Here is a 71,843-nt window from a genome sequence, read left to right on the forward strand (position 1 = left end):
ATGAAGTCAATTATTACAAATGTATCTTATCAGAAATAGCTTTTTAAGGCTATAAGCCCCATAACTACCTGGATTCAGATTTAGAACATCTTTTTAAAAGCCCTCAGGAAATTAACCCAATCATCATAAAGACCCCATTTTGATAAAAGCAGATCCATATCAAATCAGCCTGGAAGCCTGGAAAGAACCTTGGAGAGCATCTATAGGAGGAGGCAGCGCAAAGTGACACAGCTAGACAATAATAGGACTGGGACTGAAATGCAAAGCTCCGCCTCCAGATTCAGAGCTTGTTTCCACCACGACCTTAACCCCGAGATTGAGGGTGGTGGACTAGACACAACTCCTCCTTAATCGGTAATTTCTAACTTCCCCTGACCAACATGCAACCAAACCCAAACAAGAACAAGAAAAAAAATAGGGAGAAACTTAGCCCATTACTTTGAGACAGGATCTGAATAATTCTTTGTTGTTTTTCTTCCCCTTCCTTTATACAAAAAATGAACAGTCAACACTATCACTCCACTAAAATGTAAGATTCTTGAGAGCAAGGACCACATCTACCCTGTTTGTTGTTCCATCTCCAGGACATAGTTCTGGGTGCTTTTTCTTTGTTTTCTGGGTTTTTTTGCTGCCCACTCTCCAAAAACCCTTCCTATTATAAAGTGACTCCCTACAATGTCCAGTATATGTGGAAGGCAGCGCCCCCCTTCTCACTCTATGGTAGCTAGGATCCTGGTATAAACTATAGAGAGGATACCCCGCAATGGCTCTTGCATAGATGTCATGGAAACACAGGGATTGCACAGAAGTTACTCTTGGCAGCAGCAACAGAGACAACAGCGCCCACAGAGGCTTCCTAACCAGTCTGCTGTATAGTGTGACCTTGACTCTGCCCCTGCTCCTGTTCTCCCTTGTTTCCTGCTTGCTTTCCAAGCTTGAATCTCCTGCTTTCCTATCATTTCTGTGAGCTCTCTGGTTTCTTCCAAGAAGTTCTTTTCTACTTAAGTTAGTTTAAGGCAGCTTCTCTTGTCTGCAACCAAAAGCTCTAATAGGCACCTAGTAGGCATTCAATAAATATTCCTTAAGTGAAAAAATAAATTAATGACTCAATTGACCATAATTTTCTGTATAACAGTTTACAATTCCAAGAACTCTCCCATATTCTGATTATTATACCTGGTTGCTAGCCCATTTATGTTTAAATATTTAATTGACTATTTTAAAAAGACAAGATCTCCTTGATGCAAGAGTCAAGTAAAACAAAATTTTTTTAACTAAACTAGTGTTAGTCATTCCCCAAAGTATGCCATGATAGCTCATGGTGTTATATACCACTATGAGCAGTATTATTTAAATAACAAGTAATATAATTATGAAATAACTTTATGAATGTGAATTATGAAATAACTTTTTATAATTACAAAAAGAGAAGTTTAGAACATGAGCATAAAAAGGGTTAAAAAAGTTTCTTGTCAAAGGAAATTAAATATGCAAATAGCTTCAAAAAAGTCTAAAACTGGCAACTGAAACTTCAGATATGAGTTGACGTTCACCACGTGCACTAGAGGTGGAAAACACCAAGCACTGAGGGAACAGCATCTGCAAAGGCAAAAACTAGGTCCCCTTAAAACACAAAAATCTTTGGGGCTGGCCCTGTGGCTGAGTGGTTGAGTTCGCACGCTCCGCTGCAGGCAGACCAGTGTTTCATTGGTTCGAATCCTGGGCGCGGACATGGCACTGCTCATCAAGCCACGCTGAGGCAGTGTCCCACATGCCACAACTAGAAGGACCCACAATGAAGAATATACAACTATGTATTGGGGGGCTCTGGGGGAAAAAAGGAAAAAAAATAAAATCTTTAAAAAAAAACACACACACACAAAAAAATCTTTGCTTTGATCATATGACTCCATCTAACCATACTTGGTTTATGAGTCCTTCAAAATGTCTCCACTCACCCCACCTCTACTTTACTGGAAGTTGAAATCAACCATAACTCACTCCTTCCCCCAAAATGCCTCTGCTTAAAAAAAAAAGAGGAGAGGGGAGACTAATACTAAAAACTGCATCCACATCAAATATCATAGTTTTGCAGCAGATGTACACAGAATATTACTTAAGGGATTTTTAGAAAACTTTCGCCAAGCCCAGAATCAACTAAATGGAAAATTTTAAGGACTTTTCACATTTATAATGACAAGCCATGTTAGAAACATGGCGTTTCGAAACATTATGTTTCAGAATTGTCCTAAGAAATTTCACTTTCTTGTTACCAACACATGTTGATAGGGTAAAGAACGTCACATAGTGCATTGTATTTGGTTTTCGTGAACACAAAGCCCCAAAACCAGGTTTCCCCAGTCTGATAGTTGGAAAACCACTACAAAAATGCATGAAATCTTCTTAGTAAGCAAGAGAGGAAAGGCCATTTTGTGTTCAGTGACCTATACCCAGTCCCATGGATTATGAAGCAGGCAATGCAGTGCTTAGGTCCCTTTCTGACTCTATATCTGATCTCTAGGGAGCCAGTGCTCAACTCTCTCCAGGATTAAATGCAAAAGACACATCTCACCAACAAAGGAAGATAGTAAATACTTGAAAGTAGTTTTAAGAAGACAGAAAGAGAAAAATGAAACAATGGGGATGAGGAACACTAAATCCTTCACATTTTTGTTCTACAAAGCCTATAAATTTCCTGTATAATTTGTGATTCCTATTAAATGAAGGATAAAAACTCATTTCAAATTGTAATGGAAAGCCACATGCCTCTAAGACGACCAAAGAAGAGGACAGAAAACGTATATACCAAAAGGCGATCCCCTGGCTTCCAGTGCTTTTCTGATATAGTCACCAAAAAAAAAAAAAGTGTTTTCGTACACTCTGAATACATCAACCCTTCTGCCTTCTTGTGTCAATATAATGGTTTCTTTAGCATGTGCTCTCCACACAACTGCGGCAGCTCCTGGTTCTGAGGACACACAGATCAACATTCCTGACTCGGTTCCGAGGCAGAGGACAGGGAAGTGGCATCCACGGCCCCCGGGGCTCCCGGCTCCTGCCTCGGGGACACCAGGACTCGATGCTCGGATGGCGGGCACTCACCCAGCCTGGCCAGCCAGGCCCACGAGGAGGGCGGCCCGTGCGGGGACCCGGCGGCCCAGCGCCCAGGCGTCCGCCGCGCGGCCCCGCGAGCCTCGGACCCTCGCCGGGCGGGCCGGGAGCTGGGCCGCGGCCGTGGAAGCCCAGCGCCCCGGTGTGCGGGGACCGGAAGCGCCTGCCGTCCGCTCTTCCGCCTCCAAGACGCGGGTGCGGGGCCCGGAGCTGGGGCGGCCCCCGCAGGCCGGGAGGGAGCCTCGCTCCACGCGCCGGCCCCGGGCCTCGCTTCCCCTCCGTCTCCTCTTTCGGAGGCCAGAGCAGGCCCGAGGGGGGACCAGGCCTGACGGCGCCATGCGCGCCCGCCCGGACCCCAGAGCCGGCCCGCGGGCCCAGGGCCCGACGAGGAGCCCGAGTCCTGACGGCCCGGCCCTGCCGCGGGCTAGGCCGGGCCGCGGGCCAGGCGAGGTCGCCCGGGCGAGGGCACCCGAGGGCCGGGGCCGGCTCCGCTCCCTCCCCCGCGCCCCGCGGCCTCCTCACCCTCTCCTCGTTCCGGGAATCAATAGTGGCCGCTGATTTTTCACGACAATTGCAGCTGTCTAATTCATCAGTGAATAATTAAATCAGGAGCAGCCAGGCCTGCCTGCGCGGGGCCCGCTTTGGCGTCGGAGACGACGGGTCTTCCCTTCCAGATCCCAGCAAATTGGGGTCGCAGTTGGGAGCCAGGAGGGCACACAGGGGACAGGCCTCGCCCTGCGCCGCGGCCGGGAGGGCGGCCCGAGCCGGCGCCGCGCGGGGGGTACGAGGGCAGCAAGAACTCGGGCGCAGGGAATGCGCGGGGGTGGCCTGGGGAAGAGAGGATGAGCCGGGACCAGCAGGGCGCCCCGCCGAGGCCCGCTCCCAGGTTAGCGGTTTCCCCCCACGTGGGTGCCTGTCCAGATGCCCCTGCCCCTCAGATGGCCCGCGTGGGGCTGCCGTTCCCGTTCGTGCGGACACTCTCCTCGCGCTGACTTTGCGAAGGGAGAGGAAACCCTCCCTCGGGAGGCGATCTGCCTTTGAGGAAGATGGAGAGGAGCAGAGAGAAGCGCCTAGAAACGGCATTGATTTAGACATCAATCCTGGCCGGCTCCCTCCGCCTCCCGAGCCGCGGGGCCGGCAGCCCCCTCCCCAGGAAGCGGCCGGGCGCGGGCCCCGGGGCCGCCGGGCTCCGCGGGGCCGGGAGGGCAGGACGAGGGCGGCGCGAGGGCGCGTGCCGCCGGGGGAGCCGCTCGCAGCCCCCCGCGCGGCCACCGCGCGCCCGCGGCCTCGACGCCGGCATCGCTTCCCCGAGGCCAACAGGTCTCCCGAGTCTCTCCCGGGGCCGGAGCGCCGCCGGCGCCACTCTCCCGCCCGGGCGGCGGGACGCCCTAGGAGGCCGGGTCTGTAGCAGCAGCCAAACCACCTGTGATCGGCCCGGCCCGGCCCCGGCGCTGGTTCCAGAGGCCCGCGAGGACCATGTCCCGCTCCTCGAAAGACCAGGGTCCCTACAGTCACCCAGCGGCCGCCTCGGAACCCTGCGGTCGGCCAAGAGTTGCTTTTTCTTACCCGTTTGGAAGCCAAACAATCCCAAATTCCTAGCAAGTGGCATCGAGGCGATTTTCCAAAATAAAATTCTCCTAAAATAATCCGAATGTTCTCTATTTTGATCGTGTTGCCTTGAAAGACAAACTCAGATTCACTTGGTTAGTTAGTACTTTGGGAGCTGACGGTCGAGGAATTTAAAAAATATATCATGTAATTTATTTTTTTAAGTAACGGTCTGACTCGCATAAATATTTTAAACCCCTCGTTTGGTTTTGTTAGTTTTCAAATAGAAATATTATCTTTTGAAACGGGAAATAATGTTTCTCAAGTTTAAAATCTGGCCAACTCTTTTTTTTTTTTTTTTTTTTTTTTTGGTAAATACTCTGTACTTCTTTAAAATTTCCATGCTGGCTAGACAATTGAAATTATACAAAAGGATCTTTAAACTCTTCCAGTTTCATAAAGAGGGGAAGTGCTAGGTATTTGTATGAATGCCTAAACAATATCGAATCTTCAATCAAAAATGGTTACATCTAGAGTAAATAAATGATCGTTTTAAGAAGATAATAAATAAAAAGTGACGCCGCGCTTAGCGTCTCAGAGCAACTTGAAAACAGCTCCACTTTCAGAAAGTTAAATTTGTCCTTTTTACAATCAACTGCAACTTTTGCCTTCCCTTTGAAAGGACAACAAAAAGATTTCACGCACAACTTGACCTGAACAAAAGAACCTCACGCCAGTTTTTCTTTTGTGGGGTGACAACTAGAAGAGAGGAAAACTTTAGTTTAAGAATACTTGAATCATACTTTTGGAAACCCACTGTAAAAAGAAAATGCGACCGCAGATCTACACCTTTTAAAACCGAAGCTAGAGGGTTTTGAGGGAGAAAGATCACGGGGCAGGAACTGAAAGCCAGTGAGAAAATGCATCATCGTTCTCAGGCTAACAAGTGCAACCTTCTTTTAGAGAAAAAGCTACGTTCTTGTGAGAGCCAGCTCTTGGGTCCCAGCCCTACCCCCAGCCCAAAAAACAGAAGCCCTCTGATCTTTGCGGGTTCGAATCCTCAAATTCCCCTTCACTTTTTTGAATTTCATTTTCCAAGTCAAATTATTTCTCCCATCAGCTTCCGCAGTGGTAGCAGCCGCGAAAACAGACCAGAGAAGATTCTGTGGCGGGCCCCGAATTCGGGGGAAAGGAAGTGCCCTAATAGGGGCGACAGTCCGGGCACCCAGCCCCGGCAACAGTTACCTCACGTCCGGAACTGAGGCCCGGGCACCCACTCCCGCCCAAACTCCCGCCGCGAGGGTGCGGGGGAAGCCAGAGAGGGCAGGGAAGGTGAAGGACAGAAATGTATGTGTGTGTGTGTCCTTGAGGCCACCAAACTCCAACAGTGCCGATCTATGAGAGTGGACGGGGGCGACCAAGGTTGGCGGACCTAGTCCCCGGCTTTCTTTAAAAGTAGGCAGGTGGACGGCAAGCAGCTTAGCTCTGCGGGGCCCCGGGTTCCGGCTGCCGCCGTCTCTGCAGACTCCCCGCCCCAGAAGCAGGTGCCAACGGGGTGGGGTGGGGGGTTGTCTCCCCCTCCTCCTCCCCCCATCCCCGCCCACCCACCCCCCGCCGGGAAAAGCGAGGCCGTGGTGGGTTTTGCCCCAGCCCAGCCACCTCGTTGGGTTCACCCCGAAGCCCTACTCCCCACCTTCGAATCCAGGACTGGGCTTGGGGCTTCCAGATAACGCTCTCCCGGCGGGCAGGGCTCCGGTAGCTTCACTTTTCTCTTCCTAAGAGACCAGCTGAGGGTGGGAAGAACACTAACACACAAACTCCAACTCTCCCTTCCCAACCCCAGCGCAAAGTGTCCTTTGTCAACCCAAAAGTTAAGGGCAGTCCCCTGCCAGCTCTGCTAACAAACCTGGCGTTTTAGATGTTAACAAGATCAACACGGAGGAGGTGGGAGATGAAAAAGGACCCGTTTGACTTGACCACCTAGAAAACTTTTTTTTTTTTTTTTGGACTTTTCTAGATTCAACTGGCATCTGAAAAGTGTTAGTGAAATTCTGAGCTGAGAGGCCGAAGCGAGTTAGTGGGGCCGGGCTTCGGTTTTAGTTTTCTTCTCCCTGTGCTCAACCAGCCTGAGCTTTCAGGCAGAAGAAAATTGAAGCTAATGGAGATATCAAACAGAGCCACAATCCCGAAGGCTTCTTTTCCGCCATCAGCACCCACCGTCCGTCGGCAAGTGTAATCACAGAGACTTGCGGCGTCTTCATCACCACGGGCTCCGAGAAGAGGGGAGAAAATTCTCCGTTGTTAAAAGGAACTCTCTATTACCACTATTATTATTTATGTATAGCAACATAAGAATGTCCCCCTCCTCTTAAAATTCCCCCACAATATTGAAACGGCATTTGTTGTCTGATTCATACAATGCTTGAGGCCTTTCTGGAAAACCATTACCATTCAATGGCTAGAAAATTGCTCTCCTTCCTTTAAAAAAAACAAAAACAAAAAAAGGGCAGGCGCAGCAGCAGCTACAACAGACAACAAAAACTTTCTCCTGCATAATCCTCGCTCACGGAATGACAAAGAAATGATATTGACTTACCCCTGAACGGATGATGTGTTTGATAAGGAGGGGACTTTTTTGAAGATTTCTGTTCGGGAGCTGCACAGACAGCTGCAATTCCTGGGCGACGCTGATTGCCAGAAACGCTATGGATTGGCATGGGGTCTGCAGCTCACAGATCCTGATCAATACCCCTACACTCACACGCCAGATGGTTTGGGGAAGGACAAAAATAAAATAGTCCAAATCAACCCACCATTATGTCTTTTTGTATTGTTCTGATAAACCTAGTTGTAGCACAAATGTGTTGAGCCCAAAACAAAACCTTCCTCAGGATTCTGAACATTTGGGTGGAAATAAGCAGCCCCCTCTTCCCTGAATTTGGGCTGTGGTTACTGTTGTTTAGTAAAAACAAAGCTGTGGGGCCCCTTATCCAGATTGGGTTTACTTGTGGTCTGTTTATTTTTTTCGTGAATAATTTATAGGGTCTTTGTTTTAATTGAACGTTCACCTCTCTCTGCTTCTCAGAGCCTAAAAAAAAATTTAATGTGAACACACATATGAAAAGCTATGACAGTAAAAATTTTTAGTCTTTTTCTGCAATTGCTAACTCAAGTTCAGATTTTCTTTTCTTTTACAGTGCAATAGCTTACATTGGTTGTCAAAGCTGCATTTTATTTACAGGTTTCTTTTGACCAATTTAAGTGTCTGCTCTTGAGGGAAATTGGACCTGTGAATGTGGTATGCTAAGAAATGGATATCCTCCTCTAGATACAATGGCTGGTGCAACTGTTCGTCCAGATTCTGATAGTCCTCAACCTGCACTCCCGCTACCACATTTCTGTACAGTCTATTTATGAATCAAATGCTGAGGGGACGGAGAAACAGGACGGTAACTTCAAATTAAAAGAGAAAATTCTGAGTCGCAGAACTTCTGAGGGTTAGGGTATGTGTTAACCTTAGGTAGAAAGCTACCCTTCCTTCTTATTTTCTTAAAGAACTATAGAGAAAGAAACATCAAAGATATTTCAAAACATATTTGAAAATCTTATTAGTACTGATATTTTTAAAATTGTCTTCAAGTAGAAAATAAATATTTTTCCTTTTTAGAAAAAAAGTGAAAGGGCATGCAAACCTAATTCAGTAAAAATCAGGACGCTGACTAAATATGCACCTTAATTTTCCTTTTAAATGAGTTTTGGGTTGAAATACAAACCTCAAACCATTATTAGAAAAACAACGTGAAAAAGCTGCTTTAATCTAGCCCAATGAAATTATACACAAAGAAGCCAATACGATTTCATGATTTCCCTGAGATCGCCAATATTGATCGAGGGAAGGGGGAGGGAGGGTGGGAGAGAGTGAGAGAGGCAGCGAGAATATGCAACTCACCTTTCAACTCCCCAGCACGTGACTCCTCCCAGGCACACTGAAATGTAATTCCCAGGAGCAGATTTATCTTGGTAGCCTGGTAAATGAGTTTATCATTTTGAAAAAATATTTAAAAGGCAATTTATATACTTAAGTTTCTGTATGGAGGCTGTTCCTACCCGATGTCCCAGCCTGGCGTCACTGGCCACTCCTTGAGCCTGAAGCCAGGGCAGAGGAGTCTGTGTTCAGCACTGGGACACAGCAGACCAACTTCTTCCGCAGCCTTGCTCCTCTCCTGCCCTATTTCGGTTTCTGAGCACTCCTGGACCAACAGGAGGTTGCACTCTTGTGAACTTTTGTTCAACTTGGTGTGTATTTCAAACATTAACTGTTTCAAATTATCCCAAGTGTCCAGCTGCCATGTATAAGTTGGGAAGTAAGAAGAAAGACAGTAGGAGAGGGGGAGGAGGAGAGAACAGGCCGAGAAACAGAACATTGAGTTATTTTACCTGTCTAGTGTTGTGACATTAAAGATGTGAGATGCTAGAAAAGTCTGTCTAGCAAAGCAGGGGATTGTCCACTTTCTTACCCAGGCTTTGATATCACAGAGAAGAAGCTATTTGAAAGAGTAATTGGCCAGAGCTCAATAAAGTTGATCTATGAATAACCACCATACATTCATGTGACAGGATGGTGTGGGTGGGGGGGTGGATCTTTTTGCTCTGCAGCTAGAGGAGAAAGGAGGGCAGCTATAAAAGGTCACGGAGACTAAGAACTGTTTTCCAAATGAATTAAACCTTTCTCCAGTGCCAGGAAGGCACATACAGTATTCCAGTCTGTGTCATTGTTTTCTTATCAAGTTTTCTCTAACAGCTGGAAGTGGTTGGAGGGGGCAGTCTTAAGGAGACCCCCTGCTCTTCTTTTGACAGCTGATCAAAAGAAAATAGGTCACGCTTCTCAAACTTATGTCCACCCTGTCCTTAATTACTGTCTCTTTAAACAAAGGCAACATCTGCGCAACCTCAGCTAGCTTGAATCTTCGGAGGCAAACAGAGCGCAACCTGCTTTGGAAGAATCTGTTACTTTTAAGGCTTTCAGTGCAGGGTGGCTCTCTGTCTTCAACCACCCCTCCACCCCGACGCGGGCCACGGAAATCTCCACCTCCTCTCCACCCCGATCCACTCTCAGTCCCCGACCAGGGGTTACCAAACAACGGAAATTCTGGGTACGCGAAGGTGCACTTTCTAAAGCTGCAGCTTGCCAGCGTTCTAGAACTCGCCAGGGCTCTGTTTTTTCGGAAACAAGGTTTGAATATACAGGTATTGGCCGAGGCTCCATGTCTTCCACCCACAGTCGTAACCCGGGGCGTTCCTCTCCTGGGATTCGAGAAAAGCGTGTGTGTGTGTGTGTGTGTGTGTGTGTGTGTGTGTGTGTGTATTAGGGGAAAGATCCGCGGGTGTCGTCTCAGACGGTTTACATACTCTCTGTCCCTAGGATAAGTTTGCTCACTATAGGCATCTGCAACAATCCTGCCACCCCCCTCCCCCCCTTTATAAGTCATTAATGGGGCAAGCATTTAGTCACCTTGAAATCGCAGCTCTGGGAGTTCTAGTTTTGTTTTGCAATCTAGAAGGGACCTTCGAAAGCCTCATAACTGGAAGATTTATGGCCTCGCCGGGTAATTAAATGATGTTATTGTGTTAACTTTGCATGCATTACGACGGCCCGCGCCGCCTGTGGGCTTGTATCCGCCGGCCGAGGCTCGCAGGTGGCGAGGGCGCTGGAGTTCCTTTCGCCCGGTAGATTATGCATGCCCCAGTCTCGGGAATTTGCCCGGCATTAGAATATATTAGCGCCTGCATTTTAAAAAGCTACACTACTGGCTTCCAGCTAGAGATGCTTGGGAAGTGGCTTGCTAGCAGACGCGTGTTTGTTTTTACACCGGCACGTAGCGGAGTCTTCAGCCGGCTTACTAGCCTCGAGAAAAGCTTTGGGGTGAGGCGCAGGGAACCGAAGCAATGCCCTTTCCCCTAGATCGCAGCTGCTCGGGAGGGACACAGCGCGGCATCTTTAACATAATTTCTCTCCTCAGCTCGCACTCTCGCTTCTCTCCCTACTACCCCTCTTCCCCTCCCTCCTTCTCTCCCTCCCTCTCCTTGACGTTTGATTCCAGTGGCAAAGGAGGAAAAAAAAGCACAGAGCCGTCAGCCAAACGTGAAACGCGCGGCCCCGCCCCCTCCTCAGCAATTGGTGGATGAACACAGGAGGCCCGCCCCCCGGGGCAGCCGGAGCCTCTGAGTGGCTGCTCTAGGCGCCCATTGGGCGCTGCCCCGCCCCGGGTCCGGGAGGGTAGGTTGGCTGCCCCGGCGAGCGGCAGAGCCCTTCTGGACAGCTCCCGCTCACCCAAACAGAAGACGTCGGCGCCGGAGCGGGCTCGGACATGGCGAGGCAGCGCGCCGGCCCGAGCGGCGGGGCCCGGTGATCCCTCCCTCCCTCCCCGCCCCCTCCCCTCTCCCGCACGCACGCCCCGTCCGCCCCCACCCCGCCCCCACCCCGGGCGCGCCAGCCAGCCCGCTCGCCCGCAGCCCGGGGCGCACACCCGCACGCACGCTCCCCCTCCACACACTCACGCACTCCCGCGCCCTCCCCAGCTCCGGCGGCCGAGCTCCGCCACGCGCGCCTTGCCAGCCCGCCGGCCGCCCCCGCCGCCCCCGCCGCCCCCGGGCCCCGATGGACTGAATGAAGGCTGCCTACACCGCCTATCGATGCCTCACCAAAGACCTAGAAGGCTGCGCCATGAACCCGGAGCTGACAATGGAAAGTCTGGGCACTTTGCACGGGCCGGCCGGCGGCGGCAGCGGCGGGGGCGGCGGCGGGGGCGGCGGGGGCGGCGGCGGGGGCCCGGGCCATGAGCAGGAGCTGCTGGCCAGTCCCAGCCCCCACCACGCGGGCCGTGGCGCCGCTGGCTCGCTGCGGGGCCCGCCGCCGCCGCCGCCAACGGCGCACCAGGAGCTGGGCACCGCGGCAGCGGCAGCGGCGGCGGCGTCGCGCTCGGCCATGGTCACTAGCATGGCCTCGATCCTGGACGGCGGTGACTACCGGCCCGAGCTCTCCATCCCGCTCCATCACGCCATGAGCATGTCCTGCGACTCGTCCCCGCCCGGCATGGGCATGAGCAACACCTATACCACGCTGACGCCGCTCCAGCCTCTGCCGCCCATCTCCACCGTGTCGGACAAGTTCCACCACCCGCACCCGCACCACCACCCGCACCACCACCACCACCACCACCACCAGCGCCTGTCGGGCAACGTCAGCGGCAGCTTCACTCTTATGCGCGATGAGCGCGGGCTCCCGGCCATGAACAACCTCTACAGCCCCTACAAGGAGATGCCAGGCATGAGCCAGAGCCTGTCCCCTCTGGCTGCCACGCCGCTGGGCAACGGGCTAGGCGGCCTCCACAACGCGCAGCAGAGCTTGCCCAACTACGGGCCGCCGGGCCACGACAAAATGCTAAGCCCCAACTTCGACGCGCACCACACTGCCATGCTGACCCGCGGTGAGCAGCACCTGTCCCGCGGCTTGGGCACCCCGCCCGCGGCCATGATGTCGCACCTCAATGGCCTGCACCACCCGAGCCACGCTCAGTCCCATGGGCCCGTGCTGGCGCCCAGCCGCGAACGGCCACCCTCGTCCTCGTCGGGCTCGCAGGTGGCCACATCGGGCCAGCTGGAGGAGATCAACACCAAAGAGGTGGCCCAGCGCATCACCGCAGAGCTGAAGCGCTACAGCATCCCACAGGCGATTTTCGCGCAGAGGGTGCTGTGCCGGTCTCAGGGGACACTCTCCGACCTGCTCCGGAACCCAAAACCGTGGAGTAAACTCAAATCTGGCAGGGAGACCTTCCGCAGGATGTGGAAGTGGCTGCAGGAGCCCGAGTTCCAGCGCATGTCCGCCTTACGCCTGGCAGGTAAGCCCAGAGGGTCGCGTGGAGCCAGACTGCTAGTGAGACGGCTTCGGGGTGTTTGTGGCCCCAGGTCAGCGCGCCTAGCCACTTCCCTTGGTTCTCTCCTCCTCTCCCCTACACACTTCCTATTTCTTCTCGATAATATGTCTTCTTCCATTTCCTCTTTCTCTTCGCCTCCTCTTCTTTCTGTTATCCCTTTTCTTCTCTTTTTTCTTACTTCTTTTCCTTCCTCCTTGTCTCCGAGCTTTCGCTGACCGACCCCCCCCCCCCATTTCATTCGCCCTCCCCTCAATGGGCCAACTTTGCCCTCTCTTTCCGACCCTCCCCACTTGTGGGAGGCGGGATGGGGGTGCGTGGTGTCCGTTAGGAGCCCTCTCTTTCCAGGACTCACAGGGACCGGGATTTGCCCTTAGTCAAAACCCCGTGCACTTGAACTCTTGTTTAGACAACACCTTTCAGTTTTCAAAGCTGACTAGTCTCCTAAGTGGAGGCAGTTGAGAGGCTTTGCCTTTCAGAAGGGAAAAAGCTCTCTCTGCTCTTCTCCTACCCACCATATCAGCCAAACTTCATTGGTCATTGGCAGGAGTCACAGCCTTGCCCGTGTGGGGAACGGGTGGCCAGTGTACAACAGCGCTTCCCGAGCTCATCTCCGGCCTTGGCGTTGGCGCGGGGACTTTCTGACGGAAAGAGCGGGCTTGGGCCAGCTCCCGTGTCACTGCGCATAGGGAGAGGAGGGTACAAGGGCGAAGGTTGGGACTGCCACATTCACCTCTTTGAGAAGACGGGAGAGAAGAAACTAGGAGTGGAGAGCGCCCTGCCTTACTCGCCGGCCGCCCTTGCCCTGCTCCCAGCGTTTGCTGGGATTTGCCGAGGTTTGGCTCGCCCCGGGTAGAGGCTAGGCGCTCGCGGGAGGAGGTGCTGAGAAATTAAGATGCAGGTTAGTTAATGCATCTTGGCCGCGGGCTGCAGGCTCCGCCTTTGCATTAAGCGGACGCTGATTGCGCGCGTAGCGCGGCGGCGAGGAGAACTCGCGGCCGGCGGGAGGGGACGGGTCGACGCGCTGGTTACATTGTTCTGCAGCCGGCTTGGCTCTTTGTGCCTCCTCTAGCGGCCAAGCCGCGAGGTACAGCCCTCTATTGTTCTAGGAGCGCAGAAACCTGTGTGGGCGGCGGGAGCCAGAGAGAAAGACGCAGCAGTGGCTGCGACTGGCAAGCAGTTGTGCGCTTTTGTGCGCACAGACCCAGTGCAGTGCGCGTGGCAGTTGCGCTGCCCCCAGGATTGAGCCGCGGGCCAAGAGAGACAAAGTGTCCAGGCGCCCCGCTAGGGAGGACATACAGTAACCTAGTGCAAGCCGAGATGGGCAGCTTCTCTTGCACTGGGGCGACCTCTCCGGATCGGCGGGCTTTCTGGGGGACAATTCACGGTGGCAGTGATTTACGTAGGGGCAGGTAGTGGGACACGCGCGGTTCCGAGCTGGCAGCACACAACGCGCTTCCGGAGCGGCGAGCGCAGGCTTCCTCTCCCGCTCCCTTGGGGCTTTCCTCGCACCGCTGAGCCTGTCTTATGGGGTCCACTCCACTGACGGCTGTTGGAACTGGGAGCTGTGACAAGCAACGTGTTCACCCAGGCTTGGGGAGCGAGCGCTTCCGCTCTGACAGCCTCTGCCTTTGCCTGCTGTTGGAGGATTCCGATTTCCAGTCAGTAATTGCCCCTCAGTGTTGATCTGAAAAGGTAAAGAAAACTAGCTTTCCCCTGAAAGAGTTTCCTGAAGTAGGTGGACTCAAATACTTCTGCGTGGATTTAGAAATCTACCTTCTCCTCCTCCTTTAGCTTACTCTTCATCCTCTCCTACAGTTTTCTCTGATTTGCTCTTGGTTCCTAGCAAAGTTTAAGCAGTGAATAGAGAGTAGCGGTGAGAAATAAACTGGAGGCTTACTGACAGTTCCCATCATTGTGGTACCCCATTGTCTTAGGCCCCCAAAACTCCCCGAGCTCCTCTCGGGCGAGTTCTAGCACGGGCTGGCTTCCTGGGGCCGGCCGGCCGGAAGGAACGTGGCAGCCTGCGGCGGGGTGGGGGGGTACAGTTAAATGCAGGATGACAGCTCTTCTACTCCAGCCCATCTCAGAGCGCTGCCGCCCCCTCACGCCTGTCGCGCAAAGGACACAGCTTTTAGAAAACACGTGCCTTCTGCCTATGTACGTCTGAAAGCGATGTGGAAGGTAACGCTTTACGTGTTAGGGCGTCTCAGCTTTTACACGGGCCTCAACATTTCTGGGATGAGGGAGAATATGGCATCCTGGGGCTTCCCTGTCCCACCACCTACCCCGGGGCGACTCCTCAGGGGCTGGCCTCAGGAGTACCGGGCTTTTCCGAGGAGGAGCACTGAATCCGCCTCCGCGGGAGACTGACAGCCCCCTTCAGCGAGCGGGAAATTCCTGCTGAGGACCCCGCTTTGCCCAAGCATTCAAATGTGTGTCTGTTTTATTACCCCGAGTTGAAAAGGGACAAGAGCTTTAGCCTTTTTATCTGGCCATTTTATCAGCAACTACAAGAGTGTTGAGTGGTTATTATTACATAGGAGGCTTTTCAGTTTGGGGTCAGGAGATCAGTCTCTTCAGAAGCTGCCGCAGAAGCTGGGACTGGTAAGTAGGTATTATGTGCTCAGGAGCGCTAGGCGACAGGAGCAAATGGAGAAGAAAAGCAGAGGCCTTCTCTGCCAGGAGTATCGATCGGAATCCCCGCCGGGTCGCCGCTGAGGACCCACACCGTTCGGCCCCGGGGGTTAAACAAGCCCAGTGGGTCGCCAGGGCGGCTGGCCCCCACTCCCAGCCCTGCGCCTCGAAGAGACGGCGCCGGCACCCCCAGCTCGCCCCGACCAGACCTCTTTTCTCTCTCTCCTAATCTCCTTTTAGTTGCCCTCTTTTTCCTCATTTTGGGCCCCTCTAGGTCTTGCCAGAGGCCCAAGCAGACAGGGGTTTGAGGGACTACACAATTAAGCTGTCTGATTTGGGCCAGCGCCCGCAAATCTCACCCTTAGGTGAAGCACACCCCGTCACGACCGAAGCAGGTCCTTCCTCTCCTCTCCCACCCGCGTCCCATGGCTCTCCTTCCTGCTGGCCTCGGTGCACCCACAGCCCTGGGTAGCATTTGAAAGGGGAAGGGAGTCGGGGAACTTCAGACTGACCCAACATTAGATTTCAGAGAAATGGACTCCAAGTGCACGATTTCGTTCAGAAAGGGTGGCGCTGGCAGCAGGTGGTTGCAACCGCGCCCGGTCGGGCCTGGTCCGCGGTTTTTATTAACCGCCCTAGAGGCGGCGAGGACAAACGCCCCCGGGTTCGAGCACAAACCTGCAGGCTTTGGGCTCAAGAAGCCTCTGAACCAAGCACAAACACCTACAAGGAGGGCCTGAGAGAACCCAGGCAAGAACCTGCACAGGCGCCCCGCGGAGGAAAATCGAGACCTTTTGGGGGGGGAGTGGTTTCCTCCAACGCCCAAAAGACGGAGCAGAGCCCCTGACGACATACCCTGCCGAGGTTTCCGCCTCCTGGGACCCGGGCTTCCAGGGCGGCCTGCGGGGAACCTGCCTCCTGTCTCCGCTGCGGACAGACGCACGGTCCTCTTCAGGCAGCAACTCCCAGGGGCCAGTCTGGAGCCAACTCTGTTCAGGCCGCCGAGGGCCCTTAACCAACTGTCCAGGATGTCGCCTGGGCCACCTGACGGCCACGGCGGCGCAGCATGGCCGGGGCAGAGCGCAGCGGCTTCTGCCGTGGCACCGCGTGTGTGTGTGTGTGTGTGTGTGTGTGTGTGTGTGTGTGTGCGTGTCTCTTTGGTGCCGGGGACGTCTTAGGCTCCGCTGGCCGACAGGTATCTTCTAAGTCGAGGGCAGGGGCGGGGACCTCATTCGCAGAGCCCCCTACCCCACCTCCCCTCCCACTGGTCCGGCTCCCGCCCGGCTCAGCCGATCTCTCAGGCAGTTTAGTTAGGGATCCGAGACTGAGAGGCCGAACGCAACCCACGTCGGTACGGAACACATATTTTCGCCTGCGGGCTGCTCGGATTAATAATTGAAAAGCTCGCTACTGTCCTTGCTTGGTCAAGTCCGGGAGGCCTGGAGAACACCTTCCTAACGCGCCTTAGGTGGGCGGGAGCAGGCCGAGGAGGCGGGACTCGAGGAGAAGCCGAGCTCCAGAAGGACCCCAGGCCGCCGGGTGCCCTCCACGCGAGAGGCTGCGCATTTGTTTCTATTCCAGGCTTTCCACCGTGTGGTTATGTCACTTTCTCAAACAAATGTGTATATGGAGGGAGATCGATGCTGATAATGTTTAGAAGATTAAAAGAGCATTAATGCTGGCAACAATAACGTAAACGTGTGGACCCAGATTTCATTGATCTGGAACCTGAGCCGGCGCGTTTCCAGTAAGCCCGACGGCGCGCTCTTCCCAGCAGAGCGCTCGCCAGCTCCCCGGCTCCCCTGCGCCCCGGCTCCCCGGCGCTCCAGTCGCGCCGCTTCCCCAGCTCCGGGCGGGCGGGCGGGATCTCCGGTCTGGCCGCAGCTCCTCCCCAGCGTGGCCCCAGCCCGCCCCTTCCTACCCGAGGCTTTCCCACGTCGCATGGCTGCCTACCCTCTCCCCCACACCCCGCGCGCCCACGCCGCTTTCTGCGCTCCTCGCCGCGGGCTCTCCCGGAGGCTGCGTCCACGAAGGCGTTGCGTGGGACGGCGCCCAAGTCCTCTCAGTCCTCGTTCTCGAGGGGCCTTCGCCCCTCGGCCATCGCAGCTTGCATCTCGTCTGACAGAGCCCGGAGCAACTTCTTTGCTCCATCGAAACCATCCAGGAAATTCGGTTTCCTTTTCCCTATGCAGGAACGACCAAGCCAAATTTTGGAAACGATGTTTCTAAAGCTGCCTGCTAACCGCTCGGCTTCCTGATCCGCGGATCCCTTCCCATCCTCGTTATCGTTAAAAAAAGGACATTCGTATTAGATGTTCCCATCGGCAGACTTTCCGCACAGATGCGTTAGTTAGACAATTAGATGCGGCCCCAGTAACAAAGGCCTGGGCTTCATCCCTCAGAATGGTCTGCTCCGCTCTGGGCTAATCGTGTCAACCTGGGAAGAATCTTGTTCCCTACACCGGCCAGGGCAGGAAGGTAAGATAACCAGTCTGGGGAAGCCCCCTCCAACCTCCCCTTCCCACCATCTGGAGGGAACTTCCCCTCTGAGATCCCCAGTAGGGAGGTTTACTCTGAGACACCTGCATTGACTGGAAAAGAAAAAACTTTTAAGCTCTTCCTGCGTGGGGGAGACCGATACACCCTGCCAACAGCTCCCCTTGCCAAATGGTAGCTTATTCTTCCAGAAGGGACCCTAAGGTGACTTTTACTGGAAAGAATGAAAGAGCTGGGATGGTAGTGGGGGTGGGATGAGAACTAAACGGTTCTGTTATTTTGAAATTATAAATCATCCAATTGGAGAAAGCTAAGCTTTCCTTCAAGAGAAAGTCTTAATCTGGAAGGAAAGGAGTGTTTTCTTTCCTTCTCCAAGAACGAAAAGGAAAAGGGGAGAGAGGAAACCGAATCTGGCATTGTTCTTCTTTGAGGTGTGGCAGAGCGTAAGCAGGTATTTCTTTCTGTCCTCCTAGAGGTGGGGGTCATCATCCCACCAGTGCCCTTCCTTAAAGAAGGGAGCTTTGACACGGCTCCTTGATTCCTCATCAGAACGTGCCCTACCCCTGTCCTGAAAACTACGGTCAGCTAGGGCAGGTGACCAGGAGAGTGGTGGTTTCCTTCCAGTCAGGGAGACAACTGCCCCTCCCCTCATGCCCCACATGAAGGGCTCTCAGGTTGGGGGGGGGGGCGGGAATGGGCTTCTGGAGAGTAGTCTTAGGCTCTCTGCCACCCCATCTTAACATCCCCAAACAGGGCGGATTCCTGATGAATGGTGAGGGTGCCGCAGAGGGAAAACTGATTCCCCTAGGTTCTTTGTGTTTCCAGGAGGAAAGCTACTCCCCTTCCCTCTGGAGCCAGGTCTGCCCAGAGGCAGCAGGGCCTTGAGTCAGTTTACCGTCCCGAGCTCCAGGCCTGAACTCAGGGAAGGAGAGCCTGCCTCTCTTGCAGTCTTCATCTCAAAACTTCATTTTAGGGTCACCTCTGGGTTTTCTGGCCTTTAGAACCTGTTTCTAAAGGAAGCTCAGAGGAAGAAAGTGCTGGGCCCCACCACACTATGGCTGGTGGCTGCTGTTGGCAGAAACTGTCTTCAGGAAAAGTAGTATCATGTAGGGGATCCCTGGAGGAATGAAAACCTCAAAGGAGAAGCAAAGAGATTTAGTTTCTGGGTTCTTGCCAAAGGAAGGGAAATGAGGAGGGAATAAATAGAAATAATTGCCTAGATAAAGGGCCCTGGAGGAAAGGATGAATATTGAGGCACCCTAAACCCTAAACTTTATCTACAGACTGGATTATGTTCACCCCCGACCCTCTCAGAGACTCTTGTTTTTTCTGACCTGGGGAAAGTCACTTCCTCCAGGGGGATACTCTTCTTGGTGGGGAGAGACCATTATGAGGAAGCCCAATAGGGTCATTTATGCTCTCAGGTGCAGAGCCTGCTCAAGAAGGGCTGGGGCCCACCAGCACCCCTCATCACCCAGTCTCTCACCCTAACCCACTTAAGTGCCTTTGGGAAAGGCTTTTTGATTTCCAAGTCTCACTCAAGGCAAAGACTCCAAAAAATGTGCACAGGTTTCTGTAGGGGCAGGGAGGGAGGAGGTAGAGAAGTTGATTGGGTAACTCAGCCTATCTGATGCCTGACAAGTTGCAGATGGGCAAGGCATGGAGGCAGGCCGTGGGCTGTGCAGAGAGAAATAGTCTTACTTGGGGAGCAAGATTCCTAGAAGCTGTGGACATTTGTTATGAAAAACTGACCCACACAAATTGTCCCAGAGGGAAGGGAGGCTCTGCATTCCACCTTGGCGCCTCTCTCACCATTTGAAGATCCATTACTCTTCTGTAGAAAGCAGACTTTGTTTGGGTTGGAAGCACACCTCCAATGTAATTTAATCAGCATTGGACTTTGGCTCGTGTAATCAAATATACATATACTTTCTCCTGCAGGAAGAAAAATAATTTCTTTGTAACTGGTATTGACTTGAAGTCATGTAATCTCTGGAAAGCATCACATTTTAAAGGGAAAGGTAAAATTAAGGGGAAAAGAACCCACAGTTTTACTGGTTTGCCTTGTCATTGCTAAGAGAGCCAGTTACCGTGTAAGAAAGGACAGAAAGAGCATTCTAGAGCTCACATACTTGTGCTGTTCCAATTGTAGTAATTTCACTCCAATTGCTCCCCAAATCTACGCTGGTAGGAAAACAAGATTGACTGGCTCACCAGATTGCAGGAATCTTGGCTTTATATTTACATTGGATTGAGACATCTATGGGGGAACCTGTTTGGCGTTCCATTTTTCTACTCTCTTTGGAGAGGCCACAGGCAGCAGCAGCAGGATCGCAGTGGGCAGCAAGCCCCTTCTTTAAGGGTGATCGGTAGCCATTGCTGGCTTGCTCCCTGCTCCATCCCCGGGGCCTTGATCGAGAAGCTCTGCCCTAGAGCATCCCCCTAGAGCAAGCTTGGACTCCCCACCCCCAGGGTGAGGCTCTGGGCTTTACCCAAGTTGAGTCTGTTAGGGAATCTGTTGTAAACACAGATCCATTGATTTGCATTTGTCAGAGAGTAAAGTTAAACCAGTGAAAAGAGAAGCCCTTACCCTTTTATGCAGGGCCAGGGAAACCTTTCATATTGATCCTATTGATCCAACCTTTCCCTTTAAGGAAACCACATAGTTAAAGACCCTCGTTCAATAGATTTACCCTTCTCGCTTGTGATATTCCTTTAAGTGTTCTCATCTAGGATAGCTGGGCATTAAGCCCACACTCCAAACCAAACAAAAATGAAAAGGGGGTAGGATGGGAGGGGTTAGGAGGCAGAATTGTGGGAAGTGAAATTGAATCAAACTGAAATATGTAATGACTCAATTGGGGATGTTTTCTCATTCTTCTAAGATGACGTGCAGGGGTAAGGACAAAATAGATGCATTTAGCATCTCTCTTCCCCTCCCCCCCCCACACAGAAAAAAATCTGTTTATATGCTAGAGTAGTGACATCTCAGGAACATCATTTTCTACTGTAAAATTATTTCAATCAAGCCACTAGTTTGGTTCATTTATGCTGGTTCATTTAAAAGCAGTAATACTTCCACAAAAATGATTTTGGTTCCTTTGTAGCAAATCAGGAATAGAATTGTCCCCAGAAATGCAGTATTTTGGACTCCATGTATGAGCATAGACACCAAGGTCACTTCAGAAGAGATGGGGCTTGGGAGTTGTGATTTCTGATGGAACTGGGTAGAAACTAGACCAACAGTAAGGTGTATTTTTCCTATACAGCAGTGTGGATGAACTAGGAATTGATAAATATTGCTCAGTATCCCTCATGTTTGCAGATATGAAAATTAAAATCCTCTTTGTTTCCAGAAGTGTTGGCATGATCCGTTTCATTTCTTCCTTGACCCTTTTTTGTTCTGTAAATCACATCCATTTGTGATTTTTTTTTTCAACATGGTACATGCGCTATTTCTAATTGGCTGTCTCTTGGGTTGTGCTCAGACATTCATGTTTGTTTTATGTGATTGAAAAATATTAATGATTCCTTAGGTGAGCTAATGTATTTATCTGCTGAGTGAGTTCAAAGGGCAAAGTTCAACTACGGTTCAGGTTAATTGAACAGGAAGCAGTGAGCTCTCCAGCCTGTGTGGAACAGGAACTAGTCCCCTAAAATATCACACTCAGCAAATACACAGTTTCACTCTTCTCATCCTAGAGTCTGATGTAAGAGGCTCAGATCAACTTGGATTGCCTGTTTAAAAACCCAAAGCAAAGCACAGCAACTGCAACAAAACCCTTGAGTCCCCCTCGGGGAAGAGGAGTTTTCTCATTGGCTAATTGCTTTATTGGTAGCACTGACCTGCAGAGCAGCTGCAGGGGCCTGGATGAAGGCTTAGGCCTCAGAATAATGTGCTCCATTAGAACAGGGCAAGGCATTTTTTGTTTACTCAATTGGAGCTCCCTGCAAAGTGCCATTAACCCCAGCCCAACCGTGCGTGTGCTTCAAAAGCCAAAGGTCACGCCAGTCAGGCTGTAGGCACAACCAGCTCTGCCCTGGTGGGAGGGAGGGGCCATCCTGCTGGCATTGCCCTCCCCAAGCTTGGCCCACCCCCATGGGCCCCTCCGGGGCTTTGACCAAAGCAAGCAGTTGCACAATTTGTTTACATTTCCCAGTTGCTGAATCATGTTATTGATGATTAAACAGTTCTGATCTGAGCACCATCAATCACACCAGGAAAAAAATCCTCCCACTGACCCTCTTTTTTCTATTTATGTTCTCCTTCATCACTGTGCATTACAGTAAATAGAATTGTGCAAACAGTGCTTTTTAGCAGGAATATAGTCTGGATAAGTGCTTGGGTCAAGAGGAATACAAACCTGCAAACATGGCTGTGGGGTTGTTTAGCAGAAAGAAGGTTTCACAACGTGGAGCCCGGGATCACAGGCTTTCGCTGAGAGCACCTTGAGCTAGAGTGCCACCTGCCGGGAGTCTTTTAACTGCACCTCCAAGGCCCAAGCCCCTTCCTTCACTTTGTTCCTAGTATCTGTGTCCTCATTCCCCACTCTCCTGACCACTACCCAGATTTTCCTAGAAATTTCTCAAGGAGCTTTTTCCTAATCCTTTGGGACTCTAACTTCTTCCTCTTCTAATTCATTGCCAAGGAGAACTCAGCAGTTCTGCTCTGATGGGTGAGGTGGCTCACTCACCCTTCACACTGAGGTAATAGTCTCCTGCTTAGTTGGAAAGTGCTTGGGGGAGGAGGGGCAGAGAAAACAAAAAATATCTGTGGGAGAGAAGAGGAATGGTTATGTGTATAAGAGAAATGGCTCAGTTGATGGTGCCAGTGAGGGTCGTGCCAACTGTAAGGTGCTCTGCAAAGGTAAAATATTGTACAGTGGAGAAGGGGTGGGAGAGAATTAGTATTGGCAGGGAGGACATCAGGAAAGAGATAGGCCCAATCAGCGAGCCAGAGGTGGTCTCTGTGAAATGCCCTAGGAAGACAAAAAGTGAACCAGCCGTTTTGCAATTGCAAAGAAGTGAGCCAGTGAGCTAGACTTGGAGCCAGACTGTGGAGCTGGCTGTAGCTCGGTGGACAGCAGCTGTTTCCAGACTCACCTCACATCGATCCCAGCCCAAAGATTCTGGCAGCCAAGCGCCTGTGGGTGGGTTGCTGCCTCCCCGCCCCGGCCCGGGCTTCAGCACCACGAACAGCGCCACAGAGCATCCGCGAGTGCCAGAGCGCCCAGGCGCTGTCTGAGCGAGTTTCCATCTCAACCCAGAGAAAGGAGATGGACCCTCTACCGGGCTTAAATCCCAGCACAACCCTGATCAGTAGCTCCAGCTCTCTAGATCTCGGCGCACCAGACAGAACAGGGCCTCAGCTTTTCCTCACGCACCCCGCGGCTTCTGTTCCCTGTGTGAGGTCAGCCATGATAAAGGGAGAAAGAGCTGCTTGGAGGGGTGAGAGGACAAAAGATGCTACACGACCCTTTCCCTCCGAAGAGGACGAGCATTACCTATGTCGGGAGGAAAAGGGATTGAACTGTTTTTCTTAATATTACTGCCTTCTACAGAATTCTACTGATTGCGGCGCTCAACACGGTGTTTCAGATTTGCGTTTCCTTTCAGGGTTTACAGTCTGGTTGGCTGGCACACAGGTGTACACAAGTGGATGCATTTTTTCCCCATCTACATGCTCATTATTTTTGAAAACATGGTTTTCATTATATTAAACAGTATTCCCACGTGACAGCAGCAGTAATGTTGCAGGGAGAGCCAGCTATGGGAGATCACTACCTCCAGAAAATCTAGAAACTGGGTTTGATTTCTTGAGAGTCATACTTGATGGGGTTCTTTTTAAAAAGAACCTCTCCACCCCTTCAGAGGGCCAAGAGTTGAGTCACTTCCTCCAGACCACACAGTGGAGTCATATGGCCCTAGCCAGCGTGAGAGCTGATAGTAGGTGCTAACCCTCTGACCTCTGCTTTATTTGTGTTTTTATTCTACAGAAAAGAGGCAGGTGGGTGCTTCTGGTCTATGATTGGGCACAACTCACATCTCTTTGGGTTTCTAAAATGGCTGTTGACTTCCCAAAGCTAATTAAAATGTAAAACTTTTGCTTTATTTCAAGGAACTTTAGTCCAAGCCTAATCACTGCTAAAGTGGTTCTCAGGGAGGTGGAGCATAGGGACAGACAAGTGTGTCCTCTTTAAAAGAAAGTCAAGGGTATGATAAATGAGGTTTTCTTCCCTAAGACAATTCATCTTTAAATTTCCAGTGGCTCTTCGATGAAAGGAAGGAAAATCCAGCCCAGAACAAGACAAATGTGGTAGAGCATTCACTCTTATGTTGAAAAAAGTAATTTTCCGTGTTTAAATACCTAAAATTTTGCTCTAAAAATGAGGAGTATATTTAAATCGGATCTAAGAACTGGTTTTAAATCTATATGAAAAAGTACTTATTAAAGTAGTTTCTTCAAGTAGTATGATCTTTAAATTTGAAGACTGCATTTCTTAGTAGTTGTTGGGTTACACTATCAAAACCTTTTCTGGTAAAACATAGATTTGACCATAAGCAAAGCCTTTTTTTTTTTAGTTCATTTTATATGCATCACTGCATTTATTAAAATAAGGCAGTCAATTCTGCGAGGGTTTGTACCAAATGCATTTCTTTTCTTGTGAACTCAATGTAGTCTTTCTTTAAAAGATATTTGGACAAGACTGCCATATAAACAGGACCTTTCCTATAGTCTTCTTTGGCTCCAAATACTAAAAAATGTGTGGAATAAAAGAACTTTTGCTTTTCTGAAACAGTGTGACAGATTCCTAAATCTAAAAGATTTTTTTTAAAAGTCTTGGATTCAGTTGTCTCCTACTGTATACCAGAGTTCACTTAAGTTCATGTTCAAGGCACAATAAATTCTTTATTCATGCTCAGTGTCTAACCTCTCTCATCCTTTTTTTCATTCTTCTGAAAGGGAAGAGACAGTCTTCCTGTTGAAGACCAATTCCTCGACCTGATTCTGGGCCCCTGCCTCCCCTGCCTTCTCATGACCCCAGCCTTTTCTGTGCTTATCACCTCTTCCTCCCCATGAGCTTCTTTCCATGAGCATTTTTGTGCTCCAGTCTCTCCTATCATTTTTTTAATGCCCCCCCCCAACACCTGTTCTAGCTTTATCTCTCCCCTCCCTACACTTCTGGAAAGAGTTGCTGTGACTCAGTGTCTGTTTCTTACCTCCCGACTCAGGTCCAGCCCTGTGCAGTCTGGTTCCAGACACTCCCATTTACTAAACCTTTTCTTACCAGTGTTGCTGTTGAGGTCTTTATAGGCAAATCCAATGGACCCTTCTCAGTTCTTAACTTGGCCTTTCCGCAGCATTTGACACACCTCTAACCACTCTCTCTTCTCCCTTTCTTCCCCTGACTTCTGAAATACTATACTCTCTTGTTTTTCTTTTTAACCTTCTGACCATTCCTTGTCAGTCTCCTTTCTGGGCTCTTCTTGCTCTGTCCATCTAGCTCAGCATTCTGACCGAGGCTATTTTATTTTTTCACTCAACCCACTCACCCTGGAAGATCTCATCCATTTGGTTACCATTTCTCTATGCTGAGGACTTCTGGGTCTCTACTCTGATAACTCTCCTGAGCTCCAGGTCCCTATTTCCTTCTGTATCTGGACATCTTTGCCTGAATGCTCTCAAATTTAGTCTGCCTCAATGTGAAGTCATTTTCTTACCCTCCAGACCCCCTCACCACCACCACGAAATACTAGTCTCTTCTTTTATTCCCTATCTCTTTCAATAACATCATGTACATAGAATCTCAAGCCAGAAACAAGGAAATCAACTCAAATTTTTTCCTTTTCCTCTTTCCCCATAAGTCAACCATGCTAGCCATGTGGATTATTCCTCCTCTGTCCACATCTCTCCGTCTCCTCTGCTGCTGCCCTAGTTGGGGCCATCACCAACTTCAACAGCTTCCTAACTGGTCTGCCTATCTGCAGTCTTACCTTCTCCCATCCATTTTCCAACCTTGCCAGAGTGATTTTTCTGGAACCCAAATCTGACTACATTACACTCTTGTTTTAAACTCTTTGTTAGCTCTCTGTGACCATTGGAAAAAGGTCCAGATCCCTGAGCAGGATGTACCAGAGCCTATATGGACTGACCTCTGCTCTCCTCCAGCTTCCTCTCACATCACTCCACCCATTCACTCCATGCTCCAGACATGCTGTACTTGTAGCTCCTCAAACACATCAGGCCATTCCTTTGGTCTAAAACACCTTTCCCCTCGCTCAAGTACCTTGAACTCAATTTCAGATCTTGGCTTAGATGTCCTTGCTTCTAGGAAGTCTTCCGTGGTCTCCTAAATTGGGATCCCCTTGGACTGCTCCTCCCATTGCACATAGAACATAGGTAGGTATCACCTGCTAACTACTCAATGCCCCTCCCCATTAGATTTTAAGTTGTACAAGAGCAAAGGTTGGATGCAGCATACAGTAGGCTGCCAATAAATATCTGTGAATAAATTAATAAATACTTTTCTTTTGTATGACACTCTTTCTGCCTATTTTACTCCTCCAAGTTAGTAGATGGCATTTGAAAAAGAATCATCAGTTTTGGTGCATCATTTTGGAGCAATATTTCACATTTCACGATACCAAGTTCTCATCAATGTCATTTTCTTCCTAAGCTAAGATACTGAAGGTATGTGTGAGTCATAAAGAGAGTCTTGAAGTGGGGTTAAATCTTATCTAAAGCTTCAGATTATCAGCAATGAGGCAAGGGATGTGATATGACCATCACTAGACACTAGAATAGGGACTCGTTTTACCAGTTGGCTTTAGTCCCCCAAGGTAACCTGCTCCAATCAGGTAGTTCTCCTTATTGTTCTGCTTGTATGTTGTCCTCTTTGCCATGTCTGTGTCTTTGCACACTCTGTTTCCCCTACCTGGAATGCCTTATCTCATCTGTCTCTCTCAAGGTCCTCTCTATCCTTCTGGCCACCTCCGATCCTCCTCCTCTGAAATCTTCCCAGCTAACTCTAGCCCATTCTTTTCTCTCCCTTTCTTGAACTCCAGTTGCAATAATCTGTTCCAAGCTACGTAGCAGCTTCTTAGCTGTGGTCTTACACCACTCTCTAGGTCTCTTCTGTGTCTCCCTTCCCTGTGGTCTAGGGGGAGATAGCATATTCTTGTGCCTCCCACAGCCACTGGTCCATGGCTGGACTCATAGTAGGCATTTTTTTCAAGTGAGCCATTTGATGGACTCCTGCCTATCTATATAGAATCCATTAATTTCAGTCACTCTGGGGGGAAGCGGTTGTATATGTGTACTTATAAGCTGGCATTTTTTTCTAGCCTCTCCTCTTTAAAAAGGAGTATTCTTTTCTATAAATGCTTTGATCGTTGACAGAAATACTTGCTTACATAACCAAAAATGGATTCCTATGTTAATCTGAAATGAGACATAAGCTTAATATGGAGAAAACATTGCTCATGGTGGCATGGTTAATAACAAAGCTTGCTGCTTCCGCTCAAAGCCAAAGATGTTACCTATTTTAGAACAATAGAGCCTGCAAACACATCAGCAAATCAGAGGGACTAGTTTCCTCTTTTAAGTCATTTTAATTATCAATAAACTAAATTTGCATTTAAATGGCCATTACTAGATGTCCTGCAAATCCTTAGATTGCTATTGACTTAAATTTACCTGTAAAGAAAAAAGCCAGAGGTCAACATTTTTATAAGTTTATTCTCTTCCATTCTCATTTCCTTAACTTTTGGAAAATGAGTACATAAATAAAGTTACTTGAGATCTTTGAGACCCAGTAGCTCAGAATTTTTCAGGAATGTACACAGTTATGCATAGCAGTACTGAACTAAGTAAGTAGTTAAGAATAGAAAAAAATTAACTAGCTTTTTTCACCTTTGGTTTTACTGGATTTTTAAGATTTGAATGGATGGGTCCTCATTTACCTTTACAGTATCCATATAGGATTGAATGAAAGCAGATTTTATTATTACCTCATCTTTGGTAAGAAACTGAAACTAAGATAATTTCCTATATGTATTATGTGGAAATTTATATTGCCTTGTGATATTTTATCTTTTTTACAGTTATGTTTTGACATTCATATTACACGAGTGACAAACTATGAAGACCAAGCATACATGAACAGAATTTATTGTTAAAATTAAAATATTCCTGACTTCTTTTTTCTGATGACTTTAATTGAAGGCATTGCTGTGCTGCATAATTAGGTACGCTCGGTAAGCAATCGACTTAAGTGACTGTTATTTGTGTGCCTTGCATAGCCAAAGCGAGTTTCTTTTGACTCGAAGGCAGAGACAGGCGGGGTTGGGCAGTGCAGGAGGCAGCTCTGATGCCTCTCTGAAGAGCCTTAGACCCCCAGTCAAAGGCCGCCCTCTTTTTGGGCTGGGACACCATGGCCTGGAGATGGCTGGCACCAAAGGCCACACACCCTCCTCTTTTCTCTCCTGCCCAGTGCCTCAGCCTCCTCCTCTGCGATCCTCCCAAAGGAATCAGGTGGGAGACTGAAGAGTCAGTACTGCTGAGCTCAGCCCCCTGACCAGTTCTCCGCCTAGAACCTCAGACATAGGCAGATTCTGCAAAGGCCATTAAAGGGCAAAGTAGGGAGTAGGTAGGGGATGACTTGGGGGGAAAAGGAGGAAAATCCACAGTAGAGATAGGCGGGCTTTCCTACCGTAAGCCACACCAACTCAGAACTCAAGTGTTCTCCCTCCTTAGAGCTCCGGAAATCCCTGGTATATGAACATCCCTATCTGAGATGGGGAAGGAGTCCCAAGCTCAGAAGAGAGGAAGCCTATGGCAGGTCCTGGGAACAGTGTCTGTATGACCCAGATCCCTCTCTCCTATGCTGCTGGGAAGGAGTTGGAGGCACCAAGCACCCCTTTCTAGCCCTCTCCCTCAGAGCTGATCTTGCAGAGGTAGTGGCAGCAGAGCATTGTGGAATGAATGGTCTTTGGCTTTGGAGTCAGATGGACTTGGGTATTAATTCTAACTCTACCATTTACTAACCTTAACTTAACCTCTCTGAGTCTCATTTTCCTCCTTTATAAAATGGGAATAATATCTCTACCTTGGAGAGCAGATGTAAGTATTAGAGATGATCTGTATAAAGTAGTTGTCAGGTAACAGGCTGATGAACTGTCTTCGAGAATACCCCACAGAATCCCTTGCCTCGAGTGGTGATCCGAGGGACAAGATGGCTTTGGATGTTGGGAAAGGGGAGAGAAAGGAAATAAAATACAGATTTTACTGAACTTCTATTATGAGCTATATATCAGTTACCTATTGCCATAATAATGCTGAGTAACACACCACCCCAACACTCATGCCATTCAACAATAAATATTTTTTCCTCACAGATCTGCAGGATTCAGCTGATCTAGGCTGGTCCCAGCTCAGCTTGCCCATGCATCTGTAGTTCAGCTGGCTTGACCATATGTCTGTGGGTGGCTCTGTTCCACGTTTCCCATCCTCTCCTGGGGTCACTGGGGTGGCCTGGGCATCTCCTTCTCATGATGATGACAAAAAGCGGGAAGTGCAAGAAATGACACACTCTGTAACCTTCCATTGGTGAAACTAAGTCACATGGCTGAGCCCAGGGACAGAGTGGGAGGGCATACAGGTTACTTGGCAAGGGGCATAGGTACAGAAAAGGGTGAATTAGAGCATATTTTAGCACACTTGTGTTCTTGTAGGAAGCCATTCCTATGGTAGGGATGGGATAGGACAACAAATAGAAAATAAGTGTGGAAGTATTTCACGTTCACAAGTAACACACCTGTGCCCAACTTGACAGAGCCATGTTTCTTTGTACTATGAGTATTTGTGGACGTGCCTGCCCTGCTCTTCTAGTTCGTAGCAGGTGGGGACCCCGAGCTTTGCTCTCCATCCGGACACATAGTCAGCACTCAGTAAATATGGACTGCCAGATGTTCCCCAGAGTCACACAGCTCTCATGTCCCAACAAGAGGTACCCTCCAACCCCTCCAGATGACCACATGTAGGTCTACATGGATTTTAAAATATGGCTTCAATTTAAACTTTTCTATTCTTTTCCACTGAAATAGTCACCAAACATTCGAGGAACAAAAGTCTAAATCTGCCACCTACGGAAATTAAGCCATCCAACTCAGATCTGAGTTTTTCCATGCCAACACAACCAAAACCATGTGAATGCTTCACTTAGGTTTGCCAAAGGAAAATAGAAGCAGTTTGGCAGTGATATCAAAGAGATCAAAAGATTTACTCATTTGTCACTCTACAGTGTCTAAGGTTTGTTGATGTTGTCTTTTTTAACCTTCAATTCTATATCTGGGACATGCTTTTTTAAAAAATCTTAAGCAGTGTTAAAAATACTTGACAGTTTTGTCTTGATTCTTAATGCGGGTGTTAAGAAAGACCTTCCATTAGTGAGTATGCCCCAGATAATGTGTTTATTTGCATCTTCCTTCTTGTCTACCTGTCCCCTAATGGTCTGGTACACAGAGGGCCACTTGAGCTGATTTATATGGACCTCAGTTGCTCTCATTTGTGCATACGTAATTCGGAGAGGTGATCACATTGATTTCTGAGCCCCACTTTTCAGGACATTGTACTAACATAGATATCTCAGCTGCTCTAACTACATTGTCTGAAAAGGAAAACATTTTAAACCTTTGGAAGCAATTTTGATGGACATTTCATTGTGTTCTATATTACTTACCTAATTAAATTTCCTTCACATTGAGGTCTGTTTAAAATTAAATTGAGAAATATTTTTGAGTTCCATTGGGCAGATAACTTGGTTTAGCTGGATTCGTTCTGCGTGCATATGAAATGGCATCCTATGAATCAATACCCAGTGCTTATACTTCCCATGGATGTGAAGAAGTGACACTGTTAGTAGGCAGATGTAGTCTCCTGCTATTCATAACAAGCTGTCTCTGGTTACTGAACTTGTTCACGCTGAAATTCCAAAACGTCCTTGTGTTTTTGTGCCTGTGCTTTGGCAGGCTGATTTATTCAGATGCTGAATGTTGTAAGCAAAATTCATAACTTCTTTCATGGATTAGCTAGAGGCCTGGGACTCCTGTTTACAAGTTCAGAGTCCAGCTCAAGGCGGCTTACTTCCTTTAGGCATACAAGTGTTATTGCATAGCTGAGGGGGTAGAATTCCAGATTGGATTTGAAAGCAAATAGAGTGAGTTATCTGAGGATCCATCACCAGTGCAAGAGGTGTGATTCTCAGTGTTTTGTATCTTTGGAAGCAAGACACAGGAGAAAGGCCTTATCTCTCAGCTCCACCCACCCTGCTACTGAAGACGAGAAAAACAGACCCTCCTCATCTTTTATCCTGGCTCTCCTTGAGACAGCCATTCCATTAAACTCTGTGGCAAGGGAACCTATGGTGATAGAGCTGTAACTGGAGAGTTGGCATTCCATAAGTACTGCTTTAATATTTTTAAAAAATAGTCCCAAAGAACTACTTTTTGTTGCATTGCTAGTTAGCCGTTAAACCTTTCAGAATTCATTGGAATCTTCAAGGTCTTCAGGATTTATGTGTTTATCTCTCTTAGTCCATTCGGGCTGCTATAACAAAATACCACAGACTGGGTAGCTTATAAACAGAAATTTATTGCTCACAGTTCTGGAGGCTGGAAGTCTAAGATCAGGGTGTCAGCGTGATCGGGTGAAGGCCCACTTCCAGGTGCAGACTTCTCATTGTATCTTCACATGGCAGAAGAGGCTAGGAGCCCTCTTTTATAAGGCACTAGTCCTATTTATGAGTCCCACACTCATGATCTAATCATCTCCCAAAGGCACCATCTACTGATACAATCACCTTTGGGGGTTAGGTTTTCCAAATGAATTTTGGGAAGATACAAACATTCAGCCCATAGCAGTTTCTGTGCCTCAAATAATAGTAGGCACATCATAAGGTTATTGTGAGCCTTAAAGGAACTAATGCGTATAGATGCTTAGAACAACTGGTACATAGTGAATGCTTGCTAATTTAGCTGCTATCATTATTATTATTATTAATTGATTAATATTACCTTTGTAACTTCTCTGTATATTAGCAGGAGATTTGGCCTGAGTCACCAACTCTCCCATAGTTTTTACAGATGAGGAGTATTGCTTGACATTGCCATTGAGAGCATGAAGTTTGGGGTTAGACAGATCCAGTTGGTGTCCCAGCTACACCACTTACTAGCTGTGATTAACCTCAGAGAGCCTCAGCTGCCTTCTCTATGGAATGGGGTAAGGTTGGTGCCAACATCATCCATTTGGTCTGCAGTTTAAAGGAGATACCACAAAGTACTTAGCACGGCGCTTGGCCCCTCTTATTTCCTCCATACTACAGATGACACCCTATTTCACATGGACACATCCATTCTCCAGCATAATTTGTGTGTCATTTTTGCAGGTGGAATTTGTGGTGAGAGAGATTGCCGGCCTCCACACTGGCCCCTGGATACACTCCTTGCAAACTGTCAAACACACAGCAGTACTATTTACTCCCCCACCCCCGCTCACTCCCCTACTCCCGTGTCCTTTTAAGACTCTTAACAATCATGAGCATTTTGCTAAGTTCTTGCTTAGAACACAGAAGTCTACTGTGCACACTGTAGGTTCTGACTGAATCCTTCCTGACTTATGTTGGGATAAAGGCCATTTTGTAAATGTGGTACATATTGAACACAAACTCTACATGTGATAGAATTTTACATTTTACATGTAAAAATTGCAGCTCAGCCATCAAGGCCCAACTGATATCTCCATCATGACCGCAGATTTGGGGGTCATATCAGAAAGTTATTTTCTCAGACATCCAGGTGGTCATGAGGCTACACAGGTGCCGAGAACAGCTTCTGCTTTAGCATCTTTTCTGGTTTCAGTATGTCTGGACCCTGCCTTTTTATCATGTTCCTCAAATCTGTTCATTGTCCATTCACTGGGGTTCTCCTCTAACCCCATGAAGGGCTCCTGTTTTGGTTCACACCATCCTCTTTGTTCCCAAACCCGGAGCCTTAACAAGAAAAGAAAGAAAGAAAGAAAACCCATAGACACCGCACTGTTGCTTTTTCTGAAGCAGCAAATTATTTGCTAATATAAGAATTCTGAATTCACAAAAGCAAGTCTATTTAAACAGTCTCTAGAATCCTTTCCTGACCCCAAATTACTCCCAAACATTAATTGTCCTAGTGGTTTCATGGCCACATTATTTCATATTCATTAGTGTTTTCATGAAAAATTATAACACTAATTAGAGCGGCTTCCAGTTAATTCACTTGGTGATTCATTACTCTCTCCCCTCTTGGTGTTCTGCATGTGGTCATCTTGGAGAAAGCATCCAAGGGGTAATTGCAGCTCTATTCCCTGAGTGATAGCCTAATGCCATTAGTTCTGATCCACAGGCACAGCTCCTGCGGCTCTGATGGGGTCTGGTTACAACTGCACCCTCATCCCTGCCCTTTGGACGCAGGGAGAGAGGGAAGCCTGCACTGAGGACTGGGCCTCTGGAGGGGGTCCAGGGCAGCAGAGGGAGAAAAAAAGGAGTGGGGGCGGAGCTTCTTGGTGGGAGGGGAACATCACTTTAACCTCTTCTGGAACCTGGGATAAGGACAGGATAGTGCCAAGAGAAATCTACCCTGAGAACTTGCACCTGGAAAAGAATAAGGCAAGCAAATTCTCTTCAGTTTTAGCAGATGAGTGCCCAGGCACTGCCTATACTGTAGAAGCCTGGTTCCCTCTCAGAGCTCTGATGTCCAGTTCTTTTCATTAAAAGTTCATTTGACCTCATACCCTTTGGGATGGCAGCTATCCAAAACCCCAGAACTTAACAAGTGTTGGATGTGGAGAAATTGGAACCCTTGTCCACTCTTGGTGGGAATGTAAAACAGTGCAGCCGCTATGAAAATAGTTTGGCAGTTCCTCAAAAATTTAAAAATAGAATTACCACATGATCCAGCTATACCACCACTTCTGAGTATATACCCCAAAGACTTGAAAGCAAGGTCTCAAAGAAATATTAGTACACCCATATTCTTAGCAGCGTTATTCACAATAGTCAATAGGTAGAAGCAACCCAAGTGTCCATCATTGGATGAATAAGTGAAATGTGGTATATACATACAATGAGATATTATTCAGCCTTAAAAAGGAGGGAAATTCTGACACATGCCACAACATGGATGAATCTCGAGGACGTTATGTTGAGGGAAATAAGCCAGTCACAAAAAAACAAATGATTTCACTTATGTGAGGTATCTAGTATAGTCAAATTCATAGAAACAGAAAGTAGAATGGTGGTTGCCAGGGGTTGGGGAGGGGGAAATGGGAGTCATTGTTTAATGGATATAGAATTTCTCATTTTACAAGATGAAAAAGTTCTGGAGATTGGTTGCATAACAATGTGAATATACTTAACACTATTGAACTGTGCACCTAAAAATGGCTAAGATGGTAAATTTTGTGGCATATGTATCTTACTATAATTATTTTAAAAGTCTTTCTCATTTATATTGTAATGCCTGCTTCATTTAGAAAACTGGAAAATAGAAAATATAGAAAAAAAAGTGTTCAGCCACTCGAAGACAACCACATTAATCTTTTGCTTTTATTAAAATTATTTTTGAATTACTTAAGTAATGCATTAAAATGTTCTCCTTGTAAAAAATCAAAACCCTAGTGATCAGGATAAAGTTCCCTTTGCCCACCTCCTATGATCCCAGGCTCCTTCTTGACTTCCCAGCAGTAACATTCTTATGACTATGATGGCTCTTGCCAATCCAGGTGCTTCTAGTGCATTTATTTACCTGCATACGTCCTCAGAGAAATGATGTCTATCCATAGGTTGTGCATTGTTTTGCTTTAACACAAGTTGCCTCACGCAGCATGCATCATTCTGCAGCTTGCTTCTTTCATTCAGTGGTAGTTCTATTCAGTTTCTACACATAATTGAGTTTCCCCCAACCGAAATCTGGAGCCTTGTATCCCGTGGCATGGGCATTTTCATTTTTTAGCCATTTCTTGTATGGATGGACAATTAGTTTATACCGTGTGGCTGTTTGCCTCATTTGCTGGGCAATGTTGAGTGAACACCTTGTATGTGCCTCCCTGTGTCCATTCCCCACTGCTGCCTGGGCCAGACACTGAGAAGCAGACTGCTGGGTCATGGAGAGGCATGTGTTTCCATTTTGATTTTACCAAACTCTTCTCCAAATAGACCCCCATCAGCAATGTGGGAAAGCACCTATTTCCCCCACACTTGGCAACTGTTCATATATTACCCATCTTTACATTTTTTTGCATACTTGGTCAGTAAAAACTGGCATTTTGTGGTTGTATTCATTTATATTTTCGTGATTTCTAGTGAGCCTGAATATATGCATATACCTATTGGTCATATGTATTTCCTTTTCTGAGAATGTCCTGTTTATATGCTTTATCCATTTTTTTGCTGATTGGTTTTTCTTTTCTTTTCTTTTGTTTGCTAAGGAAGATTCCCCCTGAGCTAACGTCCTTTGCCAACCTTCCTCTTTTTTTCGCTTGAGGAAGCTTAGCCCTGAGCTAACAGCTGTGCCAGTCTTCCTCTATTTTGTATGTGGGTCACCGCTGAGCAGTGGTGTAGATCCACACCTGGGATCCAAACCCACGAACCCAGGCTGCTGAAGCAGAGTGCACCAAACTCAACCACTAGGTCATGGGGCCGGCCCCACTTTCTTTCTTTTTTGGAGGGGTACTTCTTTGTATATTCTGGATGCTAATCCTTTGTTTTATGTGTCACAAATATTTTCTCCTATGCTTTTTTTTTGGAAACTTAAGGCTTCTTTTAACTTAGATGCAGTCAAATTAATCTTTGTTGTTGTTGTTTTGCTTCTTGGTCATTTTAAAACATTTGGCTCTTTAATCTATTCTTTTTTTAAAGACTTTATTTTTTTAGAGCAGTTTTAGGTTTACAAAAGAATTGAGAGGGCGGTATAGAGATTTCCCATATGCTTCCTGCCCCCAACACATGCATAGCCTCCCCCGTTATCAACATCATCCTCCAGAATGGTACATTTTTTCCCAAGGATGAACCTACACTGACACATCATAATCACCCAAAGTCCATAGTTTACATTAGGGTTCACTTGTGGCATTGCACATTCTGTGGGCTTGAACAAATGAATAATGACGTGTATCCACCGTTATAGTATCACACAGAATAGTTTCACTCCCCTAAAAAAATCCTCTGTGCTCCACCTATTAATCTCCTGCACCTACTCCCCTCGGGCAACCGCTGACCTTGTATTATCTCCACGGTTTTGCCTTTTGTAGAATGTCACATAGTTGGAATCATACAGCATGTAGCCTTTTCAGATTGGCTTCCTTCACTCAGTAATGTATATTTAAAGTTCCTCAATGTCTTTTCATGGCTTTATAGCTCATTTCTTTTTAGCACTGAATAATATCCACTGTCTGGATGTACCACAGCTTATTTTCATTCACCTACTGAAAGACATCTTGGTTGCTGCTAGTTTTGGCAATTATGAATAAAGCTGCTGTAAACATCTGTGTAAGTTTTTGTGTAGACATAAGTTTTCAACTGCTTTGGGTAAATACCAAGGAGTGCAATTGCTGAATTGTATGGTAAGAGTATGTTTAGTTTTGTATGAAACCACCAATCTGTCTTCCAAAGTAGCTGTACCATTTTACATTCCCACCAGCAATGTATGAGAGTTCCTGTTGCTCCACATCCTCCCCAGCATTTCATGTTGTCAGTGATCTGGATTTTGGCCATTCTAATGAGTGTGTTGTGGTATCTCATGGTTGTTTTAATTTGTATTTCCCTGATGACATGATGTGGAACGTCTTTTCATATACTTATTTACCATCTGTATATCTTCTTTGATGAAATGTCTGTTAAAGTCTTTGGCCTATTTTTTAATCTGCTTGGTTGTTTTCTTTTTTTATCTTTTTGAGGAAGATTAGCCCTGAGCTAACATCTGGTGCCAATCCTCCTCTTTTTGCTGAGGGAGACTGGCCCTGAGCTAACATCCATGCCCATATTCCTCTACTTTATATGTGGGACGCCTACCACAGCATGGCTTGCCAAGTGGTGCCATGTCCGCACCCAGGATCCGAACTGGTGAACCCCAGGCTGCCGAAGTGGAACGTGTGCACTTAACTGCTGCGCCACTGGGCTGGGCCTGGTTGTCTTCTTATTGCTGAGTTTTCAATGTTCTTTGTATATTTTGGACAACAGTCCTTTATCAGATATGTCTTTCACAAATATTTCCTCGCAGTCTGTGGCTTGTCTTCTAATTTCCTTCATATTGTCTTCACAAAGCAGAAGTTTTTAATTTTAATGAAGTCCAGCTTACCAGTTATTTCTTTCCTTGATTGTCTTTGGTGTTTTATCCAAAAAGCATCACCATACCCTGGGGCTTCTAGGTTTTCTCCTAGGAGTTCTCCTATGTTTTCTTCTAGGAGTTTTATAGTTTTGTGCTTTACATTTGGGTCTGTGATCCATTTTGAGTTAATATTCGTGATGGGTGTAAGGTTTGTGTCTAGATTCATGTTTTTACACGTGGAAGTCCAGTTGTTCCAGCACCATTTGTTGAAGAAACTATCTTTGCTCTGTTGTATGGCCTTTGTTCCTTCATCAAATATCAGTTGACTGTATTTATTGGGGTCTATTTCTGGGCTCTCTGTTCTGTTACATTGATCTCTTTGTCTATTCTTTCACCAATACCACACTGTCTTGGTTACTGTAGCTTCATGGTAAGTCTTGAAGTTGTGGAGCGTCAGTCCTCCAACTTTGTTTTTCTTCAATATGATCTTGGCTATTCTGGGTCTTTTGCCTCTCCGTACAAACTTTAGAATCAGTTTGTCAATATCCATAAAATGATTTGTTGGGATTGCATCGAATCTATAGATCAAGTTGGGAAGAACTGACTTTCAAGAATATCTTGAAAATATTGAGTCTTTCTACCTATGAATATGGAATATCTCTCCATTTATTTAGTTCTTCTTTCATTTCATTCATCAGAGGTTTGCTCATATAAATCTTGTATATATTTAGTTAAATTTGTACCTAAGTATTTCATTTTTTGGGATGTTAATGTAAATGGTATTGTGTTTTTAATTCTAAATTCCACTTGTTCATTGTTGGTATATAAGAAGGAATTGACTTTTGTATATTAATCTGTATCCTGAAAACTTACTATAGTTATTAGTTCCAGGAGGGTTTTTTGTATATTTTGGATTTTCTACATAGATGATCACGTCATCTGCAAAGTTTTATGACTTCCTTCTCAATCTGTATACCATTTATTTCCTTTTCTTACCTTATTTTATTAGCAAGGACTTCCAGCACAATGTTGAAAAAGCCTTGCCTTTGACCTGATCTTAGTGGAAAAGCTCCAAGTTTCTCACCATTAAGTATAATGTTAGCTTTAATCTATTCTTTTATCTGTCTGGAATTTCTTTTCGTAAATGATGTGAGGTTGGAATCTAACTATTTTTTTTTTCTCAAATGTACAGCCACTTAATCCAACAGTAGTTTCTGAACAATTCATCCCTTCCTTATGATTTAAAATACAGTACTTTCTTTGTCATCTATTAAATTCATTTATATACTTGGGTCTGTTTCTGGACTCCCTTCTGTTCTGTTGATCTATTAGTTTCCATGTCAGCACCACACTAAAGTACTTTTACTTTATAATATGTATTGATGTCTGGCAGGGCATGTTTTCCATCTTCATCCTTTTTTCCCACGTTTTCTTAACTTTTCTTGCACTTTCATTCTTCCTTAAGAATTATGCAGTCGTCTTGAATTTATATATTATTTTGACCTTTCCAGTTATATATAGGACACAGAGTTCCACTTATTCAAATATTTATTTATATCCTCAGTAAAGAAAGAAGAGTTTTAGTTTTAATCTTTCTTCTTTTTTTTTTTTTTTAGAGTAATTCCTAGGTACTTGTTATTGTGAATTTTTTTTCTGTTGCATTTTCTAATAGGGTATTTCTGGTGAATAGAAAAGCTGTGGCATATATAAAGACCTCATATAATTCAATATCAAAAAAGGAAACAGTCTGATTTAAAAATTAGGAGAGGATCTGATACAGAAGGCCAAAAGGTACACAAAAAGATGCTCAGCATCAGTAATCATCAGGGAAATACAATAAAAAACACAATGAGACGTCACCTTACACCTGTTAGAATGGCTATTATCAAAAAGACAAGAAATAACAAGTATTGGCAAGGATGTGGAGAAAAGCAAACCCTTGTGTATTGTTGATGGGAATGTAAACTGGTGCAGCCACTGTGGAAAACAGCATGGAGCTTCCTCAAAAAATTAAAAATAGAACTACCATATGATCCAGCAATTCCATTTCTGGGTATTTATCTGAAGAACACAGAAACACTAATTCAAAAAGATATATGTGCCCCTATGTTAATTGCAGCATTATTTACAATAGCCAAGATACAGAAATAACCTAAGTGTCCATCAATGGATGAATGCATAAAAAAACGTGGCATATATATATACAATGGGATATTATTCAGCCATAAAAAGAATGAAATCTTGCCATTTGTGACAACATGAATGGACTTTGAAGGCATTATGCTAAGTGAAATAAATTAAACAGAGAAAGACAAATACTGTGTGATCTCACTTATATGTGGAATCTAAAATAAAAAAACCAGTTCATAGATATAGACAGCAGATTGGTGGTTGCCATTGGTGGGCTTGGGGTGGGTGAGCGAAATGGGTAAAGGGAGTCAAAAGGTACAAACTTCCATTTATAAAATAAATAAGTCATGGAGATGTAATGTATAGCGTAGTGACTGTGGTTAATAATACTGTACTGCATATTTGAAAGTTGCTAAGAGAGTAAATCTTAAAAGTTCTCATCACAAGAAAAAAATTTTGCAACTATGCGTAGTGACAGATGTTAACTAGACTTATTGTGGTGATCATTTCACAATATATACAAATATTGAATTATTATGTTATACATGTGAAACGTCAGTTACACCTCAATTAAAAAATGTAAAAGTGAGACCAGCCCTGTGGCCTAGTGGTTAAGTTCGGTGCACTCCGCTTCAGCAGCCTGGGTTCCCTTCCTGGGCATGGAACCACACCACTCATCCACAGCCATGCTGTGGCAGCAACCCAAATACAAAATAGAGGAAATTTGGCACAGAAGTTAGCTCAAGACAAATCTTCCTCAAGCAAAAAGAGGAAGATTGGCAACAGAGGTTAGCTCAGGGTGAATATTCTTCAGGGAAAAAAAAAGAAATGAAAAAACAAAGAAAAGCTTTTTAAAATGTATTATTGTAAAATAAAACATGCATACAAGAAGTGCATAAAACATAAGTGGATAGCTTGATGAATTATTGTAAAGCAAATTGAATACTGCCAGCAGTCCAGAAGTCCTCTATATTTCTCTTCCTTATCAAAAACCCCTCCCTCAACCATAGCTGTAAGCAATCGCCTGCCTTTTAGGATAATCCCCTCTTGGCTTTGTTTTATAGTTCTTAACACCCGAGTATGTATCCCTAACCACTGTAGTTTAGTTTGGCCAGTTTTTAAAATTTCATATGAATAGACTCACTTAGTGTGTATTTCTTTGTGTTGGCTTCTTTTTTTCAACATTCTCTTCGTGTTGTTGCATGTAGTAGTAGTAATTTCTTTTTCATAGTTATATTGTATTCCATTAAATTAATATGCCACAATTTATTCCTTCTCCTGTTGTGTGTGCTTGGGTTCTTTCCAGTTTTATTACAAACAGGGTTGCTCTGAACATTCTTGGGCATATATATTAATGTACATAAACATATGTTTCTGTAGGGTTTTTTTAGTTTGGGTTCTCCCAAAAGCAGACCCTGAAATGAGGATTCAAGTACAGGTAGTTTATTTAAAAGGTGACCCCAGAAAGCACTGGTGGAGGAGTGGAGAAGACAGAGAAGGGAAGAAACCCAATAAGAATTGCTTTATCAAGCACATTCCCACCATGGGCACCTGGAGCTAATCATAGTGAGTGACTCTGTGAAAGTCCTCAGAAAGCATCCTTCAGAGATCTTCCACCTGGGAAACAAGGGTGTTGGGGTATTTATCTGACAGCTCTCATCCTTCACTGATTGGGCGAAGCTCCTGGGAGATGGCATTCGTTCCCCAGCCCTTCTGGCCTGCCCTGCATATGGACAGAGCAGCATCTGGCAGCCAGAGGAAGCTCTTAGGAAAAGAGATGAAGGTGCCGGCAGTTGGAAGTTAGGCTGGCATGCACTACAATGGTGAAGGCCAAGAGACTGTGCCAGCACATGGCAGCATCTGCAACAAGGGGCTCTGTCCAGGAGCACAATTTCTGAGTCATAGGCATGTGTATATTCAATCACATCAAATACTGCCAAGCAGTTTTCTAAGCTGTCGTACCAATTTACACTCCCAATAGCAGCATAGGAGAGTTCCCATATCCTCGCCTGCACTTGGTGTGGAAAGACTTTTGCATTTAAGCTGTTTTGGTGGATGTGTAATCTTCTTGTTTTAATTTGCAATTCTTGGGTTACTAATAATTTTGAGCATCTTTATAATGTAATTATTGGCAATTTGGATTTCTTCTGTGAAGTGCCTGCTCAAGTCTTTTGCCTGTTTTCGTGTTGGGATGTCTGACTTATTCTTATTGATTCTGAATTCAGGCCCTTTGTCAGTCGTATGTGTTACTAATAGCCATGGCTCTTCTTTTTACCCTCTTATTGGTGTCTTTTGATAAAGAGAAGTTTTTAATATTAATAGACCCTAATATCCAAGTCTTTTTCTTTTGAGTTAGTACTTTTTGAGTCATTTAAGAAATATTTCCTGTGATTGTAAAGATGCTACCCGATATTATTTTCTGAAAGATTTATTCTTTTGCCATTCACGCTAAGGTCTGTGATTCATGCAGAACTTATTTTTTTGTGGATGACGTGAAGTAGCGGTCAAGAATTACAGCCTGCCCCAATGCTTATCCAGTTACCCCAGGCCCATCATTGGAAAGAGCACATTTCCCTTGTGTTCTGCAGTGCTAATCTTGTCATGAAATCAAGCGTCCACGTGGGTATGGATCAGCTAGTGAGCGCTCCATTCTGTTCCGCTGGTCTGGCTGTCTGTCTCGTCCCAGTGCTGCACCACGGAAAGTGTATTTATTAAAGGCCTGGAGAGTTGATGCAGCAAGTTCTCCCATCTTATTCTTCTTTATCAAGAATGCTTGACTATTCTTTGATTTTTGCTTTCCCATATAAATGTTAGAATTAGCTTGTTGAATCCCAACGACTGAAAGAAAAGAAGGAAGAAAGGGAAAGGAAGAGAGAAACCTGCTGGGATTTTGATTGGAGATTCGATTGGCTCTATAGATCAATATGGAGAAAATTAAACCCCTTCCAATATTGAGTCTCCCGATCCACTTATTTAGGTATTCTTTAATTTCTCTAGCAAAGTTTATAGTTTTCTCTGTCAAAGTCTTGAATACCTAGTGTTAGATTTATTTCTATGTACTTGATCTTTTGATCTTATTGTAAATGGCGTCTTTTTCATTTTCTCTTGTGTTGTATTTTTGTCTACTGATTTTGAGCCTGGGAACTTTGCTGAATTCTCATATTAATTCTCATAGTTTATCTGTATACTCTCTTGGATTTTCTCTGTATACACAATATTGACCTTTGTATGTCCATCCTGTGACTGACCACCTTACTGAACTTTCTGCAGGGAATACCCAGATGGACAGGAATTTGCCCCATGTCAGAAGTGAAACCCAAGGCATGGCTCAGACATTCAAGGGCAGTGCCAAGCCTCCTGGGGCTCCTGGCATCTCTGCACTTTGGACATAACCTTCAGAATGAGGGATGTATGTGACGTGAGCTCACACATGCGTGGCCCCACTGCTCTCTTGTTCCTTCTTCCTTCTCTCTCCTTTCTCTCTCTCCTCTTTCCCTCCTGCTCCCACAGCCCCCCACCCCCACCCCAGGATATTTGCTTTAATGAGCCAGGTGGCAGCCCTCTCACTGGCACACAGGTTATTCAACACGGAGTGCCTTGGCTGTCCAGGATAATTTGCCATATAGCCTAGAGGTTTTTCTCACCATGGCTTTGCCTACACTCACAATTGGAAGGGAGTGAAAGGAGGGAAAAAAACCCAGCAACTGAGATTGGTTCCAAGTCCGTTTGCACAGAGCTTCCTCCCTGTCTCCGCTCTTAGCTTCCCAAATGCACGTTGGTCTGGATGTCACTGGCTCCCCTGCCTGAGTGGATTGGTATCTGGTCAGTGGGGACAGCCAGCTCCCAATCTGGAGACACAGCCATTAAGCTTCCTGTCTGACTCCAGCCAGGGACATTTGGAGAAATGAGAGTGGTTAGAGTTTACTCTCTTGGGCCAAGTTCACAGTACTGGCTTCCGAGTAATGTGGACCAAGGTGGCCTTTGGTGATAAGGTCAGGAATCTCAGAGAAGCAGAGAAAACTGTAAAGCATCTAACAGTGAACTATCTGTAGTTTTCAAATTTTGGAGAGCACAAGGTAATCAAATAGCAATTTGGAAACATCGTGCCTCTTGCATCCGCTCTCCCCTGCATCAAGCCCTCCCTCCTCGCAAGTGGGTGATCATTGCCCCAGGCACTCTCTGGTCCTCCATGGCCAATGCTGAGAGCCTGATCCCCAAGTCTTGTGTGTCAGATCCCTCCTCTCTTTGTCCTTGTAGCAATGTGCCAGCACCTATTCCTTTGCTGGCCCCAGGAAGCCTGCATTACTAAGATGTATCAGCATTGATGGCTTCCTGAACATTAAATATGTACTATCAGAGTGTGTATCTACTATCTTCTATTCTTGCTTCCCTATTTGAATGCAGGGGATCCTAGTATTATTTAAAAGCTCTTAAATAGGCAAATTAGTTCAGAGGAAGGGTGTCCTCCTAGACTATGTCACCTCTCCCGTGGGCTTGCTATTCTGTCAGTACCAGGGGGCCAGCTCTTCAGAGCCGGGACGTAAAGGGAGTTTATTTCCCTTCTTCTTATCTCAAAAACCCCATAGGTTTCTCAGGGAACACGTTGGAGGTAGACATGCGAACTTACTTTTGTAACTGATTTTTCCAACACATTCCAGTTGGTTGCCTCAGTAGATCTTTCCAACACAACTCCAGCCACTGTGTTCTCCTTAGAGTGTGCCCTCCTTGCTAGAGAGGGTCACTCTCCTCTTTTTGCACAAGCCCTTGTAAGAGAGCAGCTCCAGCCTCTCCACCTGAAAGATGGAAATGACTCTCCTGTAGGCATGGTTTTCAAACCCACATACTTGGAGGCTAAGTGTCTGTGCTGACAAATGCACACCCCACCCTGTGTCCTGGCAAGATCACATGACTTCCTTCCCCACCCCCACCCTGTGTCCTGGCAAGATCACATTGAACTATTCAGGGAAAGTATTTACTGAATGCAAGGAGAATAGAGCAGTCGTGCATTATTTATTAGAGGCTAACAATACCCATCATATGTGGAATGTATTTGGACATAAATTAGTGATGTTAGGAAACACCAGGGGTCCAAAACCTATTAGGATCTCTGACACATGTGTAAAAACGCATCACAGTCTTACCTTTTCTACAAGGCTGGGAATTGGCTATGAGACAACTGCACAATGTAAACAAAAATCTTTAACCTTTTATTTGCCATTAGCCCTCGGGGCAGCTCATCTACCATTGAGTAAATCTTGGAAAATCATTTCAAATTATGAATTCTTAACTTCACCTTATACACCTTCTTTCCTCCTCTATGAAGGAAGAAAGGATATTCACATTTACTGAGTGCCTACTGTGTGCCGAGGCTTACATGTTCTCTTCATGTCCTGGAGTGGTGGGCATTAGTATCCCTATTTTATAGATGAGGAAACGGAGGCTCGAGTTCACGCGGCTGATAAGTGGAATTTGTGGAATTTGAATGTGGAATTTGAAACCGGGTCTCAATTTCAAGCTGAGGCGTCTTGCCCTACATTTGACTCACCCTCTGGGCAGGAAGGTAAAGGTTGTTCTTGGCTTCTATATCAGTTATCTATCACCACAATAATGTTACATGACACAGAACCACAAAACCCGTCCCATAAAGCCATGAGCATTCATTTTTCTCAGGATTCTATGGGTCAGCTGGGTGCTTCTGCTGATCCAGACCATGCTCAGGTGGTCTCAGCTGGGCTCACTCAGGCACCTGCAGTCAGCCGCTGGGGCCGCTGGGGCCAGCTGACCCAGGCTGGTCACGTGGCAGCCGGGCAGAGTTCCAAGACCTTGAGCAAAGCACACGGCTTCTTGAGGCCGGGGCTAGGAACTGCCACACTGTCACTTCTGCCACATTTGGTTGGCCAAAGCAAATCACCAGGCCAGCCGAGATCCACAGGAAAGTGAACAGACTCCACCTCGTGCTGGGAAGAGCTGCAGAGTCACGCTACAGGGGTTATAGACAGTGGGAGGAGAAGAATTGGGGCCAACTTTGCGATTAGTCTGCGTCAGTTCCCTCCGTGGGGCTGCTTTGCCCCCTTGGGGGCACCTGCTTCCCATAAGCCTCAGTTACCTCCTCTCCAAGCCCCTTCTCATGCATATTGAGGGGCAGAATGACTGCGGAGAATTTAAAACAGCTCTTTTCCCAAGGGGAAGGGGGGCCCGTCAGTCTGGCGAGGGTTAAGCCTTCAACCAACCTGATTAAGCTAAAGCAGGCAGCTCTCAGCATCGGCTAGCACAGGAAGGGGAGGCAGGGGGTGGGGGCGGCAGGCCCATCCTTCTCTGCCGGCACCTGAGACTGGTGCTTCTTCAGGATCCCCTTCAGGACTGGCTCCCTTTTGCCCAGCATCTTTGGCTGACATGTGTTTTGCTGGTGGAACCAGGACTCCCTCCTCTCCAGGGGTTCGGCCCCCCGCCTTCCCACAGGTCTCTGCAAGGACCTCTCTTTTGCCCCTGTGCCTGTGGTTTCCAGGGAGGAGGGTTGGAAGGAAAGTCCATTTCCGCAGGACTCAGGTGCTAACCCGGTCTGCACAGGAAAGGACGTTGGATGAGTGGGGGAGGTGCAGGGGGAGAGTCGGGGGGGCGCTGGAGTGCAGGAGGGTAAGGAAGAGCTGGATTCCTGGAGAACTGGGATGAACCTGGGAGCTCGTGAAAAAGAAACAAGTTGAGAGGAAACAGGAGAGACAGGAATTTAAAAATCAAATCTAAAAGATCAGAGATGAAAGGACAAGCCAAAGGAAGCCAATGTTTCCAGATCCTGGAGACCAAATCCGACCACGCTTGCCCTGCTGCTAACTCTCACTCAGCACATGCTCAGGCCACCTTCCGCCAGCACGTAATTCATGAGCACCTGCCATGACCCCTGCGCGGTGGCCCCAGATATCAAAGAGGGTACTCCCCAAACCCTGAAGCTTCTTGTCTGGGAGGAAAGAGAAGCTCCCGATTCCATTCTCCACTAGGTAGGTGGGTAAATGTCCCCAGGAGAGGCACCTGCCCAGCGTGGGACTTCAGAGGCTGAACGGACTGTGTACAATAACGGTTTGCAGGTGACAGCCTACAGTTTCCATAATTCTCCTGACCACTGGAGGAAAGGTGAGAGGAGGTATCACTGAGAAAGACAGCATTTGCCTTTGGTTTGGGAAAATAAGTAAAACTGTACCAGACACAGAGAGGACCACGAAAGGCAAATCCATCACAAAAGTGGAAAGGACCTGGAGGGTCATTTCTGGTCCTGTCACCACCAGGGAAAGGAAGGCACAGAGAGGCACAGTGATCACACCCAGGTCACGCACGCAGTCACACAGCTGGGAATGGTCTGATGGGAACTGCCCCACCTTCGTCCATTTTAGTCTTCTCCCTCCATCAGTTACCTCAAGAAAAATAAAACTATAAATTCTTTTGTTTTGAGTCTTGGGATTGTAATTCATTTCCACGAGACGTTTTCTTTTCCGTCAATTGAGGCTGTTGTGCAGGAGCCCGGAGGACCCTTCCAGTATTAATAATTCTGTAGCAAATCATTGGGCAGAACTCTCCAAAATCAAATGGGAATGTCCCAGCCGCATCCTGAGAAGATTGTTCAACAGGGACCTGAATTCATGGGGCAAAAATCCCAGTAGCATGGGGAGTTTCAGCTCCAGAGCGGGGAGGACCGAGGAGTCTGACCCAGTGATCGGTCCCTCTTCCTTCACAGGCTCCCCAGGACCCGGGGAGGCTGTGACGGGGTTTCCAGGCCTATGTCCCAGCTCCAACACTAGTTCCGTCACCCTAAACAAGCTACTGAACCCTCACCAACTGTAAAATGGGAATCCACACCTCTGTCCCACCTTCCCTTCAAAGATGTTGTGGAAAGAAAGTTCTGATGGGGATCCAGACCATGGCTTCAGCTCAGACTCACCTCGCTTGGCTTCCAGCTCCCTACATGTAAACTGACAGCCCCAGACTAACAAGAGTCTTAAGATCCTATGACTGAGCGATGAGGATCAAGTTGTGGGAGGTAAGAGATGTGCAGGTGCCTTGAAGAGCTGAAGACACAGCACCTGTGAGATCAGGTGTCAAGGTGAAGTGTAGTTGCAGGATGATCCCCAGCCTCTATCTGCCTCACAGAACCTACTAGATACTCCCCTCTCACCCTACAAACACACACACACACACACACAACTGAAGTTACTCTACCCATGTCCAGGCAGAGCCCTCTGAGGGAAAACCAAAGGGGAAAAGAAACAGGTGGCAAGCAGGTGGTGGCCCTGTGCCTGTCCCCACTTTGCTTCTCTCTACCACTCTGCCTTCCTTTCCCCTCCCCACCAGCACCAAGGCCCTGGTTTCCGGCAATCCTTTAGCCCTCACTATGCAAATATCAAAAGACCTTTGTCACAGGAAGGGAAATTAGTGGTGCATGAAAAGGAGCCTTTTCTGTCAGGGAAACTACACAGTCACTGACCTTTGTGGTCGGCACCAGGCCCCTCCCCAGCCGCAAGTGAAAGGAAAGCACAGGATGATTCATCACTTTTCGTGGCCTCCTTAATATTTTTCTCCAGTCCCCGGTACTGTCCCTCACCCTGTGCAGCCTCCCTTTGAATCTCCTGCCGTGAATCACCTCTGGCTTTGTAACCTTGCCACATGCCCTGACCACGCACCTCCATGCTGCCCATGTCTGAGCGCTGGGCAGAGCTGTGGCCAGCTACTCTGGGCGCCTGGGGACAGTTGGGTTCCCAAGGATACCCAGGAGCTGCTTGCGTGGGTAGGGAGCTGGGCTTGGCAGGCAGGGAGAAAGGTTCAGTTGTGGCGAGTTCTTCTCTCTCTCCTGGCTCGGATCAGCTACAGGCCGTGGCACGTCCTTAGAGATGCGCTTTCTTTGTCCTGATTCTGACCGTCTGAGGGAGAAAAACACTGTGGCCGAGAGGGAAAAGGCGAGTTAGAGTCAAGATCTCAGGGAGGGCTTGTGCCTTGGACCAGAACTTGCCTCTTATTATTTCATTCTGGGAACTCACTGGTTTGAAAAATTTGTCTACCCCGGACCCTGCCTTTCCTAGGCAGTGACTGGCTGTCACCTTTGTCATTAACCACAGATCCCTCTATCTGTGTATACCTGCCAGTCCCAGGTTCTGGTCCACGGGAGAGAGCTAGCACTCCCAATCTGAGTTCACGCTGCTTCTGCCCAAAAAGGGAGGAAGAGGCACTGTAGCCTGGGTGGATAACCTCATTGTAGATAAACAAATGATTTCTCCTCTTCTTTGAAAAATAAATGAGCTCTTGAACTCCCATAGCCCACATAGGGATCACTTGCCCATGAGAGGAGGGAAGTCAAGGATGGCTGAGGGCTGTCTGCATCCACGCCCATGTCCATCACCCTGTGTGATACACACCTCACCCCTGGGCATGCCCTTCCTGCTTTTCTCCTGGAAGATGGAGGAGAAGGAACAGATTCAAGTGGCCTGCAGGAGACTGGGCTGACCTCACACCTTCCTGGGGCAGAATTTACCTTGAGTGGCTGGGACCCAGCAGAGACTAGATCCACGAACACCACCGATGAGCACCTGCTGTTCATTGAGTGTCTAACACACATTCCCAGGTCATAGGGAGCTACTTGGCATTTTACTAGCTGTGTAGAAATGGGTACTTGACTGTAGAGTGTAATATTTTAACACCAAAACCATTTATACTCTGACTCTGCCTGTGGACATAGCTGGCTTCACACCTTGGTTCTGAGAAATTCTGAGGTTCACAACCTCATACCAGCTTCCCGACACCTTTCTCTCTGTCTGCCTTTTCTCAGACTTTCAAAGCAGGTGTTCCCTTGTTTTTATTTTCCTTCAACTCCTGACCAGTTGCCTTTTGTGAGTAAGAATCGTGGGGTGGCAACTGCTAGCTGTAAGGACTCTGGGCTTATGTACCTACTGCCCCATTATTTTGGGCTTTTGGACTTGCCGTACATTTGCGGACCACAGGCTACAGATTGGTATTTGTTGGTGTGGCATCTGGTGGCTTTGGAAAGATGTTGAGAAGGCATACACTGGATCTGTTGATCTCTTCTTTCTCTGCAGTTTGCTGAACATTAAACCTTTAACATTTTTCTGTTAAAGTTTATATGTGTGTGTATATGTGCGTCTGTGTGCATAAAACAAAATATAACCTGATAGGCTAACATGGACCTGCACCAATACTGTCTAAACACCCTATTAAAAGCACATATAAAGCATTATCTGAAGAATAATCAATATTGGTATGAAAATTGAGGGCTGTCCGGTTAATCCAAAGGAGCAAGAGTTGACAGAGGACCTCAACCAATGTTTGAAGAAGATATTTGCCCAGATTTTGTTATCAGGAGATTACCATGCACCACTATTTATTCATAATCCTCCAGATGAAGGCTTGGCACCAGGTGTCCAAGGAGGTTAGGGCAGGAACAGTAATAGTCTGGGGACCTAACGTGACAGTGTAATCAAGCACACTGGTTCCCATGTCTCAGAAAAGCCCGAGTTGGTTTATGAAAGCACAGGTTCTGGGACCCTACCCCACAAGGTGAACATCAGAATCTCTGGGGGTGGAGCCCCAGAGGCTGTTGTGCAAACAGGTCCCTTCATGTGCCAGTGGCGTGGGTGCCATTTCTGTAGAGGAGAAAGATGGAGAGACCAAAGGACCGGATCCTTGCCCTGGGTCTGCAGCAAACTTGGAATGTGAGCTCCGTCAATCGTGTACACCCTCTAGGTCTCCATTTATTTTGTTTTAAAATGAAAATAATTTTGCCTATTTATTTACTTCAAGATTGCTGGGGTCATCCACTGAGAGGGAGGGTGGGGAAGGAGCATGTACATGTTACCTCACTTAAGCCTCGGCTGAGGTGAGCTTCATCATTTCCATTATTCAGATGAGGAAGACAGGCACTGAGAGGATAAGTAATTATCTGAGATCCCAAGTCTTGGAGGCAAAGGAGCCCAGATTTGAATCCAGGCACGTCTAGCTCCAGAGATTTCCGTTCCATCAAGGTGCTCCTCTGAGATTGTAGAAATCGGGTAGATGCTTGCTAGTCAAACTGAGGCAGGTGGACCAGCAGCATCGGCATCACCTGGAAGCTCATTTGGAAATGCAGATTCTCAGGCCCTGCCCCAGGCTGGCTGCACCCGAATCTGCATTTGAAAGAGCTCTCCAGATGATTCCTTTGCACCTTAGAGCTTAGAAGCACTGTTGTAAAGAACTGAGATTGGACAAGAGAGAGCAAGTCTGAAAGTGAGGTTATGATAAACTACATAATCCAACAAAAATGCAAGATCCTCGCAGGAATGAGCAAAGACAACAACTCTATCGGGAAACTCCTATAGAGAGAGAAGGACAGCCATAGCTGACGCCTTATCTGAGAAAGTCCAAATCTCCCAAGAGAATAGGTTTTTAGATGGATGTTTTTATAGGGGGGGTGTGTGTGTGTTTAACTTTCGAAGGCAGTGTGATTACTTTCATTCTTTAAAATGAGAGAAGGAAAAATCAGGAAGAAAGAGTTGGGCAAAGCTGACACAGCCCCACAGTTTTCCTTTTTGAGGGTTCTCCTGTTCCTGCCCTTTGAGAGTGTCGTCACTTTTCATTTATTTTGAGAGTGATTCGTTTATGGCAGATAGCATCCACCAGGGAGGATGGCCAGTTAGGCAGGGGGAAGTTCAGCTTCCAGAATATCCTTTCTGTGGGTGTTGGTCCTCAGGTTAAATCCTAAGACCTAACAGTAGATATTCCCCTGATACCCAAACTGTAGCAGACCCACTACGCACGGCGCTCCTTGCAGAATGCAACGAGCAGGAAATACCCTGACCCAGGGCTTGGAAGAGAAATCTGCAAACCAGGGCTTTGAGGAGTATGGAATAGCATCCAGGCAGCACCCCGAACTGCCAGGCTTGGGGTAACATCAGTCCAAATAGGAAGAGATTCACAACCTGGGCCAGAATGTCCAGTGGGATTTGCTTCCGGAAGAGTGTGTGAAGCCGGCCCCTGCTCCCTCCTTCCTGCTCCGGGATTAACCCTGTTGAAGCTGCACCACAACCCTGCGGGAGCTATTTCTTTCCAGTGATTTTAACACGTGTTCTCATGTTTAAATTCGTGATTTGTGGGCCCTGTATTATTTAACCCTTACGAGTCACTTTTCTCAGACCAAATCTGTCTATGAAGTGTACAGATTCCCTAAAAGAGCCAAGACACCACTTGTCATCGGTATCCCAAGCATTCATTTATGTCCGTGGCTCCGAAAAGAGCCAGTCGGGAATATGACACAGACCTGACACCTGCCTTCTGGGAACTTGAAGGGTAAGGCAGAGGTAGTGACACATAAATTAATGTCCTGGCTGTATATGTCAATGCAGGTGTGGATACACATCTACTAAGTCAGAGACTCTGCATGTACTGTTGACATATCTAAGGGGTCCTGACATTGTAACTTTGGGTTCTTCCACTGCGCTCAGCTCTGGTCTTCTGGTACTGGCTTCACCTCACACTTAGCCAAATTAGAGGTGGCTAAACCAATATTTTCCTATCTTTCCCTCCCTGTGTTGTTTTGTTTTTTTTTTAATTTTTCAAAAGTCTGGAAGAAGGGGCTTTGGGTCAGGATGATACCATCATTCTGTCACTTCTAATTTCATTCTGTTAACAATTTCTTGAGTCATATGAGTAGAAGCTTTGGTTTTGAAAAATTAGGCACTTTTAAGTTTTGACTCCCGAATGTAATTTCAGCTCAGCCGTAAACAGTTCTAGAGCATGCGTATGAAGGGGAGCTGCTGAGCCAGGCTTCCCCTGGGCACCTGGAGTCCTCACTCCCTTCACAGCGCCTGATTTCAGAGATCAAGAATTTTAAGGGTGTGGGGGGGTGGGGGTTGAAAGAGAAAGCAACCCCAATTGGTTCAAAACCAGACTGTGTAAAACAGCCCTGCTGTTCCCTCCTTTCTCCCTTCCCCGACTAACTGATGCCTTCCATCACCAGAGATGAACCGAGAAGGGTGGTTATTGACAGCTGGGCAATTTGCACAATAACGTTTAACGGTTTACATCCCCTTGTACGACTTTGTCAATGTTTTCAATGGATCACCTTCTCAGGCCAGTTCTCACTCTCATACTGAATCTCTCCTTCTTCTCTTTCTTTCCCTTCAAGCGTGCAAACGCAAAGAGCAAGAACCTAACAAAGACAGGAACAATTCCCAGAAGAAATCCCGCCTGGTGTTCACCGACCTCCAACGCCGAACACTCTTCGCCATCTTCAAGGAGAACAAACGTCCGTCCAAAGAGATGCAGATCACCATTTCCCAGCAGCTGGGCCTGGAGCTCACGACTGTCAGCAACTTCTTCATGAACGCCCGGCGTCGAAGCCTGGAGAAGTGGCAAGACGACCTGAGCACAGGGGGCTCCTCGTCCACCTCGAGCACTTGTACCAAAGCGTGATGGAAGGACTCTCAGTTTGGCACAAGTCACCTCCAAGCGAGGACCACAGATACCAAAAGAAAACACAAAGGAAAAAGACACCAGATTCTTAGCTGGGGCCCTTCACTGGTGATTTGAAAGCACAATTCTCTTGAAAAGAAACTTCTATTCTAGCTGTAATCATAGGCCAGGTGTTCTTTTGTTTGTTTGTTTTAATGGCTATGGAGTCCAAGTGCAAGCTGAAAATTAATCTCTTTGAACCAGTCATTGTCCTCTGAGCATGCTAAGCATCCCAGAAACCCAAATGGGGGACTTCCTGGAGCAAATTAATTTCAGTGTGGTGGCAACCAAGCTCAGGATTGCTTAAAAGGTTAACAGTCCTGCTTTGGGTCCCGTCAGCTTCTTGCAGTCAGATTTCCACAAGTAACAGTGGGAATTTGGCCCATGTAAGAACTCTGAGTTTGGGTTCCCAAGATGCTGCAATGAGGGAAGAATCTAGCAACAAGAATGACCTCATTTGCTTTCCAAGTGCTTAGCCTCATCATACCACAGTACACAAAGTTCACAGCCATAACATAAAAAACATCAGAATGATAATTATTGAGCACAAGTTTTAAATATGGAAGTCAAAAAAAATAAAAATCCAAGGACCTGTTTTTCCAACTCAGGCATCTTTTCATTGAATGGTTTAGAAAGCTTTCAGTTGATCCAGTTTACAGTTTTCTTTCCCTTACCTCCTGGAAATCTCACGTGGTCTTGGATCCATCAAAAAAACAAATCAGTGCACTTGAGCTCAAAGTATCAAGCACAACAAAGATAAAGAGAGAAGTCAGGAAGGTTCTGGATTCATCACATCTGGATTTTCAAGACGCCGATTGTGAAGTCATTAGGGAATCGTTGGGAATATGGCTTCAAGCACATTTTGCAGTTTGCTACAAATTCTGTTTGTACATAATGCAGACGCACACTCAGGAGGCCAATTTAACTGTTACGGTACATGGAGCAAATGCAGCATTTTAAAAGATCTACATTTTTTTACATCACTAATGTATCTTTCTTGGTTACTAGTCACCTGGTTCCTCCTATTGTGCATTCTTACCACCACATAATTCATTTTCACTGTTTCAGATTTAAGTTGTTCCCTCATCCATCCCATTGGTAGGGATCTTTTCAGTGTTTTCTAGCAAGAAAAAAATGAATAATTCAAACCACCATACATGTTACTCATGACTGTCATCTAGTCCTAAATCTCTTCCATTGTTGAATGATCCTAGAAAAACAGCTGAATAAATCTGGAGAAAACACAGCACACCAAAGAAGCAGAATACTGCAAACCAAAGACATTTCTTACTTGCCATTTTCTAGCCTAAAAATACTGTGATTACTTTTAGAAATCAGAAAACCTCTGCAACTCCAAATGGCATTCAGCTCTTGCATTCGGCTCTCCATCAGGCAGAGCAGACTGGCTACACCAAGGACGTTAGCCAAGCCACCCAGGGAGTGGCTTTGCCACGTCAGCTCTGGTTCCTGGCTGTCACCTTCCCACAGCAAGCGGAAGAGTGCCCACAGGACTCTGGGAGATTGCAAAGGTCACGATGTGCATATTTACCAGTGAATGGCCCCAGGTGGGCACCATGGGGATGTTCAAAGCAAGCCAAACACTGCAGTGATTCTTTACGGACACTTGAGACTGACTTTTTTATGAATTACTTAATCGAAACCAAAGAAACTTTTTCTGCACCTACTTCTGCAACAAACAAAACCGTCCCATTAAAATGAATAAATAACGAAATACATAAGTCAATGAAAATCACCACCAACAAGAAGGAAGCACGCCAGAAAAAAAAAAAAAAACAGCGAGACACACTGTGTTCAAACAGACCTCTTGGGACATTTTTTGGAAGCAGATTCTAAAGAAAGGGTTGAGACAAGAATAGAAATAAGGAAAAGCCTCAGTGGCGGCTGCTTCATTTGACAACTCACGCGGTAATCTTAAAGTTGAAGATTGTCTTTAATTTGTGCCTATGCAGTTTTCAAAAGAACACGGAACAGAGCAACAGAAACCTCAACAGCTACAATACCAAAGATGAGGATTTCTCACACCTCTTGTTTCAGTTCGTTATCTCCTCTTGCCTGGCTAAAATACTAATAGCGCCATTGATCTGTGTAAAGGTAATCAATTTTGTTTCTGAGCAACAAAAGGAAAGGGTCATTTATTTGATTTTATTGTTTCCCTTTAATTTTGTTTTATGGCTTTCTACCCTAACATGGAATCTTTCAAAGGATTCCATGGACTCCAAGTTTAAGATGTTGGGATACTGAATGATTCTCTTCTCTCTGCTTTGCAGAGTGCGAGAAATAATACTGTCACTTGAATGTTCTTTGCTTATCCCTTAGACTTGGTTGCTTCTCTGTTCAGAGTCTCATCATCAGGGGAGGGAAGGGGAGTGAGGGTTAGGGTCAGGGGTCTTGGTGACACATCCTCTCCCAAGCCACAGAACCAAAGAGTTTATAGAGGAATGGACAGCCTCATTTTCGTGTGATTGCTACATCTAACAGGGCTTCATTTGAGGGTGGGGGAAACATGTAAAAATAATTGCCAGTTTCTACTTTTCTATTAGCTTTTTAAAAATCAGCTGTAAAGTTGCATTTCTAAAGAAAGATATATATATAATATAGGAATACATATATAGATTCAACTTGACATTGGTGATAACCCAAAATTATTGCTATCCAAATTCATGTCTTGTTTTTGTCAAGTGCTTTGTTTATTAAGTATTCAGTTCAGAATTTTGCTCATCTCTAATCATGCCATCCCAGAGTTCATTTGCCGCTGTGGATGATTTGGAGTATTCAGATTTCTGTGAAAACTCCTGGGAAAGGTTGAAAGTCGAGTTCAAGCATTTCAGCATTTAACCTGTTGATAAATGGATCTGTGGTGCAAATGAGTTTTATTTGTATTTGGAGTCATCTCTATTCTATCCCTCAACCATGATCAAGATGGTGAGTAAGGTTCATCCACCAGACCCCGAACAGAACTGGACCAGGGCCAGTGGCAGTGGGGTGCTCATCTTCTGTAACTGCTGGGAAGGCTCAGTAGTCCATTCCCACCAGTTATGGAGATGAAGCCAGCCCAGAAATCTGTTATCCAGGAGCTGCCCTGTCCCATTAGGGTATTCTAGATCCCCCTCAGTAAGTCGATCCACCAGAGGGATTTCTCATAGCGGAAGTCCAAGTCCTGTTGCAATGGGTTGATCAGGTTTCCTCAGGGTTGTAATTACCAATTCGTATAGACAAGCCTGTGTGCAACCACAGCTGGCACTGGGGTGAGGCAGTGGTGCTGGGTGGGGAGATGATTCTCAATCTTGGTGAAAAAATGCAAAGCAGGGTTTGGGGAGAACCCGAGAGTCTTGCCCCTGGGAGTCCCGTTGTCCATTGTGCTGCCTCCCTTCTCCCACCATGTGGGTCTCTGTTTGCAGGGTAACTGCCATGGAGCTGGGAAAGAAGGTGACTCTCTATGGCTTCTGTAATTCATCCTACCTGGGGATATTCCTTGACTTTTCCCTTTGTCCCTTTGTCTCTTGCTCATTCTGCGTGTCTGCTTTGTCAAATGACCAAGAAAAGAGCATATTTCAGCAGGGAAATGCTCCAAAAGGGTGGATAAAAATGAGTTTCAGCTTGGGTATTTCTAAATGAATCCTTGTGACTTGTGGCCAATGGAAATGGTTGTTCTTCTTGAGATTGAATTAAGGAGCCAAACCTTCTTGGTTTGGTTAGTGGTTCTTTGACATTTGGGTCTCTGGCATCCCCTGGAGTTGTCTAAACCCAAAGAGGCTGCCTCTGTGGCCTGAGATTTCAACACTGACCAAACCAGGTGTAGTCACATATGCCTTCAGTGCTCCTGGTGATTTGAGGAAGATCTCATAATGTAAAAATTGCAAGAACTTCCCTCCAAGGACTTTTGACAAATGTCTCATACAAGATAATGTCACACCAGAGAGAAGTGCTTCCTTTTAAAAAATGATTCACATACGTGTATAAATACATATGTGTATCTATATATTTATGTATCAAAATTTTAAGCCCCACAGAATTTCAACTTGTTAAAAATATGAAAGAAAAAAACCCCTTCAAGTTGAAAGGTAATGGAATTTGACCCAGTGAATTTCCTCAAGCATTGTTAAAACTTATTTTAAGTTAATAATTTCATAGAAAACTGTTTGGACTTGGTTATAGTTTAGGATCCATTTTCTCAATTCAAGAAGAATTCCAGGCATGCCTTAGCTATCAGCAATGAAAGTGTGAAGGGACAGTTCTCAACCAAAATTCACATTCTTGAGGCAACAGAAATCCAAATGCTATTGAGTGGAAAAATACTTTTCTTTATTCCTTTAGGCAAATATGCTTGCTTTACTTTTGTTTTCCATGTGATTTTGTTATGGGGGATATAATTGTTTCATTCTGGGAAATTTTTTTAAAAAGAGCCAATGTATCTCTTTTTTAAAGGAAAACAGCAACAACAATAAAAACTCAACCCCAATATGTAAAGGCTTTTCCAAAATGTAAAATAGCGTGTAGGTTGTACCACTTAAAGGTACAGGTGAGAATGAGCCACAAAGGACCCAGCGTGACGCTTTCTCTGGAGAGATCAGGGCATCACTTCTGCAGCGTCTCTCTTCCCGCAGAGTCTTGGCAGTTGTGGGCTTAGGAAAAGCTAACTTTCATTGCCAGCTAAAACCAAATCAAAATTAGGAAGGTAAATCTGATACATATACACATACCAATATATACACACACGTGCATTTTTGTAAGTCAAGCAGTGTACTTCACAGCCAAATATAAATACCTTTTAGATGATCAACCATTTTACCTAATCTGTACTGGGTGCCCACCTATTTGTGCTAATAAATTAAAGTTGAGCATATTTAAAAAAATATATATCACTACCACTTGGGTAGGGGGGCACACCTTCCCACTTTTGAAAATGCTGGTGGAATTATAGAAGTGTCTGATTACCACTACCAAAGTGTCGTGACAATATACCTTTGCGGTGAACTCTGATTTTTCACGAGGTTATATAGTAGGAATTTTAAAAAATATAAAAAGAACTGTCTGAGCTCCAATGTTGTTGAAGAATAATGTATTATATTAAAAAGTAGAGAAAATGAGATGATGCCTGTGTTCAAGGTTGACCTCAAGTGCTGTGAGGATAACTGTCACGATTCCTAACAGATGGGAGCGGATTTTTTTGTTGTTGTTGCTGATACTGTGTGGTGCAGATCTGTTAGCCTGACCAGGAAGAGTGAGAGGGGATAGAGCTGGTGTGCCTACAACTTTCTGGTATTTACCTGCAAGACTGGATAGCTTAATAATTTTGTACCTTTAGCTAAGCCCAAATCACCTCTAAAACAACAGGAGGTTCTAGTTTTCAAATAAGGCCACAAAATCCTTACTAAAGGAAGAAGGGGCACCTGAGGTTGATGTATAACTCTCCTAAGTTAGTGACATTGACTTTAAACATGGATGTCCCAATGCCTATTTTCTACCCATGATTTGTTTCTTTACAAGGGTAGGGGAAAAGGAAGGTTTGTTTATTTGTTTCAGAAAGTCTCAGAATAAGTTATAAAATACAAAAACAATTATTAAAATAATATAGGGCCTCACATAGGTGGATACAAAATTGACGCTGATGGGCTATTGGATGAATCCCACAGGGACCAGAAATGCTTATTGTTCTCAGACACCAAAATGACTCTTGACAGTCCGAGGCAAGTCAAAGCTAGAGCCCAAGCTTTCCTTATAGGTTTTTGAGTTTGGTTGACTGTAATCAACCAGCTAATACCTTTTTAGTGGAGAAAGTGTGTATAGGAAAAACACTTTGCTACAGGTTTGTTCATCCTGTGGAAGTCTTCCACTCTGCTCCATCTTTAGCAGCAGGATTTCACATAGCATCAACCTGGGTAGATAAATTTGCTTAAACCTTATACAGTCGGTCAGCTTGGATGTATACAGATTTAGATACATCTTTTCACATGTATTCTCATAGATGTCCTTAGCACACATGGCCCATGGGTGTCTAGACTGAGCACAGACACGTGTGCACAAACATCTCCATACATACATACTGTCATCTGTTACAATAAATAAATTTTAAGTGATCATTTAACATGTATGTGGTACTTCTGCAATGTACATTGTTTTCATTATTTATTGTAACATTGAAAACTAAAGTGCAGGAAAAAAAACAGTATCCCAGCATCTTCATTGTGTACACTTGGAATTCCTTTCATTTGGGCACATTCAAGATAAACTCAACTTCCAAGTGGATGGTATGTAATCATCTGTGTAAGATACACATGCTTGATGACTTCGGTTGAATAGCTTTATTCTGGATCTCTCATAACTAAAGCTAAATCCAAAGACCTGAAAAAGGACCAAAAAAAAAAAAAAAATGGAAATACAGAAAACAAAAAAAGAGAAAGAAGGAAGAAAATAGCAAAGTAAAAGGCAAAGTAATAGGGGAAAAGTGGGCTCTGGTTTCCAGGGTTGAGACAATGGTGATGTGGTATTGTGGGGGCTGCGCTAGCTAGAGTGGGGAAGTGGCGATTTTTCTTTCATGCTTGTCACATCTAAATGGCCTTGAGGAACATGAGAAAGAGGTTATAATTTCCTGCTTTATTTTCATTTAGACTATCAAAAGAGGTTATCCATTTTGTCCATCAAACAATGAAGACAGTCAAAAGAAACACTTTTTTCCTTGTCTCTTTGGGTTATGACCCAACAAGCTAAGTACCATTAATGTAATTAATTTATTTAAATTAGTTTCTAGCACACAAATGTATAGGATTTGGTAATTATTTAATCATTCTTCCTTAGTTTGACTTTGCTCCTTGTGCTTATTTATCAAAATCTAGACCAATGGTGCATCGGAGATGCAAAATCCCTTTTAGAATTCTCTTGAAGTTTAGTTTGCTTTATAAAGCAGTGAAATTCTGTTACAGACAGGGAAGAAATACAGGTTACAACAAAAATTGAGGTATTTTTCCTTCTTGAATTAACTTTTAAAATAGCTTAATAACAATGATTAAATTATTTAATTTAAGTTCGCAACCCCACCAGGTACCAGGCGAACTTCCCCTTTTAATTATTGGGGCCCTCAGAGCCTTCCTATTGTAACTTATTTATTTAACTTATTCAGCACCTGAGAAAGGTGCGCTGTATAGTTTATATTTTTTATTTAAAACAACAGAGAGCACTGCCGTTCATTTGCTGTCAGAACAACAGAGCAAAGTTGGTGGACGAGCGATGACTGTTCAGCCCGAGCCTGTGCATTCAGAAAACGGAAGCCGAGACCCCGCTTCACCAGCCTGGATTTCGGGGCTTCTATACAGAAACTGGAAAAATAAATTTTAAAAAAATCGTAACAGCAAAAAGAGAGGAACCCTTATACTAGCTGCTTCCAAGAATGAACTCTGTGTGTGTGTAAAACAACAAAACAAAAAAGGAAAAAAAAAAGCAGAAAAAAGAAAAAAAAGGAAAAACTTTCTATTTCTAGTGAGAACCAAAGAAGGCTACCTCACTGACTTTTTCCATTTGTAATTTTAATCGTGTTGATGACACCAAAGATACCAAAGATTTCTTTCTCTGTGCGGTCTGCATTTTGCTTATGCTCTTTTATAATTTTAACTATTCTCTCTGACATATGGTATGTACAGCCACAGCTCAGATACCCCAAAGAAATAATTATATATACGATGGCGGCTGCTGATTTGAAAAGGGATATTTTCTGTGTTTCTCTCATTTGTCCGCTGTCCCCTCCACATGTCCAGGATGCAAGTTCAGGTGCTGCTGTAATTGGATTCCTTAAATTCCACTTCCAAATTGGTGAAGAAGACTGGTTGGAAGTGGCCTTCAGTCCTAGCCACAACCTCTGTCCCCAGTTTGGAGCTGTCACAGTAAAGATTTCCAATTACTAGACATAGAAACTCAATCATTGAATAGCAGAGCTGGAAGCAACCTTAGAAATCACTTAGTCCAGCCCCCCGAGGCCTGGAGGAGAGAAATGTTTCTCCAGGTTGAACATCTATAGGCAAAGCCCAGACAAGCTCCTGCCTCTCCTCCAGGGCTGTCCCCATTGCTCAGTGCTACCTCTGTATGAGATGGGCCCCTCATTGGCAAAGAGGAAGACAGCAATCCTTTAGCAACGAGTAGAGCCTGGGGCTCATCACTTAACATTTTCACTCTGTAAAAATAGCCACAGGCATTTCAGTGTCTGTCTAATTAGAATCTCAAAGCCACATCTATAAAGATGGCCAGCTTTGAAATATTAGGACTCCTAGAGGGAATTTTGCCCTGGAAGTACATGCTGATCCAGTGTCATCACTGTTGAACCTCCCCATTACAAAGTGTTATATAGAGAGAAGCTTTTGGAGATTTTTTATTTTTCCTTTTTCTCCCCAAAGCCCCCCAGTACGTAGTTGTATATTTTAGTTGTGGGTCCATCTAGTTGTGGCATGTGGGATGCCGCCTCAGCATGGCCTGATGAGTGGTGCCACATCCGCACCCAGGATTCGAACCGGCAAAACCCTGGGCCACCGAAGTGGAGCGCGCGAACTTAACCACTCGGCCACGGGGCCGGCCCCTATATAGAAGCTTTTGATTCAGTGAGAAGAGAAAGCTCATTCTTGGTCTGTTGAGTTGAATTATTATGGATATTTTTAAGTCAGTATTTATCAGAGAAAGGGAATTTGATCACTGTTTGCACATGTGACATTTAAGCTCTTCAGCTTTTTCCTTTTACTCTGACCTCTAGGTGTTTAAATTTCGTTTCTAGGCCACCTCTGTATTTATGAGAGAAGGTTAAGCCTTACGTCATTAGATGCTAAAGGATTAGTTATTGTAAATGAAAGATGACCCCAAAATTTCAGAGGAATAGACATGCCAGTTTGAGAAATGATTACTTAAATTTGCTTCTCTTTTCCCTTCTTACTCATGAAATTAACTGATCTTCTTTAAGTTTCTTTCATTTCCGTTAAATGATTAAATGACTGTTAGAATCCATTCTTCAGAGTGATTTGTATATTAGCCAATGAGTCATTCTCAGCTTTGACCAAATAGGTTTTAGACATATGCAAAGATCCACCTCTAGTCCATGTAGTTCTTTCTTGAGTGCTAGTATTTTGTACTTCCTGTAGTGTAGTTAGCTCTGAGCTTTTTAAGAGAACATTTAGACAAAGAAGCTAAGAAGGGAAAAGACCAATCAATTCATCCATTCCATGCATCAACAGAGGGTAGCTAGTACAGAAATTTAGAAGACAGACCAACAGACTTTAGGAAACACTCTTACCCCTTTCTGTAGTTTCCAAGCGCCATACTGACATGTGAAAGTTCTCTCCTGTCCAAACATGCTCAAAGCTCCATCTTCCCCCTCTACAAAGCAAACTTGTAAGGCCTTCCTTCCAAACAGCGAATTGCTTTGGTTTTCTTCTCAAATTCCTATTGGAAATAGAATTCTCAGGATACCTGGGAGACACGACAAAGAAGATCTGATCAATGAGCAGCAGAGTGCTCCCCTATAAGCAAATATCATCTTCCCCAGCCTTCCAACACCAACCCCCTACAAGAGGGAACCTAGAGAGAGTGATGGCAGCCTGAACACAGAAAACATCCCCAAATGGCAGACCCCTCCTCAGCAATCCCCCCTCAGCCTCATGCTTCATTTGCAAAGTGTGACATAACCACGGGACGAGTGCCTTGCTTGAACCAAAGCAACGATTTAGCCAGTCTGGACCTCTCTGTGCTTTTTTTAATCCTTCCTGTGAATACCTCAGCTTCAACTGGGCCTCCATACAGTAAATTGGTGGGCTTATTGTACTGTGGTGCTTTGCAAAGCAACCTGCAAAGAACAAGATTTGTACTAATACCAAAGGTTCTTTCTCTGTGTCTCTTCTTTCCGCCTCCCCCGTTCTTCTCCCTTTTCTAGTTCACGGTTCCGAAGCTTTAATATGAACCTGGGCATGTTGGCAATGCAGACCGCGCAATTCCTTACCGAATTTTCTCAGATATACCTCATAGATAATAGTGTTTAGAGTAATGTTATTATAGCGTATGTAATAAATTATTCACTGTTTTCTTTTGGTAACTGTGATTTAAAAAAAGAAAAAAGAAAAAAAAGCTTTATACGTTTTAGGTTGTGCTTTTGTAATAGACGAAAAGGTGCGCTTAAAAAAAATGTATGTTCTTTTTTTCCCCTTTGGATTTTATTTATTCTGGATTGGGGAAAGTTGCAGAATGAACCCAAAGTTTACAGTTACATATTTTGCTGAAGAAACAATCTGTGTTCATTTGCTCTGTTGGAAAAAAACTATTATTTTCTACATTTGTGCTACTTGGTCTGACCAATTAATTGTTCTGTGTTAACAGTGTAGTATTATAATTAGCAGCTGCCAATCAGTGCTATAATTTTATGCATGAGGCTAAAAGTTTAGCAGTGTGATGCATTGTGGTCTTAATAGCAACATTTTCATTTTGAACTAGATCTTTCCCTTTGGTTCAATGGACTTTATTTATGCATGGGCGCCAAGCGTTGGTTAGCAGTTGTGGAACAGTTGTGTATACATTAAACTGTGAAAATGTACACAGTTCAGCCTCAGACAGTGGTAATATTGGTTTATTGGGAGATGTCTTACCTCGAAAATACCTTTCCATCTGTTGGAATCAGTCAGATTGAATCAAGTTCAAATTTTATGAGAAAGGTCATTCCAAGTTTGAGTTAGCCAACTTACATTCCACAATTGGGATCCTCATAACCCAGCTCTATCACTATATCCAAGAGGGGTTTGGAAACAAGCACTGAAAAACATCTCAATTCTGCATTTTTAGTTTCTGCTAAAAGGAGTCCTTTTGGCTTTATGTTCACGACCTCAGACCTAACTAGCCATGCATATGGAGATGCAAATTCATCCAGCTCCTGCCTCTCCTGGATCTCTGCTTGGGAATGGCCACTTTGACTGTGCTTGGTTTCTTCTAGTATTTTATTGTCAGGTCGGTTCCCAGGAGAAACTCAAATGGGATCAATATCAATAATTATTCTCTGGCTTTTTTGTCCACTCTCTTGGACAACTTCACCAACTCTTCCAGTGATTCAGGCAAAAGTAGATGGCCATTCCCCAAACATCCCCCGTGCAGCCATATTGTGGCTCTTCCCCCTAGAGGCACAGGTGACTGGAACTCACCCTTTCCTGCCCAACAACGTTACGCCTGTCCTAAAGGTAATCTAAGAAGTTTTGAAACCCAGTTTCGGAAGACCATGTTGGTTTAAACTCCCCCGTTATCTGAGGCCTCTATATCTCAAAAGGTATTTTTCGGTAGCAGTGGTTTGGGCAAACTTGTTCTTTCTTATATTTGGGTTCTGAGACCCATTATCAAGTTTCTTACCAATTTCCCAAACCAGTATGCTTGACATAAAGCCAAATCAGCTGCCAATCACACTTTATTTTGCATGGGAAAGTGCAGCTTAGGAAACGGCGGGAAAGCAACCGTCTGCTGTGCAGAATACTGGAAATCACCAACTGTGGAGCATTCATATTTCCTGGCAATGAGAATATGTTGGGAATGCGCTTTCATTAATAATACAAAGAAACGTATTTTTATTTGGCCTTATAAAGTAGATTGTGATAATGAAAGCTTTGTAATGTATAGTCTTTTTTATTTTTCCCCTTATGAATCTGCCAAAGATGGGAATGGATACAAGAATTTTAAGTCGGCTTTTGTGAGACAGTTAATGATTGTAATAGTATTTAATCTTCCAGAAAGCTTTATATGTTCTTCCGCAATAAACCAAATCGATATTTGTTTCAGTAAAGTTCTCCTCACACTCAGAAACCCACAAACTATTCCTCTTCGTGCAGATATTGTAGTATCTACAAAGTTCAAATGCATTTTTGATCCAAAATAAACAGAGGAGTGTCTGAGACATGAGCGTGCCCAGCCTTTTTATTACGAGCAACGCATGGGTTTGGCTCACTCGGATTTGCCAAGAAGACTTGTCTTATGAAACTCGAGGTATATTTTGTTATGCCATTTTATGTCCTTTTTTTTTTTTAACTTTGTGGAAAGTGACATGTTGAATCAAGTGTAAGCTGAGTTTTCCAGACAACTGAAGTAGCTACGTCGTGAATGTTATTTTGTTATTAAAGGGTTTTTACTCAACGCTTTGTGCCAGTGGATGTCCTTCTCCTTGGAGACACAGAGCTATGGAATTACCTCAGCTTGGCCTGGATTTCGCCCCTTCTCTCATGGGGGAATGAGGGCCTGGCCTGGGAAATGAAAGGTCATGGGCTAGAAGGTAGGTTTTGGTGCTAGGAAGAGATCTCCACAGCTATCAGCTTTAAAGAGAGCTGGGCCAAAACTCTCTAACCTCACTCTCTCTTGTCCCCAACACTTCTCTGAGATCCCTTGGCCTCAAGCACATGCCAGCATGAAGGCAGACCCCAATTGTATCTTACAGGAAAAGCAAGGAAAAGAAAATAGCAATCCTGAATCTTCGGGAGGCACCAGGCACTCACCCTTCCCAAAGCTGGGCTCCACCACCCAAGGCCATGGCAGCCCACTGGTTGGCTTTCCCTGAGCCACCACTGAAGGTGTTTTCCTTCATCTTGACTACGGCAAAGGGTCCAGGTTCCCACAATCTAGTGGGGCTTTTCCAAATCAGAATCCCCCTATCACTCGTCCTCTGCATCCTGGTTTAGCTCTCCCATCTATAACTTTTGCAGATGATTATTTGGTAAACAAAGAAAGGTATGGATGGGTTTTGCTGTCATTTTGTTCCTACTGTATATTTTATCTATTCCCAGTTCTTTGATCGGAAAAATTCAAGAGGGGAAAAGAGACCCCACTGCCTCTCTGTGCCTTGCTCCTCTCTCAGGGGGCCGTGCACATTGCCCATGCTATTGATCTCTCTTAGAGGACAGTCTGAACCACAGCTCTTGAGCTAACCAAGAACGTGACCCATTGATATCTACTTGATCTCTACTTGAAAGTCGTATTCAAAAAGCTGTAGAACTTGGGGTTTTTCCCCGTCTCTCTTGCTTTGACTCAATTCAGCATTTAGCTTAAGAGTTACTTTACTATCTAGGAAAGTTTTTTCAGATTATGGCAGGGAACCGGCTACCTGGGAAGAAAGGTTAAGTGTTGAAAGACTATCCAGCTTTGGATAGGTAGTCATGCCATTAACAGATACTTTCTTGAAACCAGAGTATTATTTCCTTTCTTTTCTATATTATCTTGTGTTGCACAAGTCTCAGTGGTGCCAGCAAACGTCTTACCACAAAAGGTTGTAAGACGCCTGGCAAATTGGAGGTCCTGAAACAAGAAGACAACCTCCACACTGACAAAATGATGAAGAACGTCTGGCAGGCAGGGACTGAGGTGACACAGGCATAATCTTGGTGCTGGTTTCTCTTTTAATCCAAAATTTCAACCACCAAATCTTATTTTTCCCCCCTCAATCCTAGAGCAGTTCAGTCTCTTCTCCCCTGCCTAGGATGCCAAAGAATGTCATGGGTTGACCAACATTCCAGTTAGTTCTCTTCTTCATCCTTTGCTTTTCTCCAAGCAGGTATGTTCCTGGACTGCAGAGAAAGAACCCAGCTGATTTTTTCATCATTCCTATTCTAATATTTCTACCCAAATTAACATTTTACTAGTAGAGCCACTGTAGGATTCTTTCTTGGTCAATGAATTCTTACTAGAGAAACTATCCTTCCACCAAAGTGAGCGAGAACAAGTTCCAATATCTTTCCCTTCCTTGGTCTTTGTTCTCAGGATTGAGTCATTTCTGGCTGTTTTCTCACTTTAGGCCCTGACCTCAGCTGTGTTTATTTTGGGTATTAAAACACCTTTTAATTTCACATGCTGGCCTGTGGGGTTTAAATCCTTTCTTCCAATCTGTTGGTTGCTTTATGGTATTTAAAGGTGATTAAAATGAGGGAAAGGAGGAAGAGGAAAAGAGAAAAGAGTTTGCCCCAGCTCTATTTAAAGTTTTAAAATGGAAAGAAGAGACTCATTAAGTCATGGGAAATAACCCTCCCTGTCAGAGCCCGTGCTCTGCCACATGGCTTCTAGGTCAGCTCTTCCAGAAACCCAGCCCTTTAGAAACCCAGCTACCTGTCATAGGTCTCTATCCAGATTCCAAGGTGACAAGAGATCAAAGAGTCAAGTGCACACTACTTGTTCACTTTCCTTGCTTTTACCCATATTATCTCCAAGAAAATCACAGGGGAAAACTTTAAACTTTTATTTTTAATCAATCCCTTTGACATCACCTCTCATATTTAAAATCAGGAAAATACACCCCTAAAATTTGCACTCCCTTCTGTTTTGAAAAAGAAAACCCACAGACTAGTTAAGCCACATTCTTACTTTCTTTTCACCCTGAGCTGTATTTCCAAAACTCAGATTTTGCCCCGTCTCAGACATGTTAAGTCAGACTGTGCTGAAAGATTTTCCAGGGATGGTCAACAGGGTATATGTTCAGTGGCTGCCCTGAAATCCTGGTGGGGATGAGGATCACACACAGTGATCAAGGGGCTGCTTACCCCTTGATAAGTTCCCAGTCCTTTGGAAGATTTCTTTGAATGTTAATTGCATTTTCAACTTTGCTCATTTCCCATCCTGATGTTTTGTCTGTAACGTTGCTTACACTGGATTCTTTCTATTTTTATTCCTATCATTAAATGGTAGTGCTGTAAATTCTGCAATTAATGTCAAATAAACTGCTTTCATTCATTGACCATGGCTCAGTTGGCTTCTTTCTCTTTTCATGAAAAGGATTAAGCATCCCTCCCCTACTGCATCCCATTGTGGTTTCATAAAGAACAGCAAAGCTGTTCTGCTTAGTAAGACTGCAACTACTTACCTCTGACAGGATGCAAGGCACATTTTTTTTTTTGAGGAAGATTAGCCCTGAGATAACTACTGCCAATCCTCCTCTTTTTGCTGAGGAAAACTGGCCCTGAGCTCACATCCGTGCCCATCTTCCTCTACTTTGTACATGGGACGCCTACCACAGCATGGCTTTTGCCAAGTGGTGCCGTGTCCACACCTGGGATCCAAACCAGCAAACCCCGGGCCGCCGAGAAGCAGAACATGCAAACTTAACCACTGCACCACCAGGCCAGCCCCACAAGGCACATTTTGTAATCAACGAATCTGTCATCCATGTTATCTGTCCCAAAAGGTGAGGGATGCCCCTGTAAAGATTACCTTATTATTAACCCATTAAAGCTTTAGAGGTAATCTATCCTAACCTTATTCTTGAACAGATTCCATATGAGGTCACATGTGGTGAGTCCAAAAGGATGATGTTGTTGTCACTATATAGAAGAATCGAGAAAAACAAACAAATTTGGAACCAGGAAACTTCATATGGAATCTAGGCTCTGCCACAAATTGGGTATATGGCTTTGAACAAGTCATTTAAACTCTTCTAGGCTGGAGTTTCTCCAACAAGGTTAAGGTTAGGATGGGTTTTATCTGAAGTCCCACCTTTTGTCAAAAAATTTTGAATTTTTAGTATAGGTCATATCTTGGCTTATTATTTTCTAAAAGTTAATGAGTTAGAGAGTTCTTTTATTCATTTTAAACTTATATATTCCCTAACTTCAAAGGAGTTCCGTTAGGTAAACCATGGTCTAAGTGAAAAGACCCACCTCTAACCCAGCCCATGAAGCGCTAAGTGCCTTTATCTAGACTAGGAGTTTTCCATTCTGGATATATGGTAGAATCACCCAGAGAGCTTTTAAAGTATACTGATACTTAGGTCCATCCCAGGCCAATCAGATTTAACAGAGGTGGACCTCAAACATTTATGTATCAGCTAGCTTTTGCTGTCTAACAGACCCCTCTAAAACATAATGACTTAAAAGAAACAACCATGTTATAGCTCATAATTCTGCTGGTGGTCAGTTAGGGCTGTTCTCAACTGGGTGGTTCTTCTGGTCTTGGCTGGGCTCACTCTTGCATCTGCAGTCAGCTCCCTGGATGACTGGCGACTGGCCGGTCTAGGATGGCCTTTGTTTGGACAATCCTTGAGGCCTAGGCATGGAACTGGCATAATCACTTCTGCTGTATCCTACTGAGCAAAGAAATTATAATAGGTCCAGCCCAGATATACTGAGAGAGGAGTAGAAAGACACTCCGCCTCTTGATGGGAAGAGCTGCACAAGCACGTTGCCAAAGGAGGAGTGAAAGACTGGGGCCATTTTTTACAATCTGCCTCAATCTACTACAACCTATATTTTTTAAAGCTCTCCTAGAGATTCTAATGTCCAGCCAAATTTGTAAAACACTTCTGTAAAGCCTACTGTTTGTCCATTTTTTTCCCCACAACTCTAACCCTTATCTGTGCCAACTCTTTCAAATGCCTTCATTGTATAGCTTGGACTCATTTTATGAAAAAACAATCTACAACTCCCAAACTTGCAAAGTGGGTATCACCCCTAGGCTGACTTTATATGGTTGAAAAAGATCCTATGCAAACCGGAACGATTTGGACACTTGTTTGGTTGGCAGATGAACTGCCAGCCCCAGCTACTGGTGGCTGCTCACTAAGCCATTCCATGTGCAGGGCTGGTGGGAAGCCCTGGGAAGGCAGGAGCCACGTGTGGAGTTCTTCCTGTTAGAAGACTCTAGAGGAATCCTGGGCTTCCTCAGGCACATGCAGGGATCAGCACTGGGCCAAGCACTACCTGGAGGCCAATTGTGGAGATCTTGAAGGCCAAATAGCATGACCTTTGGTTCTAAGATGGAATCCCTCTTTTCTGCTACTGGCATCATGCTTCTCCAAATGGTAGTCCTTATTTAGTCAAGCCTCTTAGAGAGCAGTTGAATAAACATGCTATGCCAAGTCTAAACTAGATGATCACTGATAACTCTTCCACCTCACCATCTTCTGCCTCTAATAAACCATCACTGTTACTCAGAAAGGGAAACAGTGGCTAAAACTGCAAATTTCAAAGCTAAGAGATCTCCAGCCTCAGTTTAGCCCCATTAGGACAGCAAAAACGAGAAATTTCATGGACTAGGTGGACCCTTTGAATTGAGCTCATTGGAGAAAAATACTTTCTCTCTTGGGAAGCTTGTTGGCTTGAGGCCATTTGTCTAGCCTTTGGTTAAAGCCATTTGATGGTATGGAGTATATTTAGTCAAAATACCCAAACTTATTAGCCACAGCCCTTGCAAATCCCTTCTCTTACTTTTATCTGCTCCCTGGACTCTTCCCTCCTTAATTGGGGCATTTTTAAGAACAGGAGGCCCTTGCAAAAGGAAGATAAAAAGAAAGAATAAATCCCTGTAGACCCGTCAAGCACAAGGAAACATTGGTCAGTCCACAACTGTTCACTGAGCATAATTATTTCCGGAAGTAATAACAATGGTGGTAGCCAACACTGGAGACACTGTGCTGTCACCTCCATAATCCTCCTTCTTTGCACTGCACAACAACCCTGTGCAGTAAGCTGGGGCAGGGATCATTATGCCCTTCTGACAAATAAGAAATAGGATGCAAAAACCCAAGGACAAAGTGGTAGAGCCGGCATTCAGACGCAGAGGTCAGAGTTGATCCCCTTGCACCTAGTCACTCTGTGTTGCACCACGGGGACCCTGAGATTAGAGGGGCATGCTTCCTCTGGTTGGAGTGATAAAACAGATACCACAAAATTACTTCTACTGTCAAGGAATCTCTGCTAGATTTCAAATGAGTGGCACAAGCAACCAAAAAATGCCAAGTGTTCAGAAGAAAAGGGGATCATAACAAACTGGGCTGCTCAGAAAAGACTTCTCTCATCTCACAGAGATTTCCAAGCATTACATTTTATTAACAAGCCTCACTGAGCACAATGCAATGCGTGGCTAAGTAATCTAGGTTTGTGGGAGTAGATGACATCCCTCCCCCACACAGCTAACCTCAAATGTGCAGCATGTTCTTCACATTATTAATATTTAGGTGTCTGAATCATGCTTCCATTTATATATCTAGCTTTGATTTGGGAGAGAAACTGGGGTTTTGAGTCAGATTAGAATTTATGCCCTAGGACCACCTCTTACTAATATGTACAAATCGCTTAAATTCTCTGAACCTCAGTTTTCCCACAAATTAGGAATAAGAATATAACAATGTGTTACTGCCCAGCCTAGTTCACAAAGTTATTGTGAATATCAGTGTGATATATACAGATGTGAGCTGTTAAAGATATATACAGATGTGAACTGTTAATGATAGCTCCCATTTTATAAAAAAGAAATCTGAGGCTCAGAGAGGTTAGGTAACTTCCCCTAGGTAACACAGTAGTGGAGCCAGGATTTGAGCCCAGGACCATCAGCTTCAAAGCCCACATGAAAGGGTCTATTAAACACGGATTCCCCAAGTGAAAGGAGAAGAGCCAGGTCATGGCACTTGGGGCAATGCATACCTGTGAATACCAAGTCATAAGGTATTATTTAAGAATTAGCCTTGACAATAGAAGTGTAACTAGTAAAGGAAGAAACTTCCTTGCTCTGCCCCAAAATCACTGTTCATAAAAATTGTCATGAACTGACTAAGCCAATTTGGTTATGCATAACATTTAGGCTCTTCCTGGTAGCTAATGGTAGCCCCCTAGAGGCTTTGAGATGGGCAAAAATTACCCACTTCCCCACAACACTCTGCTAGATTTTAAAGAAAGTGAGTCCAAGTCCAAACACGGCCACATACAGACATTTGTTTAACAAATTCTATTTAGCAGATAAATAGGCCCAACACTGTGCAGACTACTTGCTATGTGAGCTCAGTGAAGGCTGAGCTCTAACCAGCTCCAGATAGACCCAATGACATTCCAGAGGCAGGTTTTTTTGGCCCTTGGGCAGCATCAGGCAACAGGCAACCTCTTAACCTGAGGACGGAACACAGGGTCTTGTAGGGATCAGACCTTCCATGAATTCCATTCCCCAACGGTGCAGGATAAAGTTTTCACTGAATTCTTACACCCTGTGCATGCGAGGGAGGGTGAGAGGGGTTATCTAGCTCTGGTTACCAAAGTCCATGTGTCACGTTCCTCCTAATAATTGATAGGCTGCTATTCTCAACATTAAAACTCCACTTCCGGCATTCAGGATGCTAATTAGTGGAGCCTGGTGTTGACTGAGATGATTGCTGAAGCATGGTGCGTGGCTGCCCTG

General features: G+C 45.5%; 1 protein-coding gene and 1 long non-coding RNA gene across 2 annotated transcripts; both read left to right on the plus strand.

Annotated features, from left to right (window-relative positions):
* Positions 1–11,303: 11,303 nt before the first annotated feature.
* Positions 11,304–54,404, plus strand: ONECUT2 (one cut homeobox 2). The gene is made up of 2 exons (XM_008521240.2): positions 11,304–12,557; positions 52,363–54,404. Exons 1-2 carry the CDS (start codon positions 11,327–11,329, stop codon positions 52,647–52,649), a joined length of 1,518 nt encoding a protein of 505 aa, XP_008519462.2. The 5' UTR covers positions 11,304–11,326; the 3' UTR covers positions 52,650–54,404.
* A 150-nt stretch (positions 54,405–54,554) lies between these two features.
* Positions 54,555–60,169, plus strand: LOC139084572 (uncharacterized). Its single transcript, XR_011542061.1, has 2 exons — positions 54,555–54,800; positions 59,878–60,169. It is a non-coding gene; the product is annotated as an uncharacterized lncRNA (long non-coding RNA).
* Positions 60,170–71,843: the final 11,674 nt, after the last annotated feature.

The sequence above is a fragment of the Equus przewalskii genome, chromosome 7, assembly GCF_037783145.1.
Source record: "Equus przewalskii isolate Varuska chromosome 7, EquPr2, whole genome shotgun sequence".
NCBI classification, from domain to species: Eukaryota; Metazoa; Chordata; class Mammalia; order Perissodactyla; family Equidae; genus Equus; species Equus przewalskii.

Bases quoted from the DNA above. Each gene is read 5' to 3' on its own strand.
- ONECUT2 (XM_008521240.2), top strand. From the start codon at position 11,327: ATGAAGGCTGCCTACACCGCCTATCGATGCCTCACCAAAGACCTAGAA. The intron at 12,558-52,362 runs GTAAGCCCAGAG...TTTCCCTTCAAG, and splicing joins GTCCGCCTTACGCCTGGCAG to CGTGCAAACGCAAAGAGCAA.